Raw genomic sequence first — 72,089 nt, forward strand, 5'->3', positions numbered from 1 at the left:
GGGAGAGATGAGAGAAGATGATGATAGAAACGTAGGTGGTGGCTGAATAATAAGGGTCTAACCTCCCCATACCCAAAATAGGGTTTCTAACCCGAAATTTGCGTGCATGGGTCGGTTCCTGGGGGTAGGTAGGTCAAAATTTTCCAAAATGGTCGGGTCTGAAATTTGCTGATACGAGAGGTTTGCCGCGGCGAACCATGGCAGAGAGCTTTGCTTCGACAGATGATGTTCGCCGCGGCAAAAGCAGAAGTGTGCCGTGGCGAACTGAGGTAGAGGATCCTTTCTTGCTTCTTGTGCCTTGAGTTCTTCAATTCTGGCCCCAATCTCTGGTGTCCTACAATAAAAAGCAACAAATTGAAGTATCAATTGTCCTAGAAATCAATTGAATCCAATTAATAACCAATTATGACAATTTTATCCTCAAAAAGACACTAACTTAAAGTAAGGACTCTTAATCTAAATTAAGCACAATTAACATTAAAAAGGGCCAGAAAATACCACAAAATCATGGATAATGTAATGAAAAGATAATAATATCTTGAGCTCAATCAAATTCCCCCACACTTAGACCTTTGTACTCCTAGACAAAGCTCAAGAATAATTCAAAGAGGCACTAGCACAAAGAGAAACACTACCATGCTTAAAGATGAAAGCAGAAGATTAGTAAGAAACTCTCACAGGGTTGACATCAGTAAACAAGGATATGCTAAGAAAATGAGCACAATGGACAATTAACTCAAAAGATTGATCAAGAAAGATCTATCTCACGGAATAAGTGTTTCACTCTTAACTCACTTGTTTTAGGGTTATTTAACTCCAAGTCTACTCAATCCAATTTCTACCATAGGCTTGTAATAATATTACCTCTCCACCACAGGAAACAACTTTGCAAATCAAGAGAACTTTTAAGGGTTAGAATTTGAATGAAGGCCAAGTGAAATGAATGGAATGAGAATGAGAATGGAAATGAGTACAAACATACAAATTATTAAGAAAGAATTAATCTAAATAAAAGCAAGGGAAGAAGCTACTTAGTTTTTATTTTATAATTTTTATATCTTTATCCTTTCTTTTCTTTGCTTTTCTTTTTCTTTTTTTTTTCTTTCTATTTCTTTTCTTTTCTTTTCTTCTTCTTCTTCTTCTTCTTGTTTTTTTTACAAAATAATTGCATGCATGTACTCAAGATGAAGGTCCAAAAGGGTTTACAACGGTAAAATGATTGGGTTTGTGTTTGGGAAACGAGGATTTGAAATCGAATGCCTCTATCATTTTTACAAAAATTAATTCACTAAGCTTCGATTAAGAATTAAAACAAGTTCTAAAGAAATATGAAATAAGCAGATTCACTCAATTTAATAACTTTAGGCCCAAAAATCCTTCCAACAAGGCTAAAATCTCAATTAATCAATCTCAAGGGTTAAGAACCACACAGTCATAATTTCAAAGCATATCATCATTTACTATCTGTCAAAAACATGAGAATAACTAGCCCAAGTTCAACCCTCATTTAAAAGCATGGGAAGTTTTCTAAAAGCACAAGTAGACTTTGAACTTTCTATCAATTTTAAAAAGAATGCAGGAGCATAAAGAATCTAAGCCAGGAAAAATTTCTGAAGACCAGTTGAAATTGCAAAGAATTAATTATTTAAATAAATTTTTTTATTTAAGGGGGGTCGCCGCAGCGAACTGTTGAGGTTGCCGCGGCGAAGGGTGGCAGAAACGAAATCTGGAGAAAGGGCCGGCCTTCGCTGTGGTAAAGGAAAATGTTTGCCGCAGCGAAGGGTGGCAGAAACAAAAAATCCTGAGCAATTTTCAACTCTTCAGCAACTAAACTCAAAATATTCACAATTCAACCAATTTATAAGTTCAAAAACACCTCAAAATCAAATAGATGCATGGATGCATGAGAAATATTTGCTAGAATCCACAATAAGTCCCTCCCCCACACTTAAACACAACATTATCCTTAAGGTGTGAATCAATGACAGCAAATACCAGAAATGAAGTGCAGGGGTGAAAATAAAGCAAGATCATAACAAACCAATTAGAAAGCATCCATCTAAACAAGTTCAAAACTAACGGAGCACGATAAAGGTTCAGAAATATCCAGCCTCAGAACAACAGAACAAATGAAACAACAGAAAACAACAGAAACACAGAGACGAGAAAACTACAGTTGCTGCCCAGGATCATCTGCCCCGGACCCTGACGGTCCTGCACCTGATGTGCCTACTCCGTCCATACCCATACTGCTCTGTGGCTCCTCCTCCTCAGCTAGTAAGGCAAAGTTCAACCAGTCCGCGATCAAGGCATCAATACGGCGGTGGTAGCGACGATCTCGGTCATACAATGCATCACGGTCCTTTTGCCGCTTAACTCCCGGAGGAGGGTAATGCGTAACTGGTGAACATCCTCAGACAGCTCGTCAATGTCATTCGCAAGTGTGTCTAAGGTGACTGGCTGGGAAGATTCAGGAGCATCTTAGCCTTCCTTGGCTGGCTCAGCAGCTGCCAGGCCTGCACTAACATCGTAAACCGGATGGATAGGAGGGTGGGATGCAATGGTAGGCTGTTTGAGGCGCTCATACCAGAAAAGGGGTGCAGGTTCAAAATAGCTGTCATTATCAAATTCAGGTACCCCGCACGCGCGGAAAATGTCAGAGATAAGGTGGGGGAAATGTCAGTATTGGTGAGTTTTTTGGTGTTGACGGAATCATAGAGGGCTGATTGGATAGTTTCAGCTACATTGAAAGTTTTTCTAGTCATCAGGAGAAAAACGTAGAGGGCTTGGCGTTTAGGAAGGTTTTGGAGATGGGAAGTGGGCAAGATGTTGTTGCAGACTAGGTGCAGCCACAGCCTCACCTCAGGCCGAAAATCAGAGTGTTTCAAGTAAAGCTCAGCAGTACGGGGACGATGCCAAGTGGCACCATCCCGGCACAGGGTCTGGACAATCTCATCAAAAGGATAATTATCTCTGTAATGCGAATAGTGGGAATGACGAACCTCGGGAAGTCGGTAGTGGCGGGATATGTTATCTGTGGTGAAGGAATAATTCACACAGTGGTCACGGAACAGGATGGATAACATGCCATTAAGGCGGGCGTAGGTGTAAAAGTGGCAGACGAAGGCATCATTGCCCATTTCTCGTGGGCGAACCAATCCGATCAATTGGGACTCTCGGAGTCTTTGGACAAAGGGGTTGTCTAGTGGGTTAAGAGGAAAGGGTTTCTCCTTAAGGAGGGGGCGCTGGTCTACTAACTTATAGAGGTCATCATAAGACAAGGTTTCCTCTGAGTCAGAGTCAGATGCGGGCAAGGGTTCAGGGCATTTGGTGCGAGGCATTTTCCTGTAGCAACACACAATAGAAACACTAAACACAGAACAAACAACCACAACCTAAAGAACCCAGAAAAAACCAAAATTACAACCTAGACAGTAGCAAATGGTTATATAATGATTCATAGGTTTTTAGAGGACCAAAAGTTTTCAAAATTAAGCAAAGAGATTAAAGAAAAACACAATGTACTATGAATCATTAGATAACCTACAGGCCACGTAACTACAATCGAACAACAAAATAACCCAACCCAACAACACAATACCAGAACAAACAAGCTAACTAACAACTAAAAAAATTAAACTAAAGGAAAGAACAAAGGAAGAGAGAAACATACCGAGAGGGGAGAGAAGCAGGCACACTGCGAGCAGAGAAAGAGAGAGAGGGAACTGAAAATTGAAAGAAGGGAGAAGAGAAGAGAGGGGGACGACCGACGGGCTGGGAGAAGGAGAGGGAGGGGCCGACAGTTATGGAGATAGAAGGTAGAGACGCTGCGAACGGTGAAATATGGAGGATGTGCGAAATATGGAGAGAAGTCGAAGGGGGGTCAGAATGAGAGGGGAGCGTGCGAAACAGGGGGACTGGCGGTTTAATGGAGAATGAATAGGGTTAAAGAGGTTTAAAGGAATGGGAAGGGGAAAAGACTGAAAAGGGCTCAGGAGAGAAGGGTGGGTGACTCAGAATGGGGGGCAAAAAGGGAAATTCACGCAAAAAAAAGGGAAAAAACGAAACCGTCCAGCGCAGAAACGGCGGGTTCGCCGCGATGAACCATGCCCAAGACGAAAAACAAAGGGGGAGAAAGACGTTTCGCCACGGCGAAGCATAAGTTCACCGCGGCGAAACATCACCGAGAGCAACACAAGAGAAAACAAACCACTTTGCCAAGGCGAAGGCTAGAGTTTGCCGCGGCGAAGTTGAAGGGAATTGAAAAACGCGCAACGAAAAATAAATTTAAAATTTCAATCCCTTGCTCGGATCTACCGATCGTGTTTAAGTCAAGTAGTAAAAAGCATTACCTTCGATGTTCGATTTCTTGGTGGCTCGATGATTCTGCCATTCAGGGTGCCTCTGCTCGCCTCCTTTGTCGTTCGAAGTCGACAACTCCGGTCGGCTTCTTCTACCGATATCCACACGAATAGCTCTCCAGTCACGAATGACGTGCTAGCGTCTCTTTGTCCGTCTAGGGTTTTTCAAAGAATCCGTCCTCCTTCTCCAATTTTTGGCCGTCTCTTATCTGCAAGTGTTTTCACTCTCTCACTCAAAACCCTAGCTCCTAATATCAAATATATAGGATGCTATAGGTATTATGAATGATATTTAATTTCGAAATTAATCCTAAATTAATTCCAAAATTAATACAATATCAAATATTGCCTAATCAGATAAGAGAACAATTAAATAAATATGGTTTATATTAAATCCGTCTCATAGATTTAATTCACCTATTTATTTAATTCAAAATAAAGATATGACGGAATTAATTTATATAGATTTAATTTATCCTTCTAAATTAAATCTAACAATTAATATCTCTTATATTTATATAATATGTATATATATATGAATTTATATATATATATACACACGTCCACCCTATATTATTCATTGAATCTGGACATATCTTAGATTCAATGAATCTGGACATCATAACTCGTGTTAGGCTATTTTGTGTGTGACCCTGTAGGCCCATATGAAGTTGGTAGTGGGCCATTAACTATAATAACTCACAAGTCGTAAGCGGTCTCTAGCAAGACATCACGACTACCCAAATCATATGAGGATCGTTGAACGATGTAACCTTTCATACAACCATATCACGTCCCTTTTGTCACACGACATTTTGGTCATGAATGAGGCATGGAGAACGTCATCCTCCTATTCATGACCGTTACTTTCTCGATCCCTGAGTAGTCTGAGTATAGAAACGGAACTACCTTTCCATTATAGTATGGCCATACATTTCTCAGACTCACTCATTGAGGGGCCCAGTAATATCTCTCTACGAATGTGAGGGACAAATTCCATCTTGACCATTCACATTCCTCTGCATGAAAAACCACTAAGCCTGAACATAGTCTTTATGATCACTCGGTCAAAAGTGACTTTTGACTAGGTCAAAGCTGAGCGTTTCTCATGTAGGAATCCATGATGATCTCAGGTCAAAGGGCACAGTGACATGGTTTGTATACGAGAGAAGCTTATGACTTAACCCATACCGCTCTCTCATAGCGGGTCGATCCAACACCTTGTACTCTTACATGTGCCTATAACTTTAATTTATATCTCTATATATCTTTAAAGTCATACTGGTCTTATTTCATCTCTGCTCCCACATAGATGACCGACCAGGGACATTTAGGATAAATCATGAGTTATCCAAGGATAGTCATCACAGTAAACATGCAAATAATACGATAACGTAATTAATAAATTCATAAATCAACAATGTTCATAACATAATGATTGGCCCCTAGGGCATAATTTCCAACAGAAGTGTCATAGAGAGGACAGAAAAATACATAAAACACTCAAACATCAGAGAAATACAACACTAAACAGCAAATGAAGCTGGATACTTAAAAAAACTTTAAAGTGCATCAAAAGATATCAGAAGGTATTCAACAAGTCCATGATTAAGCAGTATACCACAGACAAACTTTCTTAATCAATTTGAATCATATCATTCATTACAAGCACCAAATCATCAAGCACAAAACAAGATAGGAAAGAGATCAAAACGTCCAGGGGGTCTTATTGAATTCAAGCAATAACTACACTACTTTCCTACTGAAAAGGTTTTCTCCCCTACACTCATTCAACATACAATGCACAAAACATAGCAAGATCAATAATTAAGCAAAAGCATGTAAATGAGTGAAGGAAAGAAACGATCAGGGAGCTAAGGAGGCTTTTAGTTCTCATGGTAGAGCTTAAGTTGATGGCCATTAACTTTAAGCTTTGCTCCAGTTTCCTCATTAAGAAGCTCCACCATTCCAAAATTATGCACCTTTGTGACTGTGTAAGGCCCATCCCAACGGGTATTGAACTTTCCTTGCTTAAACGTGAATCTGGCCTGAAACATCAGTACCTTGTCTCCCACCTTGAAATTCTTCCGTAGGAGACCCTTATCATGGACAAATTTTGTCTTCTCCTTGTAAAGTCGAGAGCTCTCATAAGCCTCCAATCTCAACCCCTCTAATTCTTGCATCCCAGAAGATTCCAAGTCCATGTTACATTGTTTGACTGCCCAATATGCTTTATGCTCCAATTCTACTGGGAGGTGGCATGCTTTGCCATAGACTAAGCGATATGGAGACATTCCAATTGGTGACTTATAGGCAGTTCTATAGGACCACAATGCTTCCTCTAATCCTAGGCTCCAATCTTTCTTGAATGGTTTGACTATCTTCTCCAGTATCTGTTTCACCTCTCGATTGGACACTTCAGCTTGGCCATTAGTTTGGGGGTAATATGCAGTGGAGACTTTGTGGGTGACACCAAATTTAGAAAACAAGTTATCTACTACCTTATTACAAAAATGTGTACCTCTATCACTCACCACAGCCCTTGGAATCCCAAACCTACAGAAAATGTTAGACTTAAGAAACTTAGAAACCGCCTAGGCATCATCTTTTCTAGTAGGTACAGCCTCTATCCATTTGGAGACGTAATCAACAGCTAGAAGAATGTATATAAAACCAAAGGACGGAGGAAAGGGACCCATGAAGTCAATTCCCTAAACATCAAAAATTTCACAAAACAGTAAAGGTTATTGAGGCATTTCGTGTCTTTTACCTAACCCTCCAAAACGTTGACATTTGTCACAGAACCGACAAAAATCATAAGAATCTTTAAAAAGGGTTGGCCAATAAAAACCAGAATCTAAAATCTTCCTAGATGTTCTCCTTGCATTGAAATGACCACCACAAACCATAGAATGGCAAGCTGCAATGATAGACTCAAACTCTTCACTAGGCACACACTTTCTTATAACCTAGTCACTACATATCCGCCATAGGTGAGGGGCATCCCAAATGTAGTGTCTCGATTCGCTTCAAAGTTTTTGTGCCTGGAATTTAGACATAAAAGGAGGGGTGAGTCGAGTTATAAGATAATTAACAATATGCGCATACCAAGACTCTTTAACAGCTAAGGCACATAATACTGAATCAGGAAAGGAATCACAGGTGAGTTTAGAAGAGTCTACTCCCCGTGTATCATTTGGTAGCCTACTTAAGTGATCGGCTACATGGTTTCTGCCCTTGCTCGATCCTTTATTTCAATGTCTTCCTGGAAAAGTAATGCCCACCAAATCAATCTTGGCTTAGATTGTGGTTTCTTAAGAAGATAGCGAACAGCTGCATGATCAGTGAAAACAGTCACATGAGAGTTTAACAAGTAAGGCCTAAACTTTTCTAAAGCGAAAACAACTGCAAATAGCTCTTTTTCTGTTGTTGTATAGTTGACTTGAGCTGCATCCAGTGTTTTCGAAGCATAGGCAATGACTCTTGAGAGCTTCTCCTCCCTGTGGCCTAACATAGCTCCTACAGCAAAATTAGAAGCATCACATGAAATCTCAAAGGGCAAAGTCCAGTTAGGTGCAACAAGAATAGGAGGAGAAATGAGTTTAGACTTTAAATCATCAAAAGCAACTCTACAAGAATCATCAAAATCAAATTTCACATCTTTTTGTAAAAGCTTTGAGAAAGGTAAAGCAATCTTGCTAAAATCTTTTATAAATCGCCTATAAAATCCCACGTGACCCAAAAATGATCTAATATCTTTAACACAAGCAGGATAAGGCAAAGAAGATATAACCTCAATCTTAGCTTTATCAACTTCAATTCCCTTTTTAGAAATCAAATGCCCTAGCACTATCCCTTCATTGACCATAAAAGGACACTTTTCGAAGTTTAAAATCAAATTCTTTCCAATGCATCTTTTTAAAACTTTTTCAAGACTAGCAAGACAATCATCAAAAGAACCACCATAAACAGTAAAATCATCCATAAAGACTTCCATACATTCCTCTAAGAAATCACAGAATATAGCCATCATACAATGTTGGAAAGTCCCTGGAGCATTACATAACCCAAAAGGCATCCTACGATAGGCGAAGGTACCAAAAGGACATGTGAAAGTAGTTTTATCTTGGTCCTCTGGTGCAATAGGTACTTGAAAGTACCCAGAGAAACCATCTAGAAAACAGTAATGAGATTTGCCTGCAAGTCTCTCAAGTATCTGGTCTATGAAAGGAAGAGGGAAATGATCTTTTCGTGTGGCATCATTGAGTTTTCTATAATCTATGCCCACACGCCAGGAATTCTGAACTCTTGTAGGAATAAGCTCATCCCTATCATTTCTAACCACAGTAACCCCACTCTTTTTAGGCACTACATGTATCGGACTAACCCACTCACTATCAGATATGGGATAGATGAGCCCAGCACTTAAAAGTTTGGTAATTTCCTTCTTAACCACATCAAGAATCAGTGGGTTTAGTCTTCTCTGGGTTTGTCTCACTGGTTTGGAACCTTTACTAAGCAAGATCCTATGTGTGCAAATGGCTGGGCTAATCCCCGGAATGTCCGCTAAAGTCCACCTAATAGCCCTCTTATGCTCTCTCAATACAGTAAGGAGTCTTTCTTCCTCAACCTTAGACAGGGAGTTAGCTATAATGACAGGTAATCACTCATCAGACTCTAGAAAAGCATACTTCACAGTTAGCTTGATGAAGTTCAAGAGAGAACAGATTACTCCCCTTTCCTTTAACTAGTGAGAGTTCCTCAACCTTGCAGTGAGCTTCCTCTCCAAGCGTTGAACCAACTTCTAGTTGATCTACAGCAACCGCCTTAGAGGGATTCTTCTCCATGACTCCTTACTCTATATCTGAAATAATAACAGGAAACCTTTCCCCAAGGGAATTATCACTGATAACAGAGGAATCACAGTCTAACTTGGAGTCAAGGGAGGAAACAGAAAATGCATGTGGGATGGAAAGCATACAATTAAACACAGTACAATTAAGGCATGCAACATCACCACCACATGAGCAAGAAGAAGGTGTAGAGTAAAGAGAGGAAAAAGAAGAAATGGATTCATCCTCATCAATAGATTCATCAGTGTAAATATCAGAATAGAAAGAGTCATTTTGCAATTCAACTTCAGAGCATGCATCCTCAACAACAATGTCTATCATGTTAACCCCCAAAAGTGAATAGTCCTCATAAGGATGTTTTATTGCTTCATACATGTTAAAAGAAACTTTATGATCACCCACCTCCATAGTTATGGTGCCCTCTTTCATGCTAATCATGGTATTAGCAGTCCTTAAGAAAGGTCGACCAAGGATGAGTGTAGTATCATTCACACGTTCAGAAGACATGTCAAGCACATAAAAATTAGCAGGAAACACTAATCCCTTAACTCGGACTAAAATGTCTTCAATAATGCCCTTAGGATACCTAATAGTCCTATCAGCTAGTTGGGGCACAACAGTGGTAGACTTAAGAGTCTTGACTCCTAGAGAGGTGTATACGGACTTAGGCATGACATTAATGGCTGCACCTAGATCTAACAAGGCTCCCCCTATAGTAACCTTTCCTATAGTTCAAGGGATAGTGAAAGATCCAGGGTCTTGACACTTTACAGGAATTTGGGTTTTAAACAAAGCAGACACATTAGAGGGTAATTGGACTCTTTCATTTGGTTTAAATCTCCTCGTTTGAGTACATAATTCTTTTAAGACCTTAGCATACTTAGGAATCTTTTTAATCAGGTCAAGCAAGGGTATATTCATTTCTACCTTCCTAAATGTCTCAAGCAACTCATGATCTTGCCTCTCCTTACCCATTTTCACATTTTTCAAATAAGCATTAGGGAAAGGTAGTTCATTGATGTTTACCTCCTTACCTTCCTTGCTTGAGGCTCCATGATTGCTTGGCTTAGATTCCACAGTTGTCCCCTTGCCATCATGTTCTTTTGAGGCTTCTTTCAGCTTTAGCCTATTCTCCTTAGAGCTTTCAGAATGGTTCACTTTTGTAGGTGCTTGTGGCAGCTCATCACACAAGATCTCCTCATCTATAACTTCATCCTCCTCTTCTCTGAATTTCACTTGCTTCCCACTCCTAAGGGTAATAGCATTCAAGCCCTTAGGATTGATAACAGTGTTAGAGGGGATTGCGCCACTGCTCCTTGCTTGTTGCTCACTCATGTTGTTGGACAACTGAGTTACATAGGAGTTGATGTTCTCAGATTTAGTCTCCCATTGCTCCATCCTCTTTTCCAAAGCACTAAATCTAGCATCATTCTTGGATGAGTCTTGTTGAATTAGTGAAGCTAAGGAGTTGAACTGAGTAGCATTAGCAGTCCATTCTTCCTTCATCAAGGCCATCATATTTTGTAGGAGTTCATTAGTTTCATCCTTAGGTGGGACAGTTAGGGCTTGAGATTGGTTTTGGAACTGGTCTGAAGATAGACCAGCTCCTCCACTCTTCTGAAATCTGTTTGGAGGTCTACTATCATCATTCCTCCAGCCCAATCGACGGTTTGCTTTCCATCCCTCGTTGTAAGTGTTGGAAGGGATCCCACTTTTGATTTGGACAGCCTTGGAAGACTGCAGACACTTCCTCATAGCGGCCTGGACAAACGCTAGAAATATGCATGACTGATCCACATGTTTCACAACTAGGCGCTGTAATGTCCATAGGAGCGGATGGGCGATGCATATTCTTCAATTCAGCAGTGATCAAAGACAATTGAGATGTCACTTGGCTTCCCAAAGAATCTACTTTTGATTCCAAAGCGTCCATTCTCCTACTGTGCACCGAAACAGCTCCCACCTCATACACTCCTCTAGTATCTCTCACACTGTGTTGTTGATGATTCAAGGCCATCTTCTTTATCAAATCCCAAGCCTCCTCAGCAGTGGAGTCTATCAAAGATCCTCCCGATGCAGCATCCAACATACCCTTCTCTTGGTTCTTTAACCCATCATAGAAGTACTGCACCAGTTGTTCATCCAGAATTTGATGATGTGGGCATCTTGAAAGTAGGTCCTGAAATTTAGTCCAGTAATCATAGAGAGATTCGTCATAGTCTTGCTTGGCAGAATAAATCTCCTTCCTCATTGATGAAGTACGAGAAGCCAGAAAGTATTTCTCCAGAAATGCCTTTCTTAAGGTCCCCCAACTGTGGTATGCATCAGCTACATGTCTTGGGAGGCTCATGTAACATTCCCTAGCTTTTCCTTCCAAGGATAGATGAAAAACCTTCCATAGCACTTGGTCCAATGATGCTCTCACAGGCTTCATACTCTGACAAATCATGGAAAGAGATTACAGATGGAGGTATGGGTCTTCTCCTGTCAAGCCATGAAATTTGGGAAGAGAGTTAATCAATAAACCTTTAATCTTAAAGTTAACTTCAAAATTTGGACAAGCTACAGTAAAAGGATCAAAATTTACATCAGAAGTTGTGGCTTCCCTAATTGTTCTTCTCTCAGGGTTTCCATTATTTTCTCCTACTCTCTCTTGTTCTCCATTACCACCATTGCCTCCATTCCTCACTTGGTTGGCATTGGGGTTAGGATTAGGTTGGTTTTGTGGTAATTTAGCCATTATCTCTTGGTCAATAGGCTCACTCTCACTACTGGATAGGCTAGATTCCACAAAAATATTCTCTTGCTCAATCACCAACTCACTTGTCCCCTCAATTCTTTTCTCTCTTCTTATCTCTCTGAGTCTTCTCTCAATCTCAAGGTTATAGGGCACAAGTTTTGTTTTCCGTGGCATGCAAGATAAAAGTCACAAGAGAAAGAGCAAACAAAATTGACTTGTAGCACACAAAGTCAACTAAAAGCATGCAATGTGATGAATGCAAGTGTATGGATAAGTATGCAAGTGTATGGGTGAGTATGAGAGTGTATGGGTGAGTATGAGAGTGTATAGGTGAGTATGAGTATGTATGCACAGAAAAAGAAGCAAAAAGTGTAAGTTTCAAAATTTTCCAGAAGGGTTCGCCGTGGCGAAAGAAGAGGTTGGCCGCGGCGAATATTGACAAAGGCGACCAAATATCTGATTGCAGGGAGTTGGCCGCGGCGAAAGAGAATGTTTGCCGCGGCGAAGGTATCCCGAGTGGAATCCTTCGGTATTTCAAATAGTTGGCCGCGCAAAAGTTGACAGAATGCTTATCAGATACTGGACTCCACTGATGCAATGTGAGATATGCTGAAAATCAAGAAAATCAGTATATTTCTTTGTATTTCTAAAAATTTTGATGCTATGCAAGATGAAAACCTATACTATGTACAAATATGCAACTAAACTACCTAAGATGCTACCCAAAAAGATCAAAACTTCAATTGACAATCAAATAGCACAAGCTAACCTAGAGAACCGATCTCTTGGCTCCCCAGCAATGGCACCACTTGAAGAGAGCCTTTCTTATCGTTCTCTTTGGGGTTCTCACTCAAAATTAAATCCAAGCTATGCAGTATAATGCAAACTCGGGTCGTTTCTCTTTTGGGAGCCTAAATTAATTACCTAAGTTAGACTGAATGCTATGCAAAGTAATGAAAAGGGGTTTTTGGGTTTTTAACATTTAATGAAATGTGCCAAAGTTGAATGCAATGAAAACAAATCTAAGATACTATGTTTTTGGAGTTTTTAAGATAATAATGATGTAATGGAAATCTCTTGAAAATAGTTTTGATGCAATCATAGTTCACTTAAATATGGGAGTTTCACAAATCATTAGGTTTTCTTAATCAGAACCTCATTAACTCAATGAGTTCAAAGCTTTCATTAATGAACTCATTAATGAAAGCTTTGTTTAGCTTCCCTAATGTGTAAATTTAGAATGATCATGCAATTGGCTTAATGTAACACACAATAAACTCAGCACTCAAACAGAACCATGCAAGATAGGAGAGAATAATGATAGTTACAATAAGCATATATGCAACTACATATATTTAAGCTCATATTTCAACATCAATCAATCCAAAATACAAAAGTTAATCAGTAACCACTGATTACAGAATTAATCAAAGCATCTAACTAAGACTTTACAACTCCTAAACCTAGGAAATCATAAATGCCTAGCTAAAAACTAAAGATTAAAACTAAAACTCCCCTTTGAAGCCTGGGAACTCATGCCACTCCACCATCTTCAAGAGTTGAAAAGCACATCATAGCCTTGGAACCAGCTCCAACCAAAGGTGAATCTTCAGCCATAATAGTGGCAGATGAAGGAAATGAAAATGGATGAAGAAGTAATGCAAGAAAATGGAAGGTGAAGAAGATGGAGATGGAGGATTAGGGTTTCTGTGGGAGAGATGAGAGAAGATGATGATGATAGAAACGTAGGTGGTGGCCGAATAATAAGGGTCTGACCTCACCATACCTAAAATAGGGTTTCTAACCCGAAATTTGCATGCATAGGTCGGTTCCTGGGGGTGGGTAGGTCAATTTCCTAAAATGGTCGGTTCTGAAATTTGTTGATACGAGGGGTTCGCCACGGTGAACCATGACAGAGAGCTTTGCTTCGACAGATGATGTTCGTCGCGGCGAAAGCAGAAGTGTGCCACGGCGAACTGAGGCAAAGGATCCTTTCTTGCTTCTTGTGCCTTGAGTTCTTCAATTCTGGCCCCAATCTCTAGTGTCCTACAATAAAAAGCAACAAATTGAAGTATCAATTGTCCTAGAAATCAATTGAATCCAATTAATAACCAATTATGACCATTTTATCCTCAAAAGACACTAACTTAAAGTAAGGACTCTTAATCTAAATTAAGCACAATTAACATTAAAAAGGGCCAGAAAATACCACAAAATCATGGATAATGTAATGAAAAGATAATAATATCTTGAGCTCAATCATCGACCCAAGAATTCCAACTTCTCTCTCAACTGATCCTGACTACGGATCTTAGGCTCAGTCGGAGCAGGGATTACAGCTCCAACCTACATGCTTATACATAACCAAATATAAATGTTTCCTCATAGTTCCTCACCATATTTATCCTTGGATTTGCAGCCTCCCTTTCGATGATTCAGTCCCTAAAATATTAGGTTACATATGGGGGATGAGATTTCAATGAACTCCCAATAGCAAGATCAATCAACCAAAACATTAATATGTATCAATTACAAGCATTCCAACCTTTTGCTATTAATAGGGAACTACTTTACCTCATACATGTAGCACTCTAACATGCAATAACCAAGGCACATAAAGCAAGGAGTACAACTAAACAATCATCATCATCATCCTCATTTAGTTCAACCACATAATAGCATATGAAATTGCATAGCAATCAATGCAACACTCAACATTAAGGTTAATTAAATCTTACTACTTTGATCCAATGCTCTTTGATTTTCTTGTTCTTCTTTCTTGCTTCCACAAATGCCAAAACCTAACATGACAATCCATAAAAAGGGCAGCAAGAATCATCAACCATTCCATATAAAAATCAACAACATAACTCAAGGACAACCTTTGTCCCTTAAAGCTTCCACCTTTGTTCTTTAATTTTTAGAGTTTGTTTTTTTAAACCCTAAAAATTCCCTCTTGACTTATTTTTAAATGATTTTTCATGTAGATTTCAAATATCTACTTGGATTTAACAAAAGAAAATTCCTTCTTTCAGTTTTGAACTGACCGAACCATTAGGGTTCATTATCCAAAAATTTCAACTTTGATTCTATGGCTTCCAACACTTGTTCTTTAGGTTTACCCTACACTATTTTCCATTTTGAATACAATGGAAGCCTCAAAACTTTGAAAAACAAATTCTAAGGTTCAGTTTTGGTCTTGGCCGAACCATACCTCTTGGAGTTCAACCATGAAAAACTTTTCAAAATAACACTAAACCACTTAAAACCACCTTGATTCATAGTATCCTAGCTATGTTTAACAACAAAACCTCCTTCCCTACACTATAACCATTTCGACCAGCAACAGGAAGGGACAAGAAGTGATTTTTCCAACCATACAAATTAATAAAAAAAAAGCAAGGAACATCTTAAAACAACTTACTAAGCCTGAATCTTAGTTGGAAGATTAAAGTAGCATGCTTTTCTCTTGATTTCCCTTCAAGCTCTCTCTTTTCCCCTCTCTTCTTGCCTTGGCTGAATGGTGATCTGATTATGGGGGAGGAAAAGCTCAATTAAGGCACCAAAATATCCCAACCACGATCATAAATGAGTTGCCAAGTGTCATATGCTTACTTAATCTTAATCCTCTCTCTTAATTAACTTAATGCCAAATGAAATTAATTTCAAAAGTCAAGATCCTCTCCATTGGTGGCTTGACACTTGGAAAGCTTTAATTATCATCCATTAGAGGTTTGAAAAGTGGCAACTTGTGGGCCAAGTAAAGTGCAAGACTCTAGTCTTCATTTTATCGGTGCACTTTTACTCCGAGTTTAACTTCTTTTCTATAATTACAGTGCTCTGGCCTCTGTAATTATTTTCTAACAGATCCATAAATTATTCTCCTTATTTTTATCTTCCCAAATTGCCCTCTTTGTCTCAAATTTAAATTTCTCACTAATTAAATAAAAAGGAAAACTAATTTCCTCTTTAGTGATTTTTCCACTTTTCAAGGGAATTGGAAAAAATCTTGGATACTTGAGAGTCTTATTTTAATTCCATAATCTCTTATAATTCCTTGGGATATCATAGAAATTTTTTTGGGATTTTATTCTCCTTAAAAATATTTATTTGGAATTTTCTAAATAAGGACCTTAAACTAGCTTAAATCGCCCTTAAATTCCTTTGTAATTTCTCTAAGGGCAATTTGGTCATAAAACCAATTTTAAAATCCCATATAATTTTCAAGGAACATTGTCCTTATTTTTTCTTAATATTTTGAGACTTGAAAATATTTTTCCATAATTATTCTTGACTAATTTTCCTTAATTAGTCAAACTTTTTATAATTGGCTTGGAAAATTATAATAATTATGTTCCACCAAAATTCTTCTATTTCTCCTTGTAATTTTTGACCCTTAATTATTTAGGAATATTTCTTATTCCTAATTGCTATATTACTAGATGTGACAGTCCTTGATTTCCTTTAAGTTCAAGATGTTTTCTTGAGGATTTGGCAAGGTACCTGTAAACCAACACCCATGCCAATTATTCAATAATTATTCAAACACATTCCACATTACTTAAACATTAAACCCTTTTTCTTTGGATTTTTGGCCTAATTGTTTTCCCTTTGATTTAAGAAACCTCCTTGGCCATTCCTATATGATTTTTCATGTAGAATTCAAATGTCAAATCAAATTTTACAAAATCAAATTCCTTCCTTAAGTTCTGGTCAAAACAGAAATGAATTTTTACAAGGGAAGATGTCAAAATTTCCAACTTTGATTTTTAATGCTTCCAAATTCAATTCCTCCACATAACCCTACACAAAAACGCTCAAGGAATTCAATAGAAGCATCAAAACCATCAAAATCCAATCATAAGTCCATGAATTCAAGATGGCCGAACACCTCCCCTTAGGTTCATAAATTTTCACATTTGATTCCAATGAATTTAAACATACTTTCATAGCATAATCCTACACAAAATCACATTTTAAATCCATTGGAACCGTTAGAACTCATTGAAACAATTCCTACCCTTGAGTTCTTGAGTTTGCCGAACTAAATAGCCATAGGTCCTAGGGTAATTTCTTCCATAACCCATTCGAAACAGCACCAAACATTAACAACACAAGCTCATACTCAATTTGCTATCCTCTCCTAGAACTTTCAGCATAACAGATATGAAACAGCACTTCCCCTCAATTTAAGTCACGATTTGGCCATTGAAAATGCATCAAATTAAAGCCTAAACATACCTTAAGGAGTCTTGGATTAAAGCTTAATGATTAGCCTTGGATTGGAAGTGGTTTGAAGGGTGTTTGGAAGTCAAGAAAAATTTGTGCAGAACCTCCCCTATTTTTCCAAATTGCACGAATTTTGGGTGAATTATGGGGGTATTTATAGGCCTCATTTGCTACCCCAAAACCTGCCCTTGGGCAGCTATTTCTACCCCAAAATTAAGTGCATAAGTTGGCTAAAATGAGGGGGCAATCCCAGCCACACATGCTTTGACTCAGGTTTCAAGAGAGTTAATCCAATGGTTGAAAATTTGCCCAGCACACAAGCCAGCTGTTCTAGTCATGATGGGCACAAATTTGGGCATTTTTGGATGCTAACTAAATGGTAAAAACTGATTAGGAAGCAATGGAATTAGCTAGGGTAATTTTAAAAATCATTTGATCACATATTATCCAATTTCTTGCCCCGTATTAGGAAAAATAGCTAAGGGATTCAAAAATTCCATTTATTTTCATGATAAATCCCTATTTATCTCAAAAGTGTGATCTGGAAGTTTTAGAAATTTTTCAAGACCTCTAGGTATTTATTTCACATTTTCTCCAAAATCGGGTCTTTACCGATAGGAATTTGGAAGTAAATTCCTCATAAAGTATTTCCTGCATTTTCAATCCTTGTAAAAAATTTTATAAATTCATATATATTCCTAGGGAGTGTATCCATATTTTTCCTTGAATTTTGGGAGTCCTTAGGTAATTAAAATAATTATATCACTTTAATTCCCTTTTATTTTTCCTATTTTCCCAAAAATAATTAGTTTTTTGGGAATTTTTACCAAAATTTATTTTCGGTCATTCTCACTCCCAAAACATCATAGGTGACTTAAAAACCCCTAATTCCACCTTTTTCTATTTTTAGGGAATTTTTTAGAACTTTTCTCAAAATTACCGTTTTGCCCCTAGGGACTCGATAAAGTCGGTTTCGTCCCATTTTGGGTTTCCATGCTTTACTCATACCTTATGCTTATCAATCATGTCTCATTTCTCACATTCCCCTTACCAGGCTTTCAAATTTTGGAATGTTACAGAAGATCCCACTAGCTGATTTAATAGATCATCTATTCTAGGTAAGGGGTACTTGTTCTTAATTGTTACCTTGTTCAGCTATTGATAGTCGATGCACAAATGCATGCTTCCATCTTTCTTCTTAACAAATAACACCGGGGATCCCCACAGGGACACACTAAGTCTAATGAACCCTTTCTTGAGAAGTTCCTCTATCTATCTTTTTAATTCATTTAACTCAGATAGAGACATTCGATAAGGAGTCTTGGATATGGGTGTTGTGCCCAGCATTAAATCAATTGTAAACTCAACTTCTCATTTAGGAGGTAACTCAGTCATTTTCTTAGGGAAGACTTCAGGAAATTCCCTAACGAACATCAATATGATCAATTCCTTCCTCAGTATCCATTTGTATTGAGAAGAACACTGCATAGGGTTGACATCCTTTTCTTACCCATTCATCTACTTGCGTGGCAGATAAGAATACTGACCTACTAGATGGTCGTAGAGGCACCACATCTCCAGGGAAGACAACTACCCTTTTCTACAATCTAGCACAGCATTATTACATGATGACCAATCCATCCCAATAATTACATCCATCCTTTATAATGTCAAACAAATTATATTATTATTGTTCTACGGCCTTTAAAATCTAACATAAGATTTAACCAAGCTTGAGTAGTTCTAACAGACAAACCCACAGGAGTAGATACACTCAAAATAACAGGTATCTCAGAGATGTGTAAATTAGAATGCAAGACATACTTGTAGGAAACAAAGGAATAGGTAGCACCAGAATCAAACAATGCTTCAATGTTATGTCCCTGGAGGGATATCATACCTTTAATGGCATTAGGGGAAGCACCTACATCTTCCTGAGTAATAGCAAAGACACAACCTGCCATTGTTGATCGAGTATCCTAGGAGTTCTAAGTGTTATGCTGATTCTCAAGACAATAATGAGCAATGTGCCCCATCCTGTGACACTTATAGCATTCCCAATATTTTCCAAGATAGTTCCTTCCACACTGTAAGAAAGGTCCATGGATGGTAGGGGTTGACATCACTAATTCATGATGAGTATCGGGTTCCTATTAGACTGAGATCTTGAGATTATGCTCTTCTGGGTTGAACCCTTCTGTATAGATTTCTTGTGGCATAAACTTTGATTCTTTCCATATGGACCTACACTTCCTATGCCTGTATTATTGCTTTTACTAACCCCTCCAGTTGGTCCAGGGTACGAGGAAAAATACCCTTGAGAATCCTTTCTATGAGCTTCCTCAGCCTCACGAATTTGCTTAGCTGCAACCTGAAGGTTGGTACGCATGTCTCCAAAATCAATCATTGGAACTAGGGCCAGTTGTTGCTTCAAGTCTAGTCTAGCTCTTTCTCATAATTGCCTAGCCATCCAACCTGAGTCATCATCCCTCCACAACAATATCACATATTTGGATAGGTCTATAAACTTAGCGATGAAGTCATCTTTATGCATATTATTTTGTTGCAAGGCAACGAACTCTGATTCCTTGTCTTGACATAGGGCAAGCGGGAAGTAGTGATCAAAGAATATCCTCTTGAATTCATCCCAAGTAACTTGTGAGTTATTGGCTAGGCTCACACTATCCCACTAGGGCTTAGCTCGTCCCTCTAACAGCACATTAGCTATTTGCACCTTATGCTAAGTAGTACAAGGGGTAGCTCTGAAAATGGTCTCCAGTTTATTAATCTAACCTTCAGCTTTAACTAGATTCATGTCACCCTTAAATCTTAAGGGATTATGATGGCTCATATCTTTCCATACTATTTTCATTGAAGCATCCACTAGTGGAGTTCGTTGGACAGTTTCTTTCCCTCTCTCAGCACTTGGAGTACCTCGCTCTCTAGGCTGCAAGTCACCTACACTCTTATTGTCAACTAAATTTCCCTATACTCTAATCTTGGAATTCCTTGTTCCAATCATATCCTCCTCTAGTTTCTTAAGCCTTTCTTCCATGACTTCAGCCACTACTGGTCGTAACTGTGTTAGTAGAACCTTGTTATTCTGCTGTTGAGGTTGCTTAGGTAGTTGATAATTAGGTTAATTAAGAGGTTATTCCAGAAAAGAAGAAGCCTCCTCCACTATGGGTTCAATTCTTTGTGGTCTTACCATTCTTCCCACCTAAGGATGGAACCCATGGATACATCCAAATGAAAGAAAACACAAGAAAAGTAAGGACATTTTAGGAAAGTTTATGCAATTACGTATATTGCCACTATATGCATGCAGGAAGCAGTTCAAATCATGAAAAGGAAAAAACCGCTAGCTCTTAATACCAAAATGTAACGTCATTGCTTACTAACTAGAACTAACAATGATTCAAAGGAATTAAACTAGTCAACATACCCTATCATAGTTATTTAGAAGTAATCAAATCAATATGGGGCTAACCATAATAGAAAGGCATTCGATCTCTATTAGCGCTATCATGGTTAGAAAATGAAATAACCCATATCTGTAATCAACATACACTATCATATAGCACGTTCACACACAAACATTGTTAGGAGAGATTAGTCATAACTAACATGGATATAAAACAACATGCCCCCAAATGATAAATTATAATACCAGTTCAGATTTGACTATTTCTGTCAACACTAACAACAGCTAAACTTGTGAAAATTGCCATTATCACACCATAGGTCCACAATAATTCAATCACATGAAACCTAAGGCCTTAGGCCCACTACTAGCACTCCAATCCAATGTCCAGACAAAATAAACCAAAGATAGAAGGTATAATACATTTATTAAGACAAACAACAAAAAAGTATGAGAAGGTAAAATAAGTCTCAAATGAATAGAGTCCTGATGCAAGGCGATATATAAAATGTAACACCTTATGTTTATACCAATTAACTTGCCTTGCAGAAGCATTTGGAATCACTTTTGAAGACTATAAGTTATGAAAAATCAAGTTTGAAAATTTTCTTTTGCGGATTACTATTCATTATAACCCAAAAATGTGGCAAACTTCGAAAATTCATAACTAATTGTAGAAAAATCAAAATTGAGTGATTCTAAGTTCTATGGAAAGCTCTTTGGATAAAATTTTGAGAGAAAATATTTTCTAAACTGATTGCCTTAAAATTGGAGCCCAGTTTTTCTTGAAAAGTTACTGTTCATATGGTCATTTTTTCATTTTCCACTTATTTTAGCCCAACTTTGGAAGGGCATAACTTCTTGTGTGGTTATCAGATTCAGGTGAACCAACTCTCATCTTAAAGAGAAAAATCCCATCTATTTGCTCACCGAATCTCATGGCTATACTCACTCGATTGCTTAATTTGACTTTGGTCAAAGTTTAGGTCCATAATGTTGACTTTTATCCCCCCTTGGAAGGATAAATTGTCTTACTTGACCAAGTACTTGCATACTAATTCTCCTACCATATAATCATGCATATTGGACAACACTAGCATGCTTTCACATTTTAACACATAAGCTAGCATATATCCATAACTTAAAACCTTAAAGCATACTCTTAATTACATTCATCCAACATAAGGTTTTTCTTCATTCTTCTTCTTCTTCTTGAGGTAAAGTTAAATCTCTACTATAGCCACTTCTTTTCCTTTGCTCTTGGAGGTTGAAGGCCCTAGGGTTTGTTAAATATGGGGGTAAGATTCTTGGGGAATCTTAGTAGCACATTGCATACATTACTATGGTTACACATCACAATGTAATTCAAGTTACATACATACATACATACTTGAGTATTATGTACTTGCCGTGGAAAAAACATAACATCATAACATAACATATCATCTCAACCTTGCATAAACCAAGGTATACATGCATGGAGGCATCATGGCATAACATCATAACACATAGCAATGAACATACAATGTATAGTAACTCTAACAAGCAATGGAATGTAAAAGCTACCTTGTTGGCTTTCCTTCCTCTTGAACTCTTTTCTCTTGACTAGATCTTTGCCCCTTTGTTGTGTATAGCCTATTAGGCAACCAATGACACAACATTAAGCATTACTTCAACTCCATAATTTAACATAACCCCTTAAACCCCTTTTTTCTTGACTTTTAGGGTTTATTTTTCTAGCTTTGATTCTTGAACTTTCTTGGGCCTTTCCTACATAATTTTCCATGTAGAATCCATTTATCATATTAGTTTTATGAAAATCCAATCCCTTCCCATTGAACTTGGCCGAACCATATATATAATTATAGGGAAAAGGATTCTTAACAAAACTAACATGTAATCACTTAATCCTTAACCTTTAACCATGCTTAATCTTAACCATACTTCATCTAAACCATTCCCTATCATTTTGATAAAATTTGGGCAGCACTTCCCCTTAGGAATATGACTTTCCATCATCATTAAAATGGCACAAAACCCACATATCATTATTATACTTGAAATAGGAGAGTTGTAGAAGCTTACCTTGCTTCCAAATGACTTTCTCTCACTAGAAATCTTCTCTTTCTCTCTCTAAACGAAAATTTGCAAGAGGTTTCCTACTTGAAAGGTCTTGCATGAAATGAACATGTGAGGGGGCATTTATAGGCTCCATATTTCACTAATTCCACATATGCCCTTCTTGCATAAGACTTAATCTTAGCCCTCCAATTTTAACCCCTTTCCACATGTACAAATCTTAGGCTATGTGGCTTAATATGTTGACACTTGGATGGTGAGTCATTAGGGCTTATGTCATCGTTCTTATCCATTAAGATTAATTAAGCTTTAATCAAGGTTAATTCTCTTAATTCCTTGATTAACTTGGCTAATTACCCTTCTAGAAAATTTTGACTTTTCAAAGATAGATGGTTAAATCCTAGCCATCCAATGAACCATGTTTGCCACGTGTCACGATCCTACAGAAGATGGCTTAACCATAATCATTTTACTTATCCCTAATTAAATTTTAATCTAACTTGATTTAGTATTTTCTTTTCCTTTTTCTTTTTATTTTCTTTTTTCCTTTCTTGGCCAATTTGGGTATGACATGTGTCCTTGACATTCTGTCAGAAATTTTACCACCTCGGTTATCCTGACAGTCTACTGAATCGTAATATAATATCGGTTTATTTTATCTGATAGCTGAAAAATTCTAATATCTCAGAATTCTTATATCAGATCACCATTAATTATATCTCAGTAAAGGAAACTTCCTTGATTAATTTCATAATTTTTCTCCCTATATAACTCTTTAAATTACCATTTCCGTAAAAACGGACAATCTAACGATATTAATTTAGCTTTAAATTCAATTAAAGCTAACCTCCTCATCATTTAGGGTTGGAAATAATTTTATAAATCTCCATAATTCCTAAATGAATTTTCTTTAATTTTTCATAATTTTCTGAGATCTCTAGGTATTTTTAATAATTGATATTGGCCAATAAAAGGCATATATATGGCGCCACCTTAGAGGAGCAGAGGGGAAAAAATAGTCAACACTATTGACCAATTAGTCAACCTTATTGAGTCACATAGTAGAAATTTTGCTCTACCGGGTAGATAGGGAACTGTCTAACACTTACCCGTATTGCATTCTAATTTTTTACTGCCCATAAAATATCTTCTGGTGACTCATACGATGACTCATCACCCTCATAAATGAAGCACATGGGAAAGAAGAAGAGAATTCAAGTTGAACTTGTCTTCCTCAAAATATCTGAGATATTTTCTAACTTTGTCTCCTAATTGAGGGACATTAATTATTTAACATTTGACTGGAGCATTTTATCCCATCTTGAACTCCAAAAATTTATCTATTTATACCATAAAATTCCTTTAATTCTGTAGAAAATCTATGAATTTTCTCATATCATAACTCAGACCATAAGTATTTCTTTTTAAATTTCCCATAACAAACCCATAAACTGCAGTTCTGGCATTAAAAAATGTTAAAGCCATTTTGCTAGCCTTCTGGGATTGAGACTGATTTTATAAATTCTATAGCCTCTTAGATCATACATTCCCATTTTACCAAAATTTTTTGAGGTTTCCTTATGTCTCAAACAATTAAATCTACCTCTACATCTCAAACTGAGCCATAAACTTATAAATTCCTTTTAAGTCAACTCAAGGGCATTTTCGTCATTTCTCCCCATATACAGGCCTTAAAATGTCATTTTCCATTTTCTGGAATTTTCTAGAATTTTTTGGGTATTACTTCCATTTTTACCCATTCCTGGCCCGAAACTTTCCAAAATTACAGTTTTGCCCTTGGTCAAGTAAACCTCATAAATCACCCTATTATGGCCTCTATTATAACCTTTGGTTTGAACTAACCTCTTTTCTCATTTCTGGGCCTTGAGACTTCACTGGAGCCTCTAACTTTTTGTACATTTTAATCCCTAGAACTTTCTCTATTTACAGTTTAGTCCCTAAAACCCTTCAATATTCCTTTTACATTTCTGGGACTCCTGCTCATAGGGATTTAGTAGCCTACCTATCTTAGGCTAATCTGTGTATTATTAGGCCTAAAACTTGGGGTGTGACATAAAAAGATTGCATAAAATAAGGTCTAGAAGCTCTACACTGTCAGCTACCGCTATTGAGCCTTAGGAGTCTTCCCTGAAGGTCCTGCTATTGTTTCCTGAAAATGGTAAAATAAAGGGAGGGAGACAATGTCTCAGTAACTAAATTCCTACCTATCACACATCTTAGCATGGGCTAGTGAGGTGTCAAATGGATACACAAATTAATAACAGTCGATAGACATTTATTTACATTTAAAACTCCCATATAAGACAAATATTTCCACCAATCTCATGCAGTTGATAATTTCAAAAGAGATAACATACTTTTCATTTATTTAAAAGATATAAACATCAATGAAGATCCCATGTCATATGCAATTCCTGAACCCGAATCCATCCTTATATCCTCCTTATTTTCGCCAACTAGACCGATAGGCTAAGTTCTTTTCATTTAACTAGCAACTCTAACAAGCTCACAACACAAGTGATATGGACCGGCCAAAGACTACAGAGCACTCGGTGGACCATGTGTCTGTCACATCCAATAATATAGCATTTAGGGATAAGGAATATTCCTAAATAATCAAGGGCAAAAAGAGATAAGAAGAAATAGAAGAATTTTTTATGGAAATATTTAATGGTGATTTTCCAAGTTAATTGTAAAAGTTTGATTAATTAAGAAAAATTGGTCAACAAGTAATAATGGAAAAATATTTCCAAGCCTCAAAAATTGAGAAAAATTAATGATAATATTCCTTGAGAATTATATGATGATGAATAATTAGTTGTATGACCAAATTGCCCTTTGAGAAATTTCAAAAGAATTTAAAGGCGATTTAAGCTAAATTGAAGCCTTTTGTTTGGAAAATTCCAAATAAAGAATTTAAAGACAAGAAAAATTCCAAAAAAATTCCTATGATGCCCTAAGGAATTATAAGAGATTATGGGATCAAAAGGAGTCCCTCAAATATTCAAGATATTCCACAATTCCCATGATAAGTAAAGAAGTCTCAATAAAAAGGAAAACAGTTTGTCTTTTTATCTAATTAATGGGAATTTGAGATTGAGATAAAAGGGGCATTTTGGGAAGAAAAAATGAGGAGAATAAATTATGAATTTGACAGAAAATAATTACAAAGGCCAGAGTACTATAATTATAGAAAAAAATTAAACCCAGAGTAAAAATACACCGATAAAGTAAAGACTAGAGTCTTGCACTTTACTTGGCCCACAAGTTGCCACTTGTCCAGCCCCTAATGGATAGTAATTAAACTTTCCAAGTGTCAAACCTTAAGTGGAGAAGATTTTGACTTTTGGAAATTAATTTCATTTGGATTAAGTTAATTAAGAGAGAGGTTCCAAGAAGGAATAGGGAAATAACACTTGGCAAATCATTAATGTTGGTTGTTAGGATATTTTGAGTCATTAAAGAAGAACTTCCTCCCCCTGAGTTCAGATTGCATTTTGGCCTAGAGGGAAAAGAGAGAGAGCAAGAGTGATCTTGTGAAGGGATCAAGAAAAAGTGAGCATATTTGATCTTCCAACTAAGATTCAAGCTTGGTAAGTTGTTCTAAGATGTTCCTTGCTTTGTTTTCTTAAGTTGTGGTTGGAAAATCATTTTTTGCCCCTTCTTGTTGCTGGCCAAAATGGATATAACATAGGGAAGGAGGTTTTGTCATTAAACATAGCTAGGACACTATGATTCAAGGTGGTTTTCAAATGGTTTGGTGTTGTTTTGAAAAGTTTTTCATGGTTGAACTCCAAGAAGTATGGTTCGGCCACTTTCAAAATTGTAACATAGGATGAGGTTTTCAATGTTTTGATGCTTCCATTGTTATCAAAATGGAAAATAGTGTAGGGTAAACCTAAAGAGCAAGTATTGGAAGCATTAGAATCAAAGTTGTGATTTTTTGTAAACCTAGAGAGCAAGTGTTGGAAGCATTAGAATCAAAGTTGTGATTTTTTAGAAACAAGCCCTAGTGTTCAGCCAAACTGAATCTTGAGGAAGGAGATCTATTTTCTTAAATCCAAGTTTTCATTTGGATTCTACATAAAAAATCACGTAGGAATGAACCAAGAAAGATTTTTTAGGGCTTAAAGAAACAAAGCTCCAAAAATCAAAGTTTAAGGGATTAAAGATTACTTGCGTTTTGCCTTTGATTCTTGCATGTTTTGGTTGGTAATGTTGCTACCCTTTTTATGGTTTGTGATGTTAGGGTTTGTTAATTGTGGAGAAGAGGAAGAAGGTCAAAGAATCAAGAGCATTTGGATCAAGGTAGTGGGATTTAATTAGCCACTAATATTAACTTTGCATTGTTATTTTTGGCATGAATGCTTGTTATTGTATGGTTGAACTATGATGTTTGTGATATGATTGCTCCTTGCATTTTGTTGCCTTGGCTATTTCATGTTGAGGTTGCCTATTATAAGAAGACTGGTTCTCCTATGATAGCTATTGTTGAAGTGCTTTATAATGATGCATGTTGATGTTTTGGTAGATTGATCTTGCTACTGGGATTTTATTGAAATCTCATCCCCCATATGGTAACCTAACATTTTAGGGGTTGAATTATCAAAAGGGAAGCTGCAAATTCAAGGTTAATTGTAGTGGTGAACCATGAGGAAATAATTATATTTTGGTTATGTATAAGTATGTGTGTTTGATGCCGTAATCCTAAGCAAGATGCCAACTTGGAGCCACGTTTTGACTAAGTTCCTAAGTTAATTTCTTTTCAAAATTTGGTATGCTTAAAGTTCACATCATGAGCTTCAATTTGATAGGTAGCACGTTAAAAATAGACAACTGTGTGATTTTTAATGATTTTTCAAAATTAAGGTCCAGAATCTAAAAAAGGGGTTTTCACCAAAAAGGCAGAGGCGACTATTACAAAAATCTGGGACTTTCTCATAGGGAATTAATTTCCAAGCTTATTTTTCAAAATTTTGAACCACTCCATTTTGATTTTTCTACATTAAGTTATGATTTTCCAAAGTTAGGCTAGAAATATGAAACATACCAGATGAACAGTGAATTTCTGAAAATCAGTGTTTTTATGGAATTTTTAATCCCAAGACCATCCAATATGTCATAAAATGGTTCTAAATGAACTCTAAGCCATACTAGAAGTAAGGTGTGACAGGGTCCCCCCTCAAAGAACTAGTGAGGTGTTGCAATCCCTCGAAAAACTAGTGGGACAATAATAGTGATCAACCATAAAGCTCCGTATGGAGGCCAATACCACATGGTAAATATATAAATCTCAGTAACTCCACTCATCTCCTTCCCCCACCCAAACTAGATGCACATAGTTCACAATAACACATTTACATGCATAATCAACTAAATTCTAGGATAACTCCTCATAGTCAAATCATTAATTTCTAACAATACAGACTATTTCAATCTTTTTCAAAATAGCATCCCACAAGACAATTCGTACAAAACATAATATACTTAGATAAAAATTAGTTATAAAGCCACATATAGAAATTTAGTTACCTAATCTCCTAACTAACAGTCAAATACAACTAAAGTCCAATATCAAAAATGTCACAATAGGGTTTATATCTATAAACACAATTAAAATGTCATCCCTATAGTATTAGAGTAAACTACTCACAAAATCCTAGCATTTAACTCTTCCTCTAAAAGCTTCAACTTTTACTCAGAATTCTAGCCTAAAAGACCTTCTCTAGAGTTTGGAATAAAAACATATATATATGATTTAGACTCGAATCCTAAATCTTTCTTACTTAAATGTCCTTTAATTATAGATTATATCATTATAATCATCAAATTCATAACGTAAATAGAAAAATCCCAATTTATAACTTATGTTCCATCTTCAAAGGACTTAGATAAATAGATTTAATACGAGCTAGGTTATTCTCACTACAGAAATTAAACCATTGATCTAACCATTGAATTTAATTAACTATCTATCATGATACTATCTTCCAAATTATGGCTCAATCTTACGATGAACAAACTTAAAAATGCTAATTTACTATTTAGGACTCTATATACTAAATCTAAAAAATAAGTTGGAAACATACCTAATAACTTGTCACTCAGAGATCAAACTGACAATCTAACTGTTGAAATTGATGATTTGGATGTCCCAAATGGGCTAACCAAATTTTAGTCCGATCCAACAGTTAATAAACTCACAACTAGCACTTTTCTAAACCTTAGATATATGTGAAAATTATTTACTTACTTTAAGCTCCACACACTACATCCTATATATAGGCTCCTCTAGCTCCTTTACTCGAGTGTTTAGTCAATGTGGGACTTCTATACCATGCTCTACTCTTCTAGAATATCACCCACACACACACATTGACACACACACACACACACAAAAACATGATTAATAATAATAATAATAATTTGCCTATATCCAAATGTTTATTAACTTAATACTAAAATATATTTATTTATAAATTTAATTAAATTCTAGATATAAAAATAAGGATATTATATATGACACACACTCTGAGGGATAAAAGTAAGGACGTTTCACTTGACACATGCCCCTCTTGGATTATTGCTAAAATTGAAATTTTTCTTCCTATTACTACAGGAAGCTCCCTCTATCATCGTCCTCACCTTAGGTTTCTCGACTCTCGACATTATTCTGGTACGTCCATCACAATTCTAACTACTCTTGGTGATTCAACAAGTTCCTACTGCTTTATTGAAATTTTCAATTTGTCTCAAGGCTACCTTTTCTCTCAATTCTGATCTTAGTCACCTAATTATTTTTTTTGTGAACCACCGTTCGTCATTCATATGTTGCAGATAGATGGAGCACTGAGATAACTTATTGTATCTCACCAAATATTCATCAAAAGGTTCATCTTCCACTTGCCTTATAGTAAGGAATTTAGCTTCCTTCTCATCCCGTACTGATCTCAGGAATTATCTCTGGAAGAATTGATCCTTAAAAGATTCCCAAGTGATTGGGGTTTCATCAACTTAGAAGATTACCTTCGTGTTCTTTTACCACCTATCAGCTTCCCTTCTAGCTTATAAATTGTCACCTATACTTTAGTCTCAGGTGGGTGATCTATCACTCTAAAGATTTTTTTTCCTAACTGAGTAATCCAACCTTCAGCTATTTGCACATCTAATGTGCCCTCAAATATTAGTGGATTAGGCTAGTAAAAGCACATAATCCACTGTTACAAGTCATTCGATTCCCTTGCAGGCCTTGCTTGCTCTACTATCAGTTCCTCGGGTTAGGGTTAGATTGGTTGAGCTATCTTGGCAACTCCTTACCTAGGTTATTGTAACTGCAATATAGCTACTGTTACTACTGTTATCACAGCATTCCTTTCTTATTCCCATCGAACTTGGGTTACTTGTAACTTTAATGTTATTTTTTGTTTTTCCTTTAATCAGTTCATTATTATTTGCATTAGGTCAATAGGGGTCTGTTCTATTCTTCCTCTCTTTGTGCATCGTGTCTTGTCCTTGCCATACTTGTTACTCTCTTTTAACCTCAAAAGGAACAACATTACTATATAGCCTTTACTTTTATACATAACCCTTTCATATATAAAACAACAGTGTAGTTCTACTAGTTACAACCAGACATATTAAAAGTAGCTCGACTACTGCAACTATCTAAAACTATCCAATAAAATGGAAGTTAGAAGTAACAGAATCTTTCAAGACATCTAGCATCTGCTCAAAAGTATATCCGTCCATTCTGTCACAGATGGATGGTATGGATTCCTCCCAGATCCATATATTTGGCAGAGTAAATAGCAATATCAGGCCCCGTATGTCTGCATCTAGGGTCTAGCTTTCCTTGTTAACTGGCGTATACACCACCTAACCCGATAAAAGAAGTTAAGGTAGATTGTAACATATTGATCCTTATTCCTCTTGACGTACCTACCTAAATGGTTAAATTCCTTAACCAGATCATCTATCGTGTTAAACTCTCTGGGTACTGATAATGACCTCTTCTTTGGAGGTAGTATTCTACTAGGACTTGCCTCACCATCAAAATTCCATGGTCTAGGTACTGGTTAGGAACAAAATGTTGGCTGTATATTTGTTGTTGGCCGTGTATAGGACCCTACCTTATCCTACTGTAGCTCTATTATTTTGTTAGAGCTAACTCTAGAATGAATATCCTCTATCTCAATAGAGAATTGGTAGTATCCTGATGGGGGAGTAGAATCATTGGGATTTTTTACCAGAGGGTGATACCCTTCTGGGTATGGCTCCCCAAGCATCCTCTAGCTAACAACTTCCACTAAGCAATCGCTTTCACAGCATGCCATATTTTCTAACTTCTGCCCTTTCTTTATAAACAGCAAACCAAACAAACAATATAATTCAAGCAACACAATACAACTTAATGCCATATAGTACCACACAATGCACTACTAGCATGGCATTCATCAAACAGCAATCAAAACTTTTAATCCATAACTACTTAACACATAATTAGAAAGCATTGCACATTTGCCAGAACCTTTGCTCTGATACTAAAAATGTCACACCTCCTTTTTACACCTAATTTTATCTCAATTGGAACTATTTTGGATCATTTGTTATGGCCTTAAGTTGGCAAAATTTAAACTTTAAATTCCTTAAATTCAAGTTACTATTCATTGTAACCCTTACAAAGGCCATTTTGAAAATTTATAACTAATTCTAGAAATATCAAAATCAGATGGTTCTAAATTCTATGAAAAGCTCTTGATATGCTTTTTAAAGAAAAAATACTCACTGGCTTCCAGAACTCATGCATTAATCCCAGATTTCGTTCAAAGTGGCACTGTTTATTTGGTTATTTTTTAATTTTTTTAAGATTTATGCCTAACTTTGGAAGGGCATAACTTTTTGTACAAAACTCCAAATTTAATAAAATGCCACTTGTTTTAAAGCTAAAAACAAGATCTATAAGTTTGAGTTTTAGATCCAAAATCATCTAATTCCACAAAATTTTATTGGTCAAACCTGGGCCTTTAAAAAGTCAACCTTTATCTCCTTTTTAATGCACTCTTTGGTTTCTCTTTTCTTTTCCTTCCACATCACTTTTCCAATCACATAACACATGCTTGAACATAATTTCTTAATCAAATGCTCACATGTAAAGTATCATTAATACAATATTCTAGCACAATTCACAATAATACATAACAATACATAATAAATTGCATAACAAGACCTTAATGGCATCAAGCTCAATCTTCTTCCAATGTGAATTCCTTTTCTTTCTCCTGGTTTGATCCAACCCCTAGTTGGTGAATATTGGAATATAAAGGAATGAGATTTCATAGAAATCTCAGTAGCAATGAATTATAATCATCATGTTAATCAAGCTTTGCATAATGCATTATGTTACAATACTCCAAAACATTCTCAAATCATTATGTCATGCATTATGCCATGAAATAAAACAAGCTCATAATCATGTTGGCATATCATTATGCATTTGGCCAAAACATATCAAGCATCATAAAATCAACTATTACCATAACATAATACAATCAACACAAAGCAAGCAACATAAACACATTAAGCAAGAAAGAAAAATAATCAAATTATAGATTCAATGCTACCTCTTTTACTTGATATAATTCGGCCTCCTCAAGAGGTTAGTGTTCTCCTTGATTCTTCTCCATAAAACTATCAATTCAAGTATAATTTTAAGCCACATTAACAACCAATTAAGCTTGAACACGAACACTTAGCCTTAAATCCCCCTTTTCTTTGATTTTTAACATAATTATTGTCAGACCTTACTATTATATTGACTTAGGTTCCTTTCAAAACCATTTTAGACCACATTAGATGGTCTTGGGCTCACTTTTTACCACAAAAACGCTAAATTTTGGATTTTACTGTTCATCGGGTAAAAATTCAGTTTTTCTGGCCCAACTTCAAAAATTCATAACTTATTCTACAAAAATCCAATTGGGGTGGTTCAAAATTATACTTAAAGATCTTTAAGTCCTCTTTCAAGGAAAAATAATCTCATTATCCAATTCCTTATGAAAAAGCATCAGGTTTTTGAGAAATACAACACTGTCCATTTGCCAAAAACCCTTTTTCCCAGATTCTGATCTTTAACTTTGAAAAATCATTAAAAATCGTATACTGGTCCATTTTTAACGTATTAGCTATAAAATTGAAGCTTAGGACGTTATCTTTCATCATGCCAAATTTCGTGACTAGATGCATTCAGGAGCATAATCAAAAAGTCACATGAACCAGACAGTGTCAGTGTGCTTACAGCACTGTTAGTATAATATGTACATAACCAAAATGAGTTCACAAATTTTTGTGGCTAAACCCCACAAATTTAACCTTCAATCTACAGCTTTCTCTTAGAGGATTCAGGCCCTAAAATGTTAGATTACATTTAGGGAATGAGATTTCATTGAAATCCCAATAGCAAATTAACCAACTATAGCACCAACAAACATCATCAGCATGCACAATTATATTAACTACTATTGGTGAACTAGCATGCTTATCATTTGGCAAATTCAAACATGCAAAGGCCAAAGCAAGAAAGTACAAAGAGCAGCCACATTATAATCAAGAAAGTCCAACCACATAATAGCAATTAATCATGCAATAATCAATAATGCTAAGTTAGTATTAGTAGCTAGGTTTAACTTGCTACCTTACTCCAAAAGCTTTAGCTTTCTTTCCTTCTCCTCTTTTCCTTCACAAATATCAAACCCTAACAATGCAATCTATCAAAAAGGGTAGCAAGAATCATTAACCAACCAAGAAAAAAACAAGAACATAAATAAAAAATGATTCTTGATCCATAAAGCTCCCTCCTTTGTTCACCATTTTTGGACTTGTTTCTTTTTAACCCTAAAAATCACTTCTTGACTTATTCCTACATGGTTTTTAATGTACATTCCAAATATGTGCTTAGATCTAGGAAAATAAATCTCCTTCTTTCAGCTACCCTTGACCGAACCAAAGAGGGTTTTGACCCAAAAATTTACAACTTTGTTTTAAAGCTTCCAACACTTGTTCCTTTTGGTTTTCTCTACACCATTGCTCATTTTAAGCATCATGGAAGCCTTAAAACATTGAAAAACTCATCCTAGGGTTCAGTCATCTTAGGGTTCCTTTTCATGTAGAATCCAGATATCAATTCAAATTTATCAAAATCACACTTCCTCCCTTTCATTTCATCTTGGCAAAATAGGGGTAGTATATTTTTCAAAGATTTTATTTTTGATTCCAATGATTTTAAACATTTTTCCTTAGCGTTCCCCTACATAAAAGCACCTTTCAAACTCATTGGAATCATCAAATCACAGCAAAACAAACTCCTACCCCAAAAACACATGTTGGCTGAATTAAATACACAAAATCCCTAGGTTGGTTTCCTTCTAAAAATCAATCCAAACACCACTTAAACATGATAATTTTAACTCATTTTCAAGGCTTTTATCCTTCCCTAATGCATACTCATTCTAACCAAAAATAGACAGCAACCTAACCTTGGAAAACAACTCAAATCTCTAACTAAAACAAGCTTGAACCTTAACCATAATAAAGCTTAAACATACCTCGATGAATCCTTGATCAAAGCTTGATGTTTCCTCCTCCAAATGCATTGTCTAAGGCTCACTTTTAGCCTTAACTTTTGAGTTTGGCAGCACCTCCCCAAGGTTTTCCCAATTTAACTAAATTTTGAATATTTTAGGGGGTATTTATAGAGAAAAAATATGACCTCTTCACCCTCCATTTTGGCATGTGATTTGGTCACCTAAGAGGCCACTTGGTTGCCATCAAATGCTCTATACATTCAGATCATGCCGTGTGTCCTTATTCAAAAATATTCTATTGATTTTTAGGGCTAGCTAATTCAGGCCTAAATGTTATCAACATGTAATTGCCATATTACTTACTTAAATAATTTGATTAAGAGCACAGTTTCTAGATTATGCAATTAAGACAATTCATCTTGATAATGCTAGTACATTTTCATCTCAAATTTTTAATAATTATTGCATGGCAATTGGAATAATAGTAGAAAAATCAGTTGCTTATATGTTCACACTCAAAATGGCCTAGCAGAATCATTCATTAAATGCCTCCAATTAATAGCTAGACAAATGCTATTGAGAACAAAACTTTCCATTTTAGCTTGGGGACATGCAATTTTACATGCAGCGGCAATTATATACCTCAAGCTAACAAGTTATCATGAATTCTCCTCGTTACAATTGCCTTCCAAATATTTCTCATCTTGGAATCTTTGGATATAGAATATTAGTTCCTATTAGTACCACAATTCACAAAGATAGGGCCTCAAAGAAGGTTGTGCATATATATTGGCTATGAATCTCCTCCTATAATCAAGTATTTAGAATGTTTAATAAGAGATTTGTTTTTGGCACATTTTGATGACTGCTATTAAATAGCTAGATGAAGAAATCACATGGAAAATATTTCATTACCTTATCTAGATCCTCGCATACAACAATGTGATTTTGAAGTGTTCAAAAAATAATTTACTTGTAAAATATTGTAAATCACCTGCCAAATGTATTTACTGACCCTAAGAGAATTTCCAATCTTACATTCTAGCTGAAAATGCTCTAATTAGAATTGATGCCTTAGCAAGACAGCTAGAAAGTGCGAATGAAACCAAGCCATGCCTGAAGCAAGATAGACTAATTGATTCCAAAGATAAAACTGCAAGAAAGAAAAAAGGGGGCAAATAATCACGATAGTCGTGATGCTTAAATTGAGGATGTAGATCTTATAGAAGAGGACCAAGACATGACTAATTAAAAGATCCTAGAAGAGGCCCATGTACCTGAAATAATGAAGAGATTGTGATAAGTTATGTTACTACAGGAAAAAGATAGAACTGAGAAAATATAATTATCGATAACAATTTTTCTTATAATGTTGCTATTGGATTAATTAATCGAAGTGAGAAGCTTGAATATAGGTCAGCTGAAGAATATAGACATAGAGATGATTAGCTAAAATGGAATGACGCAATTCAAGTAGAGTTAAATTCACTTTCAAAACGTGATATTTTTGGACCTGTAGTCTAAATACCAAATAGTCTGAAACCAATTGGGTATATATGGGTCTTTAGATATAAGACAAGACTTCTAGTACAAGGGTTTTCAAAAGACTTGACATTGATTATGAAGAAACATACTCTCTTACCGTGGATGCTATCAGTTTGAGATATTTAATTAGTCCGGTAGTGTACAAAAGGCTTGATATGCATCTAATGGATATAGTTACTTTAGATATTGAAATTTATATGAAAATCCCAGAAGAATATAAATTGGTAGAGCATATAAAAATTCTTTAGAAAATTATGCAATTTATTTGCTTAAATGCTTCTATGGATTGAAACAATATGGAAGAATGTGGTGTAACCAACTTAGTGAATATTTATTGAAAAAAGGTTATAAAAACTATACAATTTGCCTATGTGTTTTTATGACAAGAAATGGTGAGTTTATCATAGTCACTACTTATTTGGATGTTTTAAATATAATTGGAACTCTTGAAGAGCTTCCAAAAGTAGTTGATTGTTTAAAGAGAGAATTTGAAATAAAAGATCTTGAAAGAACAAAGTTTTGTCATGGATTACAAGTTAAACACCTAGCAAATGAAATTCTTCTTGATCAATCAACTTATATTGAAAAAATATTAAAGTGATTTTATATGGACAAATCATATCCATTAACTATTCTAATGGTTGTGAGATCGCTTGATTACGATAAAGATCCTTTTCGCCCTTAAGAGGACAAGGAAGAACTTCTTAGTCCCAAAGTACTATATCTTAGTGCTATAAGTACACTAATGTATCTTGCCAACTCAACACAACCTGACATTGTATTTGCTGTAAATTTATTGGCTAGATTTAGTTCTTCTCCAACTAGAAGGCATTGGAATGGAATTAAGCATATATTTTCATATCTTCAAAGGACAATTGATATGAGATTATTTTATTGCAATGAATTAGAATAATTAATGTTCTATGTAGATGCAGGATTTTTGTCAAATCTATATAAAGGCAAGTCTTAGACAAGATATTTATTTATTTGTGGGGGTGTGACTATGTCTTAGCATTCAATAAAACAAGCATTATCAGCTATCTTATTAAATCAAGCAGAAATAATTGCAATTCATAAGGCAATTCAAGAATGTGTTTGGATGTCAGTGATTCAGCATAGTCAAAAAACTTCTAGTCTATTTATAGAATAAAAGATCCCAATAGTGTTATATGAAGATAATACAGCATGCATATTTCAATTGAAAGAAGGGTATATAAAAGAAGACAGAATAAAACATATTTCTTTAAAGTTCTTTTTCACTCATGATCTTTTGAAAAGTAGTGATATATATGTTGTGACAACCTTATAGATTTATTTATCAAGACACTACCAACTAAAACATTTGAGAAGTTAGTATATGGTACTCGAATGTGCAGACCTAAGGACATAAAGTGATGTTGTCATCAAGGGGAGTAAGTAGCAAGTACTTACTGTACTTTTTTCCTTTTCAAGGTTTTATCCTAAAAAGATTTTTAATGAGGCAGCCTTGACATGGATCTAAATATTGTGTACTCTTTTGTCTTTACTAGGTTTTTGTCCTAATGGGTTTTTCCCAGTAAGGTTTTAATGATGAACAATATCTGTTATGGACATTTAAGGGGGAGTATTATAAACATTGCATATGTGGATGTCCTAAACCCATAACCCTCCCAAGAAATGACCTGGGAGGAGTTTCTTATGGTTAATGCCATTATATTCTTCTTTATTCCACTGTAACATTAGGGTTGGGATCTAATAGTGAAGGACTTATAAATAGAGGCAATGTACAAGGTAGTTGTACTCACAAGTGAATGAGAATTTCTTTCTAGCTTTCTCCCCCAATTTCTTGGGTTTCTATTTTCTTTCTTGTACTCTAATTTTCTCACTTTCACAACAACTACATTGTTTTATAACTTTTTTAGGGTGGTAATAATTTTTTTTGGAAATACTTCCAACATAAAAATACATATTAACTCTATATTTCATATTAAATATTGACATTAATAACTCTTGACATAATATATTATATACTTATTACCCTTAACTTGTATTCACATTCCTTGTTTTATAAGATTACCTGTGGTTGGCCGGCCAAGAAAATAAAGATAGGGGGAAAAAAATGGACCGAATCGAATCTAAAGACTTCAAAACATGTAACAAACAAAAGCTTTAAATGAAAACTTAAAGAAAAAGAAAAATTAAAGGAAAAGAAAGCTAGATAAAGGTGAAAAGAAAAGTACAAATCTATTATTGGACAAAAAATTAGCTCCCTTGGCACATTAATATGAGATACTTAGTTAATTTGAGTAAACTAACAAAAGATAAATTAGTTAATTATAACAAACATAATCTAATATTTCTAAAATACTCCATATAACATTATAGTGCATATAAACTTATAAGTTAGGTAACTTAGTTTGGGAAAAAGAAATAAATATAGAAGACAAATTAGATTGAAATCTTATATTTAGAATCAATAATTCAACTCCCTAATTACTTCTTATATTACACACGGTAGGAATAGTACCTTGTAGTCTCGTTATTCTAGTTTTATTACTCCTACGTACATTAGCTTTCTAAAAGACATAATATTTCAACTCTCCATGCTTTATGTCATCATATATAATTTATGTAATTACCACTATATTAAAAACTGGATCAGATTGACTGGGTTGGACCCCTAGCCACTCCAATCAATCCCAACAAATCGAAAAACTTTTACCCAAGTGACTTGGTGGATCGACTCGAGAGCAACCTAGTTAACCTGCTCAGTTTGGTGGGTTAACCCACTTACCTCTCTCTCTTTGTTTTTTATTAACAAAAAAACTATTTTGATACAAAAACTATTGATAATTACTAGTTTAGTGATTAAAGGATTGCAAGTATAAATATTTTGTTATCATTAATATAACCATATATTTAATTTTGATATTATGCTAGGATTAATATTTAGTGATTTTGGTAGTTTGATACTATGATGTTAATTTGTCAAATGAATTATAAAGAAGGTTGAAAGAAATTGTGAGTATTGATTATTTTGTTAGTGATTCAAGGCAATGAATATTGATATTTAGTCCTTGGATGATATGAAAAAAAATTATGTATTTTTAATTTCTAATCGGTTTGATTGCAGGTTTACTCCAATTTGACCCACTGGCTTGATTGGTTTAGTGACCCGTTTGGTTAGTAAATTTGAATTAATTGGTGTGATATTTAAAAACAAAGTGATGATTAAATGGATCATTAGATAATACTAACTCTGGTCCTTCATATAATAGCTTGTAGGGAATTAAATTTGGTCCTAAATATAATATTTTAATCCAATTTGTCTCCCAAATTTATAATTCTTTTCTTCAAGATATCCTTATAAAGGTTCCCACTAAGAGGTAGTTCCAACGAAGTATAATTTAGGAAAGTCAATATATTTGCTACAAATAATCAACTTAACTAATTTCCTCAATCTCTTTAAATTAGTTAGTTATCTTAAAGACCGGATAAATATCTTGTTACCTAAATGCTATATTCGTTTACAACGCCTTGTACAATTTTCTGTGGCTTTTTTTCCCACTAACTAAAATGAATTAACTGTTAAATTCTTTTGTTGTACTCTTGCTTTTACCTGAATTGTACAGGAGAATAATCCGATGTGATTCTATTTTGTCTCTTCAGTCTGTCTCTGGTCATGATAAAACCTTGGATGCCTGGACAAAGATGTTGTACCTCATCAAGGTTCCAGAATCAAACACTCGTCTTGGGCAAAACTGTGACATTTTGTAATTCAGCTGACTTTTGAATGCTAGATTAAAAGTTCTTCCCTGTGTTCAAACTTCAACATCTCTCATAGGGCTAACTATTTGCATTATCATTGGAGGGTACAAGTTCAGTTGTGTGGGACAACAAGTTCAATTATTTGGCACACTCAAAGGATAAACACACACACACACACATGATGCTTTCTGGTTCAGTAATTCTTGGTGGGCCATTTCTCTGAAGTCCTCTCTATAATTGTGTGCATACTTCTTTCTGAAAATTCTTGATGCTTCAGTGGGGCTATTTGAACAATTTGAAGAAGAAGAAGACGATGATGATGATAGAATTTCTCTCTTATAATCATACTCTTTTTCTTTGGAACCTTTTAAGGCATATTAATTAGTTAGAGCCACCACAAGTAAATATCATACGCTAAACAAGGTCTCTCTACCTTCCTGCCACTTGCTATTCTGGTACCTTTTAAGATTTCAACTTTATTACAATTATGGAATTTCATCGGCCTAGGGATATTAGGTTTAACTTCTAAGTTTCCTAGTTGTCATGAATATGTCCCTCGGAAAATTATGTCATAGCCTTGTAAAAAGGTTCTATCTTAAATTCATTTTCTGAATTGTGAGAAAAACTTAGCGTAGTATTTTGTAAAAAAAATTTGTCTATTTTTTTCCTTTTTTTTTTTACAAAATGTTTACTTTAATTGGGTCCCATAAGCTTACTAGCCAAGGCATGCTTCAGAACTCAAAGAATACTTACAAAAGTATTACTTTCAAAACGTTCATCAACAAAGTTCTTACAGCAGGATGATTTTGTATTTATTTTTTAAGAAAACACCTTCTCTTACTTCTTATATAAAGTGACTTTGAAATTTGTGCATCATTCTTGAATAGAGTATTATGACAGAAATTTGTTGTTGGATTACTTGTCCGAAGACCAAAAGCTATAATAGATTGTCAAGATACCACACTCTTTACTTAACTATATTAGTTTAACTTCTTATTTGGATTAACCTTTGTAAAAGTGATTCTTCTCAATTACATTTTGCAAATTGGAGGGATATGATTAAAGACATTAGTATAATGTTATCTATGTTTCGATATGTTTTTATGAAAAAAGTTAATTTGAATAACCATTTAGTTTTTATAAGTTCATGAAAAGTTTCAAAACATGGCCTAAACTTGGCCTTGGGGAAAAAGTTCATCAAACTCCAATCTCAATCCAAACAGTTGGATTTAAGTTAGCTTTTGGGTTTTCAAATTGCCTTTTGGAGTTACAAAAATCAATCCAAACAGGCTATGGCTTAGTGAGTCATGGTTAAAATGACTCTGACTGTACATTGAGCCTTGTCATGGTAGGACCAATTTTTACTGACATATTAACAATTTCACAGTGTCATATAGTGAATGATTAATGTAGGATGGATTTTACTCTTTTGGGTGGGATATTTACTCCTTGAAGTCTATCTTTTACCCCTAAGAGCTATCTTACAACCACAAAGTGACACATTGCTTACGTCATTTTCTGTAAATGACAATGTTTGACAAAGTAATTTCTTGAAGAAACTTCAATTATTCCCATAGTGGGATGTTGAGAAGCTCCTTTTTGTGATTCCTGAGGCCACATTCTTCTCATCTTCTTCCTCTGCTTTTGGATTTGTGAGAGATCTCTCCCCTTAGTCCCCTAAATGGGACCCAACCAAAAGAATAATAATTGATTGAGGCAAACCAACTTTGCTTAAATTACTTTTGATTCGCTAGATCTTCTACTGATCCAACCTACAAAGGGGAAGAAAAAAATACGGAGGGGTCCCATTGGCATCATCCTAGAATCTCCTTAACCTCTTATGGAATATTTTAAAGCAAGAAAGTAGCCTTCAAGTACAGAAGCTGTTAAAGAGAACGCTACCACATTAATTCTCTCCTTTCTTTACACTCCGAGCCACCCCACCACCACTTCTGGACATTTCATGGTTTCAGCAGCATTTGAATCTTGAGAAAATGCTTTCATACATATTTTTTGGTTAGGATTTTGATTTTTCTGATGATTTTCTTAGGAATTAAGAGGACAAACACTAATGACTTAAAATTACTCCTACTTATAGAAAAACCTATATGCCACTAGGTCATAAGGCCATGGGCCTTGAGGTGAAAATTTGAACTAGTTTAATTGTATACAAAATTGGCTTATTTTCTTTCATTTGAACAAGCCAACCGAAAAATTTCGGAGATCAAGATTGACCCTATTTGTCAATAACAAATATTCCTTTCTTTGAAATGTGAATGTAGAGCATACATTCAAAGAGAAAGTGATACAAGAAAAAAGTGTCTGTGTATGAGCCTCACATGTCATAATTAGATATGAGGCACTCTGCGTTCATTTTGTGAATATAGAAATCTGAGATGCACTACGTACAAATTTGTCAATAACAAATACTCCTTTCTTTGAAATGTGAACTAGCTAAGCTAAACTTGCCATTATGGAATTGTAATGCAAGATAGAAGTGAATGCTTGCTCAGAAAGAACTATATCTTCTTTCTTATTGTTTTTTTTCCCCGTTTAATCGGACCCACCATGTCTAAATTTATTAATCATTGTCTATACATATTAAAAACTCAATCTAGTATTAGCGATAATGTTAAACTACTGGCAATTAAGTGCGTATCTTTTTCAGACCAAACTATATATTTCTTTTTGGCTGTTTTCCATTCACTAACAACTGGCGTATGATTAAGCAAATGATCAAGATATTTCATTGCAGATAAGTGAAGCGTAAGTATTAAATAAGAAAGTAAGCATTCTGAATAATGTAAAACTGTACTCGTAATTCGCATACCAGATTAGCTGAATAGATGGGAATCCGTGGTGCTGAGGTGACAGTGTTTTGGAGCACCAATCATTGGATTTAGATTCCTGTGATCAACCTCTTGACCGAAAGACAAGAAACTTGAAGAGTGATTTAGTCCAAATTGACTTTTACGTTGTGTTGTTGGCCATTATAGCTCTCTTTTCCTTTTCTTCCTCTTCTTTTTCTTGTGGCGTAAATTTCTTTTCTTTTTCTCAGAAATTGATCTTAGCACTAAACCAAAACATTACCTTTGGAATAGTTGCTTTACGGGACTTTTGTTCAGGACGAGCCATCTAGATTTGCTTTTACATTACGAAGAAAAGTGCCAAACCACTATGTATATGGTATCAATTAAAGCTTTTGTCATTCCTCGTCAACAAGTGCTGCATGGTAAGAAAATTTGTTACTCATTTTTATCATCTAAATGGGCAATTATTACCGTTAGTATATTCCTTATTTCTTCCTAACCCCAATCACTACTGTTAGGTAGGCCAACATCCTGCCTTGGCAAGGTCCTTTGAAGAATCCAAATCAAATCAAATCATAGAGTTATACCTAGACTATCACTTAGCATTTGGCCGAGTCACAACGTAAACACTTGGTCCAACAACTACGCTGGTTTTGTTATTTTGTTGCCATTCCACTCAATAGCATAAAGGACAATCAAAGAGGGAATCCTATAATGTGTTTACAATTGATTAGACTAACATCTGCCTTGACACTTTGGTTACGTTGATATGGTTAAGCAGAAATAGTTATGCCAATACCATCAGTTATAACGTATGGCCTAGCTAGTCACAAGCATTTGGTTCAATTGTACTTGTTATTCTTCCTATTTCTTTTTATAAGAAACAACTAATCAAATTATGCTATTGGAAATGTTAGTTAAAATTCATTGAAGACAATAAAAAGTAAGAAAAGAATAATATTTTTGTTTGAAACATTCCTATTTTTGTGGAATGATTGAATTTGTGGTGTGGGGATTAAATACATATGAGTGATATGGGTAAAATGAGAAATCAACCCAAAAAAAAATTGAGACAGCCTCTAAATATCTCCTAAAAAAGGAAACATGACATATCCCAAAACAGTCCCTCATAAAAATAAACAAAGGGACTATTTTGTTGCCGTGCCACTCAATAGCATAGAGAATGTACAATTAAAGAGAGGATCTTATGATGCATTTACAATTGATTGGGCTAACATCTGCCTCAGTATTTCGATTCTATAAGGCTTGTTTGATTTCTTATTTTGAAAATAATTTTTTGTTTTTAAAAACAGAAAAAAAAACTTGAGATAATTTGTTTTTAGTTGATTGTTTTAAAAAATAAGAAACAGTCATGTTTTTAAAAATAAAAAACCATAACAACTTGTAAATATTTTTTTATTTTTGTCCATGTTTTTTATTTTTTCTTTTAAAAATTTTTGAGAAATCTTCTCTTCTCACCTACTATCCACCACCTATTACCATCAGTGACAATTATTACCTACCAAGTGTGATTTTCTAATTTTTTTTTCAAACATGATTTTTTAAAATTATTATCCAAACAAATTTTTTTGTTTTTTTTTGTTTTGCTTTCAAAACTTGTTCTAAGAAACAATTTTATAAAATTATTTTGAGAATAAGAAAACAAAGAACAAAAACAAACAGGCCCATAGCTTTTTGCTTGGTCATAAGCACTCCATCTAATGTTGACGTTAGCTTTATTTCCGCAGCAAATAAATTCTATTCCTCTGGTTCTAAATGCAAAAATCATTTTATAATGTAAATTACACTATAAAATTGGCTTTATATTTAGGATCTAAGAAGTACTTGCTATTTTGTTTCTCTGTGTCTTAAGAGCATAGGGTCAATTAGAGAGAGAATCTTACAAGCCATTTACAATTGGGTGGCAAACTTCAATTTCTAGTTCTTTTTTTTTTTTTAATTTCCCCCGTTTTCTGTTGCAGACTGTCATATAGATAGCATATATGTTTTTAGCTTAATATATTGATGGAGAACAACTAAACAAGAGGCAAATATATAAAGGACCTTACTCATTGATTGTGTTTGTGCCTAGTAATGTCATGAAAAAGCACTCTACTCTAGTGATGGCCCCTAAATGAACTGGGAGGTTGAGATTCCTTTGCTCAGATAATCTTCAATTTGGTGACCGTTACGTTCCATCTATTAAAACACTAATTTTAAGGTTTCCTCTTTCCACAAATTATATGTTAGTAGAACAGAGGACGTCAGAAATTCTTAAATTAGACCCGTGGGCATATCTTAATTAGTTTAAAATTTATTGATTTGACAGTGAGCAAACTAAAATTGAATCAGTCATAATTAATATGTTTGAAACTTAAATTATATATGTTTATAACAACAGTACATAAAAAAATTAATATTTTACCGGTTCTTGATGGTTTGACTTTTTTAATTTTGTTGATTTTTAACTAACTTTTTAAATATATTTGAGCCAAATTTAGAAGTGTTTTGACAGTGAATTAGAAATAAATTTTTGACTTATCTCAAGCCACCCAATCCGGTTATGAGTAACACTGATACATGCAAGTCTTTGGCAATAACATGTTTTTATTTTTGTAGAAGTTAAAATATTTTAACCATCAAAACTGAATTGCTAGGACTTCATATCTTTATCTATTAGTGTCAATCTTGGAGATTCATCTCAATCTCCAAGTATGATTGATCAGTTCTTTATTTTTCTTCTTCTCCTGGCATATTTCTTTACAGAGTGATATGGGGTCTCTGGGTCCAAAAATCTAATCCTAGATTCTTTGATTCCTTCTTCCTTACAAGGAACAAAAAGAATCTGCCAATCTCACCACACCTCCCCACCTTCTCAGAAAACAACACGAAAATCAAAGAGATGAGAAGAAAGGAAAGAAAAATCCAAAGCAAGAAAGAGATAGAGGAAAAAAAAAGAGAAATATTCGTTTTAGTTTTCGCTTTCATTCACCATAAAGGAATATCCACACTAACACAGCAGCATTCCCATCAAGTTTTGATTCCCCCCCCCCCCCCTCTCTTCCCGAAAACTTCTCGCAGCATGAACAAAGTTGCACCCATTATTCATCATGGTGGGCCTGCCTTATATCGTGTGGGGAATCAAGATCTCGCGGCGAGAGAGAGAGGGAGGGAGCAGGTGGGAAAACAGCAGGATAAAAACAAGCCATACACTTTTCCTCTTTTCTCTCCTTTTAAGACTCCAAAATTGAACTGTGTTTGCTTTCTCTCTCTCCTCATCTCCCTTTGTATGTTTTTGCTGCATCAGAGATTCTCCACACAACACGCCTTTCAGGTCAAAGAAGGAAGACTACGGGAAATTTTTTTCTAATTAAAAAAAGGGAAAACTTGATATACGAAAAGGGATATGAGAGGTTCGGAGGGGGTGGAATAGCCACAGCTCATGGCATATATCCCCTCATCCCATAAACCCACACGTTTCCTGATATGAGAGTGAGATCATAGGACAGCACAACAACTCCAACTTATAAATAAGAACTATAGCTTCCACATATATTGACGCAAATACCAAAAAGGATCAGAACTCTTATTTATGCGATCTCTTCCAAAACTAGCAAAATGGATCGGCCAAATACGCAAAACCAAAGCATGCATTTGGTTCTTTCCTCTGATGCCAAGCCAAGGCTTAAATGGACTCCTGAGCTTCATCAACGATTCCTTGATGCTGTCAATCAGCTTGGAGGAGCTGAAAGTCAGTGTAATGAAGCTTGATGATTTTCTTTTATTGTGTTGATATTGTTAATATGGTCTGTATTTTTTATTGCACGAGCAGAGGCAACGCCGAAGGGTCTTATGAGGGTTATGGCGATTCCAGGACTTACCTTGTACCACCTAAAGAGCCACTTACAGGTAATTCCTCCTTTTGTAATGATTGTATCTCTCTTCTGCTTTCAATAAATCTGGAAATCAGCAGTTCTAAGCTTGTTTGTGTTTCTGGTTACAGAAATTCAGACTTGGGAAAAGCCCTCAACCAGAAGCCTTGTATAAACAAGAAGGTGACTTTCCTGAACCTGTGATTTAAATTTCAAAAGATGAAAGCTTGATAGTTTTGCGTCATACCCCTTATGGTGCAGATTATAGAGAAGCCCAAAGCAGTGATGGTCATTGCAGCAGAGAAACCATTATGGGGACCCAGAATCAGATGACTGTGTAATAGAAATTGATTTACTTTTTGTACGTTTTATGGATTTAATGGAGATGATGTTTTATAGAGGTTTACTCTGATCAAATGCTGTTTTCATCAGAAGCCAGCAGATTGCTCAGGCTCTCCAACTACAAATGGAAGTACAGAGGAAGCTTTATGAACAAATTGAGGTAGTCAAGACATACAATAAACTTACCAATAAATGATTTCTAGTTGATCAAGCAGCAAATGTTGATCAAGGATTGAAATTCTCAATTTCAGGTGCAGAGACATTTGCAGCTTCGGATTGAAGCTCAAGGGAAGTACTTGCAATCAGTGCTAGTAAAAGCTCGGGAAGTACTTGCAGGGTACAACCCTTCTGCTGCTGGTACAGAACATGCAAAAGCTGAGCTTTCTCAATTAGTCTCAATAATCAACAATGGCTGCCCAAGTTCGCCCATCTCAGAACTGACAGAAACTGGAGTTTTGAGCTTGAAAGATGGAGGAGAGAGGAAGCAAAGCAGAGAGACGATGTGTTCATTGGACAGTTCCTTGACATCTTGTGAAAGCTCAGGGACAAAGGAGGAAGAGAAGCCTCATAAGTCTAACAGAACTTCAGTTGAACTGCAATTGATGACTGTGCACTCAGAAGAAGATAAAGAATTGAATGGCGACTCAAAGAATCAAGCCTGTGGGAGAAAAAGGAGTAGAATCACTGATTCTGATGGTTATTTTCTAGAGCAAACAATCAGGAAAAGATGCAGCAGCCGGTCCAGGAAACCTGAGTTGTCTGAATTGCTTGATTTGAACAGCCAGTATCACAGTGACACTGACTCAGACTCAAAGGCCATGTACTTGAATTGCAGTTCAATACATAGGTTTTGGTAATATTCTCAAAGATGCCGCAACATTATTATCAGAAGTAAATCATTTTTTCATAGACTATGTATATTATTCTATTATATATCATGACAAGAACATTTCAATGTATATCGTCTTCAACAAAAAGTTATAATACACGCGGTGCGGCACCCCTTCTTATTATTCTTCCTAGTTTCCTCCATTTGACGTTTATTTTCTTATATCAATTTTTTGACAACAGAACCATGTTTTATCTAATTATAATTTAACAGCCTAGTTAAGAAGAAAATTACCTTTTACTTCTCCTCTCAAGACAATTGAGAATTCATTCACCTACCTGCCCACTTTCTCATTATGTGTATATATGATCCATTTAAAAGAGTACCAGAATGAGCTGGTGACCTAACATCAAACCCACAATAGGATTCCGTTATGAAGTAATCTTGCTTCTAATTGCTTTTATACCTTTTACCCATATGTTAATATGTACCAACGGATGGTTAGGCAGGGCATGCTTATTATCTCATAGCAATAGCAATAATAACATCTACCTATATTCAACACGCTTCCAAAAGAGAATTAAAGGTAGGAGAAAACATCATATCCACTACATCACTGGTTGTCACCAACAAAGGAAGAATGGAATTATTAGTTTAAACCATGCGCATTTTAATAACATTTGGTCCTATCTTACTTTAATCGATTGCTGTCACTAGCCTAGAGAAAGCTCATAATTTTGCATAGCCCACATTGGTAAATAAATCATGCCCGTCACCCTCCCTACTTGCTAACCAACGCATTATCATCTGCAGAATCAAACCTAACAAACATGGAGATTTCACAAGTTCCTCTTGCACACAAGCTTCTGACACTTCTTTTAATCTCGTTCGCAGACCTGGCTTTGCCTTTTCCTTTTGAATTTCAACAAGGTATGATATTAACTCGTGGTTATACCTTAAAATTGCAACCTTTTAATGTTTTTGTCTCAAAATTTATCCACTAACTAGTCCGTTCTGCAAACAGCATGCATCTATCCTTAATCTTCATTCACATATAAAGCTTGAAACAAATTGCAGGTAGCAGACAATGGCAAATGACGTCAGATGTTAGAGAGGTTGCAGGAAAGCACTATGATTACATTGTTGTCGGGGGAGGCACTGCTGGTTGTCCATTAGCAGCAACTTTGTCTGAGAAATTCTCTGTGCTTCTGGTAGAGAGAGGCAGCTCACCGTTTGGGAATCCCCTAGTGGTTGAAAAGAGATACTATGGTTTCCCATTACTGGACACAGACGAATACACATCAGTAGCACAAAGCTTCACATCCGAGGATGGCGTGAGCAATGTGCGAGGAAGAGTACTTGGAGGCTCATCAGCCATAAATGGAGGCATCTACAGCAGAGCTAGTGAAGAATATGTTAGTAAAGCTGGTTGGGACAAGAAACAAGTAAAAGAAGCATACGAGTGGGTGGAATCTAAGGTCGTCTTTCCACCAATGTTTCTCTCTCCATGGCAGTCTGTAGCAGAGTTCAGCCTTCTCGAAGCAGGGATTCTACCTTATAATGGGTATAGCTTGGAACACATCAAAGGAACCAAGATTTCTGGTAGTGTGTTCGATGGATTTGGAAAAAGACACACCTCTGCTAACCTTCTACGGGCTGCCAACCCAAAGACCCTGAAAGTTCTTCTAAATGCAACAGTCAAAAGCATAATCTTTCATTCCAATGGTACGAAAGAAAAAACTCATTTTCATAGCTGCTGGTGGCAAGTTGTTGACATCAGTAAATCGCAAATAAAAGTCAACCTGATCCACCTCATTGAAACTTGAAAGTCGACACCACAATTACTATTATCATTCTTTTTAATAAAAAAGCAAGAGTTTCCTATTTTTGTGAACAGCAATATTTACAATTATTTTATAACATGTTACGACCGCATTTTTATGGGCATTTTGGTCATGACGTAATTAACAGTAGAATCATTCAATAAGTTCAGCTCCAAGAACTTTCAACTTGAGTTGCTAACCATTGAAATGCTGCAGGTAACAAGAATGAAAGCAGAGCTCGTGGCATAAGGTTCATCCAGAGCCTTGGCAGCCTAAATGAAACCCATGAAGCCTACATCAACATGCCTAAGAACTCAACTTCATGGGGTGATGTAATATTAACGGCAGGGGCATTGGGCAGTCCTCAACTTCTGCTTCTAAGTGGGATTGGACCATACCGACAACTACAAAAGTTCAACATACCACCAGTGCTTGACTTACAAGGGGTAGGACAGGGAATGCAGGACAACCCCTGCATAGCAATATTGGTTAATACTAAGCCAGGAAAATGGCTGCCGGATCCGCCACTTGTGGCGGGCATAGCCGATGACATGAAAGTTATAGTTGAAGCAGCAATACAACCCCTAACTGCTAATTCAACAAGGGTTAATGTTGCTGCCAAAATAGCTTCCCCCTCCTCGAGAGGGAAACTTGAACTGAAGAACAAAGACCCTAGGCAGAACCCTGCAGTGAAATTCAATTATCTAGCAAGTCAAAAGGACATGGAGGAGTGTGTGAAGATGACTAAGTTGCTGTATAAAATTGCAAGGTCTAAATCTATTGCAGTTTTCTTTGGCACGGGAAGCCAGAAAAAGGCGACATCGTCCACTGAGTATGATCTGAGAAAATTGTGCAGGAAAAATGTAAGAACTTTCTATCACTATCATGGAGGCTGCAGGATTGGATCAGTGGTTGACAGACACTACAAGGTTTATGGTGTGAAGGGACTAAGAATCATAGACGGCTCAACATTCTCAGAGTCACCTGGCACAAACCCAATGGCTACCCTGCTCATGTTAGGCAGATATCAAGGAAAGCAGATTCTCAAAGAAAGAGAACCAGTTTCCGATCTGAAATCAAAATAAAAATATTTCTTCTTGCTTCTGTTATATTAAATAATGTTCTGTATCATCATAATTCAGCACTTAGGATCCCAATCAAATAGAATGGACTCCGTGAATTTTTCAACAACGCTTGAGATGCACGGTCAATGATTCTCTATGTAACCTACTAACAACATTAATATTTTTAAAAAGAGATCAAAAGAATACGGAAACTAAAAATTTCATTATTTTATGTCGAATTTTGTGCACTTGTGATCTTTACAACTCATTACAAAATCTCCACCCTAACTATCTACCACCTCAGCATCGCCCTTGGACTTGAAGTATCATGGGAATCGTTTGAAGGAGGTTGATTAGAGTTCTCACTTCCTCTTCTTTCACCATTGAAAGAGAAACTAACCCAAACTACTCTCCCAATCCTTCTGCTGCTCTCTTCCCCGTCTTCTTGACATCTCTTTTCCCAACTTCTTCATCAATAGGCATTTCATACCTGCAAACTGGGCAAGATCCATGAATCCCCAGCCACTTCTCTACGCAACCGGGATGAAATTTATGCTTACAAGGCATCTCTTTCACTATCCTACCAGCTTCCCACTGTTCCAAGCAAATCACACACTCTCCCTCATCACCTTCATCAATTTTAACATCTGGCAAAGCATCTATGGATTCTTTGGAAGCCGGCGGCTGCCCACCCTTGCCACTGCCCAAATCGCGAAACAGAGCCTAGAGGTTTGAAGCACCATCGATCACCACCATACCCTGTGTTAAGGGGTTAATCAAGATGATTCTCTCATGCTGGGGACTTTCTCCACTCTCATTTTCCCGACCCGAGTCTTCAGCCTCTCTTCTTGAAGCAGCATTCGATAGGCCAAAGATCAAGGGGAGAAACAGAGTCAGGTCTCTATTTCTCACCATCCTTTCGAACACTGAAGAAATCTTTGACAAAACGGGTTCGGAGGCCATGATTGAAAACAACATACAACTTTTCTTGAAAATTGAAAAGGGAAGAGAGAAGAGCAACGAGGAGCTAGAGAAAGATGAAGAATTTAAGGAGTAAAAATCTAAATTGAGAATGAATGAACAGAGGACCAAAAGGAAAGGTTGGGCTGGGAATAATATATGGGGAAGAAAGAAGGTGATCGCCCACGGATTGAGGAAGGATGTGGAAGGATCTAGAATTTCGTTTGGGAGGCGCGTGATATCCCCAGGCATGGACAAAGCAAGTATCTAAAAATGGCCAATTTGAAAGTTCATCTATATTTTGCAGTCCTTTTCATCGGCAAGAAGATACTTATGGTGGCGACCGGATGCCGGAGGGCACGTCGGATTAAACTGTGAATGCATTAACTAACCCTCTCTCCGTTTTTACTTTTTAATTATAAGAGACAATTAATTAAATAATATTTATTAAAAAAATTAGATAAAATTAATTCAGAAAAAAAAAAAACATAACAGGAAGGGTTGTCGTAACAATTTATATTTTATAATGAATGCAAGGGATAAGGCACTTACACATCCGAAAGTATTCACATTTGTTCTTATATATCATGAAGGTTTATTTTAATAGCAAAAATACCCTAATTGCTATTCATTATTAAGTTTGACTGTTAAATTATGTGATTTTATCAATATATTTAAGAGTCAAACTTAAAAGCTGATAATTATTTACGACAAAAATGTTATGAAATAAAATTTTCCAAAAATATAAAAGCAAAAAAAAAAAAACACATCTAGGTACTAGGTGTTTCTTAGTGAATGTTTTCAGGATGTTTAAGTACATTATCTCTAAATACAATAATATTAACATGATTAATTAAATGTAAGAAAAATGAGAAATGGTTAAAAAAAAAGAATAGAGATGATAAATGTATAGTATAAAGAGAAATAATATATACCCAAAAATTATTTATTATAATAACAGAGGGAAGAGGATCATAAATTAACACTAAATAGTTCCTCTCTATTTTAGCATGAATAAAAAACTTGTCATAAAAAAATATTGTTTATGTCTTAGTTTAAACAATCAATATGAATTTCATTAAACAAAACTAGAAATTAATTAATTGGTATGTTCCTGAATAGCCTAGAGCTTTTTTTATTAAAAAAAAATCCCCAAAAATGACTATTAAATTTTAAAATTTTAAATCATTATTGGTTACTATACTAGTAAAAAAAGATTACACTTGAAATGCAAATGATAATAAATTTTTGTAGTAATTTCTAATTTAAAATTTTGAAATTCAACATTTTGTTATAAGACAAAAGAAAGAGTAGAGAATAAAAGAAGAGAATAAGGGATAATAGAAAATAGGAGTATTTCTCATTCTATTCATGGGTGCTAAATACATGATATATGGCCTTTATGTATAGGGACGTCTTCACATCTTTGACAAAATCTACATAGTAGATAATAATAGGATATAGTTGTAAGATATAGAGAGAATATGAGATATTGAAGATAATGGGAGATATATGATCGTCTACAAAGATATTATTATATTCATAACACTCCTCCTTGGATGTCCATTATATATAAACATGTCTTATTAAAAAATTTCAACTAGAAAAAACCTTGTGAGATAAAAACCTAGTTTTAAAAAAAAAAGTACATCATTTATTAATACACCGTGAATTGCTATCTCATTAAAAATCTTGTTAGGAAAACCCAATGAGACAAAATCATAGACAACAAAAAAACAGTGTACAGCATGTATCAACTCCCCAACTTGGCAACATTAATTAACATCTTTGAGCTTACAAAGTCTAATATAACGAACAAGTCTTCCAAATATTGTAGTGAGATAAAAACATCAAATATTAGTTTTACAATCTTTTAAAAATCATGACATAAATAGTCTCTTTGTGGTTTAGCCACATGTGGATCATACTATGACCTCTCGACATGAAGATCAAACAAGAATACTATCTATATAACAGTAAAATTAGTCTTGTGTACATTTAGATAAAGTAATATCACCTCAATGATACCTTTAAAATAACAAGGAATGTTCTCAACTTCTTTTCAATGTATTCGTCTTGGTGAAGAACTATATCATGTTAATTAGCAAATGATATATTGAGTTTCATGTGACTAGATAGATACATAAGTGTTCTAGTGACACTAAGATATGGTACTTTTAGACCAAGTATTTATTCATCACCTTCTGGAAGTCTAAATGAATCTTTTATCGACATCTAAAGATCTTACAACTATCAGAGTACATAATAGATGTGACTTATTGATATTTATTCTTTCCGAATTATTTCTTTAAGCAATTCACCGCTTTTGTAAACTTTTTATAAGTTTTGATACTATTTATATCATTAACATAAACAGCAATGATAACTAACTCATTATTCTAAATCTTTTTATATATGAACAATTTGGAATATTTTTTATATCATCGTTTTAACCATATATTTACTAGATCGGTTATATTATGTAAGCCTCCATATAGAGACTTATTTAACTTAATTGAATAGTATTCATGACAAAATAATTGTATGCTTGCAGAAACTTAAGTCCTTCAGGAACTTTCATATATTGTGATCAAAATCTATCCATATATTATATCATTTTGAACTCATATAAGGATTTGAATCCTTTGGAGATTCATATAAAATTTCACTATATAGTGAGTCACTATATTTTCTAGGCACATATAAAATATTTTTATATATTATCAAACTACCAGGTTAATAAGATACATAAAAATTTAATCTACCATAAGATTGTATTTCTCTTTTTTTATGCGAATGCCCATTTATATAATATTAACATTATATTTCAAATGTTTAGGCTAGGGATACACAATCCCTATTATAATGTTGCGTCTTTTCTTTTCTATTGGCCAACCATATTTCTGTCCATATCTTATGACAGATTTATATATAATATGCTCATTTAATCACGTGATATTACTGCTAAAATTATTATCGACAATTTTATTCCTTTATCAGTCCCATTTTCCTATATGACATAATATATCGAGATATTTTTATTGCTTTCAAATACTTAAACTTCTTCAAAAGTCAAATAGTTATATCTTAGCCTCTTTTGCAATTCATGCCTCTTGATCATTTGTTCGTTCTTCTTTTCTTTTAGAACCAATCATTCTCTCATGCTTTTAGCATGTTTTATAAAAAATATGAGCACTTTTAGCTAAAATATGAGAATGAAGAATTTTCATTTAAATCAGTAATTGCATTTGGAAAATATTAGCAATATTTTATGAATACGATACTTTATGAATGAATAGTGTAGTAGCAATAAATGCAAGAATATTTACTTTCATAATCTTTGTCACATCTTGAGAAATTTCACTTGGAATTGGGAATTTAAAAATTAGGATCAGGGCCAATGTAGAAACTAGACACGGAGATGAAACAACTTTTGATGTGAAACCCCGATAAGGTCTGGGCTGGCATTTTCGTAATTATTGGTATAGGAAGGGCAAAACAGGAAAATTTGAAAAAAATTCTGAACAATTCTCAAAAAATGGTAAAAGTGCAAATTAGAGGTTTTGAAAACTCGGTTGAGACCTGAAAGATGGAATTAATATGAAAATAAATTATTATGGAATTTCCCATAAATGAAGGTTTTTGGGAAAAATATTTAAAAATCAGAGAAAAATAATTATTTTAATTAGTTAGAGGCCTCAATAATTCTGAGAAAATAATGAAAAAATCATCTAAATATTTTTTTGAATTTAAAAAATTGGTTTTAGGTCTTGAAAACTCAGGAATTAATTTTAAGGAATTTATTTTCCTACAGTAACACCAATAGAGGCCTAATCGAAGAAAATTTAAAATAAATACCTAGAGCTGGCAAAAAATTTTGAAAATTTTCAGATTGTGTTCTTATATTAAAAGGTGAATTATCATGGAGAGAAATGAATTTTTTAAAGTCTAGAAAAATTATGAAATGTTACTAGTGAATAGTAACTGATAAAGTGTCGGAATTAGGGCTATTCAAAAAATACCCAATCCAGGTAAACCCGATCCAACCCAAAGAAACCCGGTCCATTCCAATTAAAAAAGCAACCTCAAATAAAAAATAGATTGGACTAGATCGGGTTGGTTATCGAGTCAGATCGAGTTCCGAGCTGACCCTTCAGACCAAATAGTCTGGTCCGACCCGGTGCATTGCACATATTTATATTTTTTTATAAACAAATATTTTCAGTTCCTTAACCCTCTTTCTTCCTTATTTGACTCTTTGACCTCCTGCTCTCTCCTTCCCCTTAGATTCTCCCATCTGTGTAACTTTGCCTCCCTTTTCTTTTCAGCCCTTCTTCCACTTACTTCGTCAATATGTTATGTTCTTTGTTCTTATCCTCAAGACCTCAACTTCGCCTCCCTACCCTCTTTCTCCTTTATCCTCAACAGTCGACTTTATCATTCACCTCGCTAGAGAAGATATTGGAGGAAGATGACAGCATCTTTCAGATCTGTTGATATTAAGGGAGAAGATGGCATCTTGTTGATCTGTTTAGCAGTACCCCTTGCTGTAGAAGAATATTGAGGAATGTGGTGTTAAGGAGCTTGAGTGATATTGGAGACATTACTAGACCTGTGAATTTTTGGGTCCTTACCAAATCAGTAATTTGTTGGTCCTTCTCCTTCTTTTGTCTTTTTTGCTTTGCTTTTTACACAATTGTTATAGATAATAGAATGGGGAGAATAAAGTGGACGAAGAACATTGATCTAATGAAAGTTTTTTAGGAGGGAGAATACATGTTATTGACTTGTTTGTGCGACCTTCGACTCTTTTTTTTTAAAATCAACATGGTCTAGTCTAGTAGACTAGTCTTCAACCTGGGAGACTAAACCTGGTCTGGTCTATCATCGGGTTTGTCTCAGACCAAACCAGACCTCGGATAGTAAGGTCTAGCCTGAAATATTTTTAGACCTGACCTCGGGTTTATGCTGAACCCGGTTTGGTCCAGTCTTTGTGTAGCCCTAGTCGGAATGGTTTGGAATTTTGATTTGATTTGTAGGCCATCCTAAACTGTTTATGGGACCCGCATTAGGCCCAATTAAGGCCCAACTTCAAGCAGCTTCTAGACCTCACTATTTTTATTAAAATAAAATTCCAAATTCGTGGATAAAGCTTGGAAAATTCTAGTAAATGGACACTTGGTTAAATCTGAAGCTATCTTGCATTTGATGCCTGCCAACTCACCTCCTTATGTAGCATAATAGGCGTCCAAAATTAGCGAAAAATAGCAGATTTGTTTGCCTATAAATACCCCATTAAATACAAGAAAATGTTGGAAAATTGGAAAAATTTGAAAATTTCCAGATTGTGTTCTTATATTAAAAGGTGAATTATCATGGAGAGAAATGAATTTGTTGAAGTCTAGAAAAATTATGAAATGTTACTGGTAAATAGTAACCGATAAAGTGTCAAAATGGTTTCGGATTTTGATTTGATTTGTAGGCCATCTTTTTGGGCCATCCTAAACTGTTTATGGGACCCACATTAGGCCTAAGTAAGGCCCAACTTCGTGCAGCTTCTAGACCTTACTATTTTTATTAAAATAAAATTCAATATTCATGGATAAAGCTTGGAAAATTCTAATAAATGGACACTTAGTTAAATCTGAAGCTATCTTGCATTTGATGCCTGCCAACTCACCTCCTTATGTGGCATAATAGGCATCCAAAATCAGGGGAAAATGGTAGATTTATTTGCCTATAAATACCCCCTAAAATACAAGAAAATGTTGGAAAATAGGAAAATAGAGGGGAGGTATTGTCACCTTCGTTCCAACTCTAGCCAATTGAAATTTGTGAGGAGTGTGGACGAGGAATTAGCTAGCTTTGATCAAGAAATCTTCAAGGTATGTTTAAGCCTTATTATCCCTAAGATTCATGCTAGTTTAGTTAGGGTTTTGGCATGAAAAAGTAAGGGAACATGCTGTCCATTTTTTGGTTGGAACATGCAACTATTAGGGAAGGATAGAGACCTTAAATAGCAAGTGGAATAAACTTGTTTAAGTGATGTATAGAGTAGTTTTTGAAAGAAAATCAACCTAGGTCCCTTATGTTCATCTCGACCAAAAACAGTACACGGTGCATTCCAATGGATTTTAAATGTGTTTTTGTGTAGGGATATACTAAAGGGAAGTGTAGAAATTCATTGGAATCTCAGAAATGGAATTTTTGGAAAAATCTATACCCTATTCAGCCAAGACATTTTCATGGGGAAGGAATTTGAATTTTATAAATCTAATTGGATATTTGAATTCCTCATTAAAAATTGTGTAGGATTGAGCCAAGAGATCATTGATTCCAAAGAAGGAACAATATTGTTAAAAATCAAAGAAAAAGGGGGAAAGTGTTAGGTTAAAGTTAAAGTGTTGTGCTTAAATTGTTTGGTTGTTAATGTACTTATATTTATGCTTGAATCAATAGGTTGTGTGAGGAGAAATCAAGAAGCATCATAACCTTTTGAGGAGACCGAAATTGTCAAGTGTTAAAAAGTAGCATTGAATTATAATTTGATTGTTTATCTTGCTTGACAATGTGATTATGTTGTTTGCTTGAATTGAGGAACTTGTGTTGTGATTATGGTTTATTGGATGACCTTGGTTTGTGCTTTGGCTAAATGCATGGAATTATGTCAATGTGGAAGTGTTGATGTTCCTCTCCTAGCATGATGTTAAATGTGAATTGATGTTGTTTGAGGATGTCCTGGAGTTTATAACATGTCACATTTTATCTTGCTTGATTTACATGATAGTTATAGTTCAATTGCTACTGATATTTCTATAAAATCTAACTCCTCCTATGTTAAGATATGTACCAATTAGGGAATGGCTCATCCATGGATCAAGGCAAAGAAATGGTGTTGAGATAGGGGAGCTTTATGATTTTCATAACACTATGATATGTTATGTAATGTTTGATGAACTTTATGTTAAGTTTGTAACAGATTAGGAATGGTATTATGATGTAATTATATTTGTATGGTATGCCTTAATACTAGAATATTGAACGGTGGAATGCTTGAAGGGTATTAGGAAACAAAATTCAAGAAAAGGTAATTAAGGGATAAAAATGCCTAGATCAAGGGTAATTAAGGGATAAATTTGGATATGAAACTTGGCAGTCTGATAGAGCTCATTTTTAGTTTTTAAAATAAGTGGTAGATCACTAAAATTGGAGTTTTGTGCTAAGAGTTATGCCATTTTAAAGTTGGATTAAAATACTGAAAATTTAGAAATTAACCAAATAAATAGTGCAACTTGTTGAATTTTTTGGCTCTCTTTTAGATGGATAAGAGTCCAATAATATTTTTCCTTGATAGAGGACATAACAAGCTTTAAATAAAAATTAGAACCACCTCATTTTGATTTTTTTCATTTAGTTATGAATTTTTAAATTTGGTCCCGAAAACTGTGAATAGTGTACAGATAGTACGGAAATGGAAAATTTTAAACTCAAAATTTTGCATTCTGGAGCTTTGGAAAATGCATTACAATGGTTCTAATTGTTGTATAATATGGTAATAAAGGTGGTGTGACACTTTTTAGTATCAAAACAAAGGTTCTGGCTCTGTCTAAGTTGTACCGTTTTGATTATTGTATGTTATGTAATACGATAAAATGTTGATGTTGGGTGCCAATTATTGTTATGAATTATGGTTGATGGTGATTTATGGTTTTCTTGTTGGACTATTCTAGTTGGGATGGTGTATTATTGATTAAGTGCTGGGCAAGTCATGGCCTGCTGTAGTAGCGATTCTGGGGAGATAGTAAATCAAAGAATGCTAGGGAAATTATACCTGGAGTGGTACCACACGGATGTCGAAGACTTCGATAACCCTACACCGCCACCAGGATATTACCAGCTCCCTGGTGAGTTAGAGGATTGGAGGAGGACTCTAATGATATAATTAAGCTGGAAGAGGGGGATGCACAAAATCCTACAAGGCCTAGGCCACATCAAGTTGAGGCAGGCCCCAGTGCTATCAGGGCAATACCTATCAAGGTTATGAGACCGGAATAGATCAAAGCTAAAGATCTACCGATCAAGAAATAACCATGGTGGTAAGGAAAGAGTTTAAGGATGGGGATAGTATAATCTTGGAGTTTATCTAGCTGGGTAGGCATATAGACCAGACCCAAAACCAGTATGCAGCTGTCTATCTATACTACTTCTACTATTTTAGGTTACTACACAATGAGGTAGTCCAGGAGGGCCAGTACTTAGATGACACTCTCTGGTACCGGGTACTAATATAGCCACTACCTACTACCCAGGTTTGGCATATGCAACTTTAGCAGCTCTGTAGATCCCTTATGTCTCGTAGCTTTAACTAGCTACTAGCTGACTTACAACTTTTTGTGGCTACTTTGTTTCCCTTTTCCTCTTCCGGACTGTAAATCTAAGATGACTGTATAAAACCCCAAACAATATTTTGTTGACTGTGCCACATGTATATATATATGAATAGAAAAATAATATAAAGTACCCGTTATGTAAATTGATGATTCTGTTCCTCTTGTAATTAAGATGAAAACAACAAAATGGTAAGAACAAGACGAGGATCAAGAGCTAAAGAATCGTCAAGACCCCCTGTTGACCCAATAGAAAGGATTATGGAGAGACTAGAGGAATAGCAGAGGACCATGGCTGAAATACAAGCTACACAAGGTAGGCAAGACCAAGAGAGAGATGTTGCTATAGCTATGGCAGTAGCAGCAGCATTGGTACAGTTACAGTAATCCGGACAAGGTGTAGCCGAGATAGCCCAACCCACACCATAACCACTACAGCAACCACAGGGAACAACCCCTGCTTTTGATGGGATTGTTGATGTGTAAGTAACCGAGGACTGGACAACCTAGCTAGAAAAGATCTTTTCCATACTAGAGTGTCCAATTGAGAGGAAGGCTCATATGGCAATATACAAACTGGAAGGGGAAGCGGACAGATGGTAGAGGAACACAGAACTAGTCCTCTAAGCAAACACAACTCCTATCTCTTGGGAGGTTTTCAAAGAACAATTCTTCCTGAAGTACTTTTCCCGATCTGTGAGGGATGAGAAGGAAGCAGAGTTCCTCACAATTAAGCAGGCAGTGAATGAACCCTTTGATGAGTACTTGGCTAGGTGTATTAAGTTATCCAGGTACTCCACTTATCTCTAGCACATGAATGATGAGCGTTGGTTTACGGAGAAAATGATCAGAGGGTTGAAACTTGAGTTAAGGGAAAAGGTGGCCCTATAGCAATTAGAAATGTTCAACAAGGCAATGGAGGTCTGCCATATCACTGAGAACAGCCAAAATCATGTAAAACAGGCTAAGGCAACGCCGACAATTAAAAAGCCAGGGAAAAAAGCAGGTTAGGAAGGTACCTCATTTGGTGGTAACCGGAAAAAGAGGAGGTTCAATTGGAACAAACGGTCGAGGTGAGGATCTCGATGAGGTGGTATAGAGAATGTTCATCGAGGATGGGAATGTGAGCACTGTGGCCGCGATCACAAAGATAGGCCATGTACGATGGGTTAAAACGTGTGTTTTAGATGTGGACGACCCAGACATTTTGTCAGGGAGTGCCCATAAAGTACCGATAGCATAGGTAGACCTAATGCTAAGGTAGGGGTGGAAACAGGCCAGGCGGCCTGTTACGGGCCTACGGCCTAGCCTAGCCTAGCCTGTTTTCCAAAAGAACAGGCTCAGGCCTGTTTGAAGGCTTGTTTAAGTTAATAAGCCAGGCTTATGCCCTCTAAAAGGCCTGTTAAGCCTGTTAGGCCAACCTGAGCCTATTAGAAATTTATAATTATAATATATAAAAAAAAATTAGTTAATGGTATTGTTAATGTGCTCTTTTAATTTATTTTTTAATTTTAATATATAGTTAATAACTTAGTTCTTCCTTAGATTTTGAAGTTTAGTTGACAAGTAAAGATAAAAATATAATTTAAAATAAAAATATCAATAATAATCTTTAAATCTTAAAAATATAAATCAAATAGGAAAGAAAATTTTTGTTCCAAGAATGATAGATTAATTAACTTATGTATTATATTAATTAAATTATGATACTCTCTTTAGTCATTATAAAATTAATGGTTTTTTCTCTTTATTTATTGTCTTAATTTTTTTGGGTACTTGAACATAGTTTTGTCCCAAATTTTAACATACAATTAGAACTAGTTTTGAATAATATCCTTGTAAATTGTAATTAAGATTCAAAACAGTACCTATAATACTAAAATTTAAATAAAAGACAAGACAAAAAAATTAATTATTATGTATGCTTTTTTTTATTTTATCTTTTTTCTAAAAAAATTATTGTAATTTGAATTTTTTAAAAATACAAGCTTTTAAACAGGCTTCAGACCAGGCCAGGCTCAAGCTGAAAGATAAGCCTGTAACAGGCCACAGGCCAAGCTCAGGCCTATAGGCTACAAAACAGGCCTGGCCTGTTAAGAGTAAAGCCTGGCCTGTTTCCACCCTTAGGCTCAGGGTAAGGTGTTCAGCCTCAATTAGGAAGAGGCTCATAAGTCGCTCGAGATGATCCAAGGTACTATTACCTTGTAGATGCTTTGTTTGACTCAGGTGCCAACTACTCGTTTATATCTTATGATTGAGCAAGGTGCATAGGTCTTGCTGTTGACACATTGCTATATGATTTATGTGTTTCCACTCTGACTAGAATGAAAATTTTAACCTCTGCTGTTTACTTGAAATGTATTGTCTGGTATGCCTACTGTTGCACTGCATTAGACCTTATATGCATGCCTTTATGTGATATTGATGTTACCCTTGGCTTGAACTAGTTGTCCTCCTAAAATATCCTCCTTGATTGCAAAAATAAAACATTGATCCTTTCTACCCAAGAGTTGACCCCTCCGGTGGAAGTGAAATTGGATTTGATTTCGGCGACTCAGGTAGATAATTAGTTAAGGCAGGGTTGCCAGGGTGACATGGTATTCTTCTCAGTGAAGGTAGAGATTGAAGAGGGAATTTTAGATATACTGGTGGTATGTGATTACCCCGAAGTTTTCCCAACAGAAATTAGCGGGTTACCACCTGAAAGGGAAAATGAATTTGCTATTGACTTAGTACCAAGAACAAATCCAATTTCAAAAGCTCCACATCGAATGGCTCTGAATAAAATGGCGGAGCTGAAAAAGCAACTAGAGAAGCTATTAGAGAAAGGTTTCATACACCCCAATGTGTCTCCATGGGGTGCACCGGTACTGTTTGTGAAGAAAAAAAACAGTAGTATGAGATTATACATCAACTACCGGGAATTGAACAAGGTGACAGTCAATAATAAATATCCATTGCCTCGAATTGATGACTTGTTAGATTAGTTGGTAGGAGCCATTGTATTCTTGAAGATTGACTTGGGGTCAGGTTATCATCAATTGAGGATTAAGGTAGAAGATATTCTAAAGACTGCCTTCCGCTTAAGGTACGGACATTATGAATTTTTGGTAATGCCGTTTGGATTGACGAACGCATCTACAATATTTATGGATTATATGAATAGGATCTTTTGGCCATACTTGGATCAATTCATGGTGGTATTTATAGATGATATCCTGGTATATTCTAAAACACCCAAGGAGCATGAACGACATCTGCGGATTGTGTTAAGCACATTGTAAGAGAAGCAAATGTATACTAGGTTGAGCAAATGCGAGTTTTGGCCGAATAAAGTAAAGTTCTTGGGTCATGTAATTACCCGAGAAGGAGTGGCAGTTGACCCGAGTAGGTAAAACCCATGTTGAACTAAGAACAGCCTGAGATAGTAACAGAAGTGAGAAGCTTTCTGGGACTGGCAGGGTACTACCGGAGGTTTATATATGATTTCTCTAGGATTCCCATACTGCTGACCAAGCTCACATGGAAGAATCAACCGTTTAACTGGGATGCTAAGTATGAGGCTAGCTTCCAAGAGTTGAAGCATAAATTAACCTCGACGCCTGTGCTAATAATCCCCAATCCCACATTACCATATATGGTGTATACAGACGCAAGTAAGCAAGGATTGGGATGTGTGCTGATGCAGCAAGGTCGAGTGGTTGCTTATGCCTCACGACAGCTAAAAGCTCATGAGGAAAATTATCCCACACACGACCTTGAGCTGGTAGTGATTGTATATGCCTTAAAGATCTAGAGGCACTATCTATACGGGCAACCATCGAATTGTATTGTGATTATAAGAGCCTCAAGTACCTATAAGACCAGAAAGAACTCAACATAAGACATAGGAGATAGATGGAATTACTCAAAGATTATGATTATCAGATAAAGTACCATCCAGGAAAGGCGAATGCAGTAGCAGATGCCTTGAGCTGGAAAATAGTGCAGGTGGTGTCATTAATGATAAAGGAACAAAAATTGATTGAAGATATCCAAGATTGGGATCTCATCGCCCAGGTGGGCCAAATTGGAATTACAAAAATTGAAGCGCGAATCGTGGAACAAATAAGGGAGGCTCAACAGAGAGATCAACTGGCCAATATTCTTAAAACTAAAGTGCTAAGAAATGAGACGCAGGACCATGAAATAACTCTAGAAGGAATCCTAAAATATAAGGGAAGAACTTATGTTACCCCAAAATCAAAAGTTAAAGAGCAAAATTCTAGAAGAGGCGTGCAAAACCCGGTACACTATACATCCAGGCATGACCAAGATGTATCGAGATCTTGAAGAATCATTCTGGTGGCCTAGTGTAAAGAAAGACATAATAGACTATGTGTCAAGGCGCCTCACTTGTCAAAAGGCAAAGGCAGAATATTAGAAACCGTCAAGTCCCTTACAGCCTTTGAACATTTCAAAGTGGAAATAGGATAAAATATCTATGGATTTTGTCATGGGACCACCCCGTGCATCATCAGGCTTTAATACAATATGGGTGATTATGGATCATCTGACAAAGTTAGCTTATTTCTTAGCCATCAAGAAAGAGTACCAACTAGAGAAGTTGGCACGAATTTACATAAAAAAACTTGTGAGGTTGCACAGAGTACTTGAAATGATTGTATCTGATAAGGACTCATGATTTCTCTCTAAATTCTAGAAAGCACTACAGGAAGCCATGGGCACTAAGTTAACTTTTAGTATGGCTTGTCATCCTCAAACGGATGGGTAGACAAAATGCACTATTCAAATGTTGGAGGATATGTTAAGAGCTTGTGCTCAGGATTTTAAAGGAAACTGGGATGAGTACTTGCCATTAGCTGAATTTACGTACAACAACAGTTACCATTCTAGTATCTAAATGGCTCCTTACAAAGCACTACATAGGAGGAAGTGTAGATCCCCATTGTGCTGGATAGAATTAGGAGAAAGGAAGATGTTTGGTCACGATCTAGTCGAGTAAACCTCACAACAAATTAAGACGATTTGACAGAAACGGCTTACGGCACAGAGTAGATAAAAAAGTTACGCCAACGTGCGAAGAAAGCCACTGGAATTTGAAGTTGGAGATCATGTTTTTTTGAAAGTTTCTCCAACTATGGTCATAGGAAGGTCAATCAAAGCCCATAAATTGACGCCTACGATCATCAGACCCTTATAATTTTATCGAGAGTTAGCCCAGTAGCTTACAGATTAGCCCTACCTCATAATTTGAGTCAAATTCATAATGTCTTCCATGTCTCTCAACTAAAGAAGTATCAACCTAATCCCTCATATGTCTTGAACTACGAAGACATAGGGCTGCAAAATAACCTTACCTTCGAGGTGAAGTCGGTAAGAGTGATAGATCGGCAAATCAAGCAGCTGCAAAATAAAACTATTCTGATGGTTAAAGTCATTTGGAGGGATCTAACTCAGGAAGAGGCTACGTAGGAGAAGGAAGACGACATGAAGGTTAGATACCCAGAGCTGTTTAAACAAGGTATGTTGCTAAATTTCGAGGATGAAATTTATTTAAAAGGGGGAGGAATTATGACATCCCGAGAAATTTCACTTGGACTTAAGAAGTTAGAAATTGGGATCAGGGCCAATGTAGAAACTAGATAGGGAGACGAAACAACTTTTTATGTGAAATGCCGACAAGGTCTAGGCTGGCATTTTCATAATTATCAGTATAGGAAGGGAAAAATGGGAAAATTTGAGAAAAATATTGAAAAATTTCCAAGAAATAGGAAAAATTCAAATTGGAGGTTCTGGAGACTTGGTTGAGGCCAGAAAGGTGGAATTATTATGAAAACAAATTATTATGAAATTTCTCATAAACCAAGGTTTTTCGAGAAAATATTAGAAAATCAGAGAAAAATAATTATTTTAATTAGTTATAAGCCTCAATAATTTCAAGACAAATATGACAAATTATCTAAATATTTCTTTGAATTTATAAAATTTATTTTGGGCCCTAGAAACTTAGGAATTAATTTTCCCGTAATGACACTAATAGAGGCCCAATTAGAGAAAATTCAAAATAAATACCTAGATGTGGCAAAAAATTCTAAAAATTTTCATATTGTGTTCTTATATTAAAAGGTGAATTATCATGAAGAGAAATTAATTTTTGAAATTCTAGAAAAATTATGAAATGTTACTAGTGAACAGTAATTGATAAAGTGTCGGAATGGTTTGGGATTTCGATTTGGCTTATAGGCCATCTTTTTGAGCCATCCTAAACTATTTACAGGACCCACATTAGGCTCAATTAAGACCTAATTTCATGCAACTTCTAGACCTTACTATTTTTATTAAAATAAAATTCAAAATTCATGGATAAAGCTCGGAAAATTCTAATAAATGGACACTTGGTTAAATCTAAAGCTATCTTGCATTTGATGGCTGCCAACTCACCTCCTTATATGGCATAATAGGCATCTAAAATCAGGGAAAAATGGCAGATTTATTTTCCTATAAATACCCCCTAAAATATAAGAAAATGTTGAAAAATTGGAAAATATAGGGGAGGTGCTGTCACTTTGGTTCCAACTTAGCCAACCGAAATTTGAGGAGTTTGAACAAGGAATTAGCTAGCTTTCAGCAAGGAATTTCAAGGTATGTTTAAGCCTTATTATCTCTAAGATTTAAGCTAGCTTAGTTAGGGTTTCATGAAAAAGTTGCTGTCTATTTTTTGGTTGGATGCAACTATTAAGGAAGGATAGAGACCTTAAATAGTAAGTGGAATAAGCAAGTGATTATGGCAGAGAAATCAACCTAAGAAAAAGGGGGAAGGTGTTAGGTTAAAATTAAAGTGTTGTGCTTAAATTGTTTAGTTGTTAATGTAATTATATTTATGCTTGAATCAATAGGTTTTGTGGGGAGAAATCAAGGAGAATCATAACCCTTTGAGGAGACCGAAATTGTCAAGTGCTAAAAGTAGCATTAAATTATAATTTGATTGTTTACCTTGCTTGATAATTTAATTATGTTTTTTGCTTGGAATGAGGAATTTGTTTTACGATTATGGTTGATTGGATGACCTTGGTTTGTGCTTTGCCAAATGCATAGAATTATGTCAATGTGAAAGTGTTGATGTTCCTCTCCTCGCATGATGTTAAATGTGAATTTATGTGGCTTGAGGATGTCCTGGAGTTTATAACATGTCACATTTTATCTTGCTTGATTTACATGATAATTATAGTTCAATTTCTACTGAGATTTCTATGAAATCTCACTCCTCCTATGTTAATTTATGTACCAATTAGGGAATGGCTCATCCATGGATCAAGACAAAGAAATGGTGTTGAGATAGGGGAGCTTTATGATTTTCATAACACTATGATATGTTATGTAATATTTGATGAACTTTTTGTTAAGCTTGTAATAGATTATGGATGGTATTATGATGTATTTATATTTGTATGGTATGCATTAATACTAGAATGTTGAATGGTGGAATGCTTGAAGGGTATGGGAAGAGGTAGATGGGAAACAAGATTCAAGAAAAGGTAATTAAGGGATGAAAATGCCTAAATCAAGGGCAAAATTATGACATATAAAATAATGAGCAAATAGACGATCTGAAACTTGGCAGTCTGATAGAGATCATTTTTAGTTTTAAAACAAGTGGAGATCACTAAAATTGGAGTTTTGTGTTAAGAGTTATGCCCTTCCAAAATTGGGCTAAAATACTAGAAATTCAGAAATTGACCAAATGAACAGTGTAACTTGTCAAATTTTCTGGCTCTGTTTCAGATGGATATAAGTCCAATGAGTATTTTTCCTTCATAGAGAACATAACAAGCTTTAAATGCAAATTAGAATCACCTCATTTTATTTTTTCTACATTTAGTTATAAATTTTCAAAGTTGGTCTAGAAAACTGTGAATAGTATACGGACAGTATGGAAATAGAAAGTTTTAAACTTGAAATTTTGCATTTTGGAGCCTTGGGAAATACATTATAATGGTTCTAATAGTTGTCTAATATGGTAATAAAGGAGGTGTGACAATCTCATCATTAGATTTCTCTTTATTTCATAATAACTCGGGATCCACTCTTTGGTTGTACATAAAGGTTGGAGAAGGGCAATCACTCATTCTTAAAACCAGCATTCTTAAGACCAAAGGGTCGGGCAGAAAGAGGGGGAAAGCTCTCCGTTCTTGATTCTCCTATAGCTGGATTGTTCGAAACCACAAGAATCCTTATTTAGAATGGGATTCCAACTCAGTACTTTTTGAGATTTTGAGAAGAGTTGCTCTTTAAAGAACATAGTACGATGAAAGTTTTAAGCTATGTTTGGGGGGTAGTTATTGTCTATTGTTGGCCTCTATAGTAGAACTTCTAGTTTATACTACTATATTTGCAAATTTATATTTGATAGTAAAAATACATTCTATGTGCTCTCTTGTTTAGCCACTCATTTTCTCCTCCTCATGTTGGGAACATACAGTGTAAGTCTCTTAAATCTATAAATTTCCTTTAGAAACATTATTTTGTTTTATTTAGAGACAAACAAGAATAAGGAGGTTCTTATCTAACATTGATCCTAACTTTCTTTTAATATCCATCTATGTGCATTATTGTGGTGAAATAATAGATATTGCATATTCTAAGATGGAAAATGTCTGGCTTCTGACCAAAAGCCAATTATAATGGGAGAATTTATAATACATTGTTGGCTTGATACATTTATGTGCAAAAATATACAAAATCATTTATCATAACACTAAAACGGAAATTTTGTTCTTATAAGCTTTGATTTAGCTACCTTTGGAGGCTTTTACTAAGCACATAATCATTGATAAATTAAGGAACAATCACTAGCTATTTCAACAGAAGTCATATTGGTTGCATAATCAGGGACTTATGCACTTATACACGCAATATAATTATTTGAACTTATTTGTAAACTTTAGGTTGCAAGTTGATGATAATCATCCATGTGATCATTTTATAGATGCATCTATCTTTCATAATGTATTGATTTGGTCTATATGGTGTCTCAATGGGCCCATATATAAACGTGATCCATTATTAATATATGCACAAATCTGATTTCAAGTATAGCTAGTGATGTCTCTGAAGGGATTAAAGACGACGCGCAGCGGAAAAACAACTCGAATTTTAAAACTTTCATTCCCTTTCCCGATCTACCGATCGCGTTTAAGTCAGGTAGTAAGAAGCATTACCTTTAGGAGTTCGATTCCCTGGTGACTTGATGATTCGGCTGTGATTGATTGATGCTTCGGCCGTCAGGATGCTTCTGTGCCTCCTTTGTCGTTCGAAGTCGACAACCTCCGGTCGGCTTCCTCTACCGGTATCCACACGAGTAGCCCTCAACCTCGAACGGCGTGCTAGCGCCTATGTCCGTCTAGGTTTTTTTTTTGGAATCCGTCCTCTCTCCTCTCTTGGCCGTCTCTTAGGTGTTGGTTCTCTCTTAGTTAAACCCTAGCTCCTCATACCAATATATAGGATGCTATATAGGTTTAATTAATAATATTTAATTTCAAATTAACTCTAAATTAATTCCGAAATTAATACAATATCAAAATATTGCCTAATCAGATAAGAGAAGATTAAATAAATATGGTTTAAATTAAATCCGTCTCACAGATTTAATTCTCCTATTTATTTAACAAAGAGATGACGGAATTATTTGTATATATTTAATTTATCCTTATAAATTAAATCTAACAATTTATATATATATATACGAACTTATATATATATATATACACACGTCCACCCTATATTATTCATTGAATCTGGACATATCTTAGATTCAATGAATCTGGACATCATAACTCGTGTCGGGCTATTTTGTGTGCGACCCTGTAGGCCCATATGAAGTTGGCAGTGGGCCATTAACTATGATGACCCACAAGTCGTAAGCGGTCTCTAGCAAGACATCACGACTACCCAATCATATGAGGATCATTGAACGATGCAACCTTTCATACAACCATATCACGTCCCTTTTGTCTCATGACATTTTGGTCATGGATGAGGCATGGAGAATGTCATCCTCCTATTCATGACCGTTATTTCTCGATCCCTGAGTAGTCTGAGTATAGAAATGGAACTACCTTTCCATTATAGTATGGCCATACATTTCTCAGACTCACTCATCGAGGGGCCCAGTAATGTCTCTCTACGAATGTGAGGGACAAATTCCATCTTGACCATTCACATTCCTACGCATGAAAAACCACTAAGCCTGAACATAGTCTTTATGATCACTTGGTCAAAAGTGACTTTTGACTAGGTCAAAGCTAAGCGTTTCTCATGTATGAATCCATGATGATCTCAGGTCAAAGGGCACAGTGACATGGTTTGTATATGAGAGAAGCTTATGACTTAACCCATGCAGCTCTCTCATAGCGGGTCGGTCCAACACCTTGTACTCTTACATGTGCCTATGACTTTAATTTATCTCCATATATCTTTAAAGTCATACTGGTCTTATTTCATCTTTGCTCCCACATAGATGACCGACCAGGGACATTTAGGATAAACCTGAGTTATCCAAGGATAGTTATCACAGTAAACATGCAAATAATATGATAACGTAATTAATAAACTCATAAATTAACAATGTTCAAAACATAATGATTGGCCCCTAGGGCACATTTCCAACAGTCTCTTATTTAATTCTTTTGAAAACGAGCAATACATAAATATTAATGCACATATTCATAATTTTGCATCATTATAATCCGAAATAATCTAACCGATCATGCCAAACAATAAATATATAAACTTTAGGTTCATTGTAATATTATTCTTAAACATTGATAAGCTTTTACTTATCAATGGAGATAATTAATTATGACATAGCTCTTTTAGAGCTTGATATTTTCATCTTTCACCCAGTGAAAGAAATTCACGTATTGTAATATTATCTCAACTATCAATGGGTATAATAACATTATATGGCTCTTTGGAGCTTATATTTTCATCTTTCACCTAATGAGAGAAGTTTACGCGTTATAATATTATTCTTAACTATTAATGGGGAATAAATCATGATATAGCTCTTCTTGAGCCTTATATTTTTATCTTTTACCCAATAGAAGAAATTTACATACCCTTAAAGGGTCGAATTTACAGCTTCTTGCTTAAGTGAAAACTTAAGCAAATGTTTAATGTTAGTTAAATCTAACACTTTCTATTCTTTTAAAGTTTTAATCAATATGTAATTTTTATCGTTATATTCTTACACGTACAAAATAAAAAAAAGATTATGTTCTTTATGAACTAAGGATGTTTTCAAGGAACTTGATGAAAAATTCAATATAAAAATAAACGATAATCAATTTATTTTTGTACTTTTTCCCAAAATCTAATCTTTAGAATAAAAAGATATCATTTTATAAAAATTTTTTGCATACCTTTTCTCTTTGTAGATAATATTGAATAATAAATTAAATGATATTGAGTAATGAGATATTTAATTGTAATTTCTCCCTAAAAAATGAGAAAGAGGTGCAGTTAAAAAAGAGTCTATAAGTGTAATGTTCTCTTAAAAGAAATGAGTGCAATTGCTTTGCCAAAATTTCAAAAATAAAAATAAAATAAAAATAAAGAATGACCCATTAATTAACATAAAATTATAATGTTAATATATATATCAAATTGAATATCAAAAATATAAAATTTAAATTTAACACAAATAATGAGAAAAAGTAAATTTTTGTATCTTGTTAGTGGTAGTCTCACCCAAGAGGGGGGTGAATTGGGTGAGTTATAAAAATTTACAGAATTAAAACTAAGAACTATCGAAAACAGAGAGTGTGAGTTTAGAAAGATTTCACTGTAGAGAGGAAGACACAGGATTTATATTGGTTCAGTCTCAACCACTTGACCTACGTCCAGTCTTCAGAACACCTCTGAGTATTTCGCTATGTTCTAAGATTGAACGGGCTCTTAGCGCCTCAGTACAGTAATTGAAACTCTCAATCACTCCCCTTTACTTCCCGTAAGGTTACAAACCCACTCAAGAGTCCACACTCTTGACTATCACACAAGACGTGATTGAGTAAGTAAACTCTCTTACAGAGTGAATAAATGATAATCACTGACGCTCGGGTTATGAAAGAACATAGTATTGAATGCAACAGTAAATAATCAACAGAGGGTAGCCCGCGTATTCAACCTATTCATTTAATGCTTCTTTGCGCCTTTTATAGTTGAGATCGTTTAGTAACCGTTAGACAGAAGAGCTTCTAGCCGTTGAGAGTCCGGTTGCGTGTTTTTCCAGTTACAACAGTTTCTCTGCCATAATGCTTCTAACAAGGTAGGTTACAAGCTACTTGGACAACCGTTGGAGAGCCGCTGGGATTTTCTTCATAATCTGTAAAATGTATTAAGTTTTTCTCTGTAGAGTAAGATC

At 35.4% G+C, this 72,089-nt stretch overlaps 2 protein-coding genes and 1 pseudogene across 4 annotated transcripts; 2 read left to right on the plus strand and 1 right to left on the minus strand.

Annotated features, from left to right (window-relative positions):
• Window positions 1–45,841: 45,841 nt before the first annotated feature.
• On the plus strand, window positions 45,842–47,624 carry LOC114754102 (myb family transcription factor PHL8-like). Of its 3 annotated transcripts, none has more exons than XM_028942849.1 (6): window positions 45,842–46,139; window positions 46,221–46,297; window positions 46,392–46,443; window positions 46,522–46,597; window positions 46,696–46,762; window positions 46,854–47,624. In XM_028942849.1, the coding sequence occupies exons 1-6, from the start codon at window positions 46,007–46,009 to the stop codon at window positions 47,457–47,459; spliced, it is 1,011 nt and encodes a 336-aa protein (XP_028798682.1). In that variant the 5' UTR covers window positions 45,842–46,006; the 3' UTR covers window positions 47,460–47,624. The 3 variants fall into 3 exon arrangements, with proteins under 3 accessions (XP_028798682.1, XP_028798679.1, XP_028798681.1); XM_028942846.1 differs by having other exon boundaries at window positions 45,843–46,139; window positions 46,693–46,762; XM_028942848.1 differs by having other exon boundaries at window positions 45,843–46,139; window positions 46,392–46,438; window positions 46,520–46,597; window positions 46,693–46,762.
• Window positions 47,625–48,090: 466 nt separating this feature from the next.
• LOC114754099 (protein HOTHEAD-like) lies at window positions 48,091–50,557 on the plus strand. The gene is made up of 3 exons (XM_028942845.1): window positions 48,091–48,361; window positions 48,509–49,156; window positions 49,471–50,557. The coding sequence occupies exons 1-3, from the start codon at window positions 48,262–48,264 to the stop codon at window positions 50,337–50,339; spliced, it is 1,617 nt and encodes a 538-aa protein (XP_028798678.1). The 5' UTR covers window positions 48,091–48,261; the 3' UTR covers window positions 50,340–50,557.
• Window positions 50,523–51,489, minus strand: LOC114754100 (E3 ubiquitin-protein ligase MPSR1-like; annotated as a pseudogene).
• Between the last annotated feature and the right edge of the window lie 20,600 nt (window positions 51,490–72,089).

Source organism: Neltuma alba, unplaced genomic scaffold, assembly GCF_004799145.2.
Source record: "Neltuma alba isolate B1F8T4 unplaced genomic scaffold, ASM479914v2 tig00010080_pilon, whole genome shotgun sequence".
NCBI lineage: Eukaryota > Viridiplantae > Streptophyta > Magnoliopsida > Fabales > Fabaceae > Neltuma > Neltuma alba.

Bases quoted from the DNA above. Each gene is read 5' to 3' on its own strand.
- LOC114754102 (XM_028942846.1), top strand. From the start codon at position 46,007: ATGGATCGGCCAAATACGCAAAACCAAAGCATGCATTTGGTTCTTTCC. The intron at 46,598-46,692 runs GTAATAGAAATT...TGTTTTCATCAG, and splicing joins ACCCAGAATCAGATGACTGT to AAGCCAGCAGATTGCTCAGG. The intron at 46,763-46,853 runs GTAGTCAAGACA...TCTCAATTTCAG, and splicing joins AGCTTTATGAACAAATTGAG to GTGCAGAGACATTTGCAGCT.
- LOC114754099 (XM_028942845.1), top strand. From the start codon at position 48,262: ATGGAGATTTCACAAGTTCCTCTTGCACACAAGCTTCTGACACTTCTT. The intron at 48,362-48,508 runs GTATGATATTAA...AACAAATTGCAG, and splicing joins TCCTTTTGAATTTCAACAAG to GTAGCAGACAATGGCAAATG. The intron at 49,157-49,470 runs GTACGAAAGAAA...GAAATGCTGCAG, and splicing joins CATAATCTTTCATTCCAATG to GTAACAAGAATGAAAGCAGA.